At 46.7% G+C, this 71,548-nt stretch overlaps 1 protein-coding gene across 2 annotated transcripts; it reads left to right on the top strand.

Annotated features, from left to right (window-relative positions):
* Positions 1 to 30,282: 30,282 nt before the first annotated feature.
* On the top strand, positions 30,283 to 70,980 carry LOC133775983 (inhibitor of carbonic anhydrase-like). 2 transcript variants are annotated; one of them, XM_062214610.1, is made up of 17 exons: positions 30,286 to 30,501; positions 36,577 to 36,749; positions 40,531 to 40,642; positions 41,522 to 41,668; positions 42,699 to 42,846; positions 43,531 to 43,586; positions 46,563 to 46,741; positions 47,687 to 47,840; positions 48,879 to 49,021; positions 51,926 to 52,016; positions 52,655 to 52,705; positions 56,395 to 56,550; positions 59,504 to 59,645; positions 67,744 to 67,808; positions 68,368 to 68,552; positions 69,925 to 70,111; positions 70,799 to 70,980. In XM_062214610.1, the coding sequence occupies exons 1-17, from the start codon at positions 30,459 to 30,461 to the stop codon at positions 70,831 to 70,833; spliced, it is 2,067 nt and encodes a 688-aa protein (XP_062070594.1). In that variant the 5' UTR covers positions 30,286 to 30,458; the 3' UTR covers positions 70,834 to 70,980. The 2 variants fall into 2 exon arrangements, with proteins under 2 accessions (XP_062070603.1, XP_062070594.1); XM_062214619.1 differs by lacking the exon at positions 56,395 to 56,550 and having other exon boundaries at positions 30,283 to 30,501.
* The last annotated feature ends 568 nt before the right edge of the window (positions 70,981 to 71,548 follow it).

Below are 71,548 nucleotides of genomic sequence, written 5' to 3'. Positions count from 1 at the left end.
GTCCAAGTAATCAATTTCAGCTCACAATTGATGGCTCTGATAGGTCTAAGAGTCAAAGGGATCACACAAACAAGACAAGTGTCTGCTAATACTAACTGATAGAATCAAAAAGGGAGAGAAGGATCCAACATGGGAAGCGGGATACACAGCAGACTCATAGAATGGCAGATGTCCTAAACAACACTCTGGCCTCAGAATCAGCCCTTAAGGCATTCGGATCTGGCTGAAGAGCCCATGAGAGTATTGTAGGCATGGAAAGCCAAGATATCATGGAAAAAAAAAAAAAAGACCTAAATGAAAGATCTTTGTGAGTGAGATCCCAGTGGAAAGAATGGGCCATCAAAGAAGGAGGTACCTTTCTCTGAAGGGAGGAGAGAACTTCCACTTTGACTATGACCCTATCGGAATAAGATCAAAGTCAGTGAACCCTAAAGGCTTCCATAGCCCTGGCAACTCATGACTAGAGCCTAGGGAGATTATTGACACTATGAACAGGAGTGTCAAATTGTTAAGTCAGCAACAGGAGTCACTGTGTACTTACACCCCATGTGGGATCTGTCCTTAATGGGTTGTCTAATGTGAAGTGATGCTATAACTAGTACTGAAACAGTATTTTTATACTTTGTGTTTCTGTGTGGGTACAAACTGATGAGGTCTTTACTAATTATATACTGAATTGATCTTCTGTATATAAAGATAATTGGAAATGAAAAAAAACAACCTGGTGTTAAATTGGAAATGGCATAGAAAATTAATTAATTTAAAAAAAATATTATGTAGGATCTCTGTCTTTAATGTGCGGTACACTGTTATTTAATGCTATAACTAGTACTCCAACGGTAGTTTTTTCACTTTGTGTTGCTATATGGGGCAAACTGTTGAAATCTTTACCTAATATATACTAAACTGATCTTTTGTATATAAAGAGAACTGAAAATGAATCTTGATGTGATTGGAAGGGGAGAGGGAGCGGGAAAGGGGAGGGTTGCGGGCGGGAGGGAAGTTATGGGAGGGGGGAAGCCATTGTAACCCATAAGCTGTACTTTGGAAATTTATATTCATTAAATAAAAGTTTAATAAATAAAAAAATTTAAAAAAAGAATTTCAATCTTATATATATATATATATATATATATATATATATATATACCCAGTTTTACCAGCACTATCCTTTCTCCAGTGTATAGTCTGGGTACTTTTGTCAAAAATCAGTTGGCTATATGTTCATAGATTAGTTTCTGAATTCTCTATTCTGCTTCATTTATCTATGTATCAGTTTTTATGCAATTTCCAACTGATTTAATTACTATAGCTTTATAGTATATTTGAAGTCAGGTATTCTGATGTCTCCATCTTGATTTTTATTTTTTGCTCAGGATCACTTTGGCTATTCTGGGTCTTTTGTGATCCCATATGAATTCTTTCATCAATGCTTTATCATGTTCATTGCAGAGATCTTTCACTCCTTTGGTTAATTTATCACTAAATACTTAATTTTTTGTGGTGGCTATCATGAAAGATTTCTTTCTTGATTTATTTTTGTTGAATTAATTATTAGCATATAAGAAACTACTTTTTATATGTTGCTTTTGTAACTTGCAACTTTACTGAATTGGTTTATCAGTTCTAACAGTTTTCTCATGTACAACATCATGTCCTTTTCAAACTTGGATATTTTGCCTTCCTCTTTTCCAATTTTGGAGCCCTTTCTCCTCCCTAGTTGCTCTTGCTTAATACTTCCAATACTATATTGCTTAAGTGTGGTAGACGTGGACATCCTTGTTTTGTTCAAGATCTGAGGGGAAGGATGCAAGATGGCTGAATAGGGGATGGCTGCACTGACTTCAGCTGCCCTAGGAGACACACACACACACACACACACGGGAAGGAAGGAAGGAAGGGAGGGAGGGAGGGGAGGACGGGCCATGTTTTCAAGGATGAGATAGAAATTATCAGTGGAGGGTCCGGCACCTTGGCTCACTAGGCTAATCCTCTGCCTGCAGCGCCGGCACCCTGGGTTCTAGTCCCGGTTGCTCCTCTTCCAGTCCAGCTCTCTGCTGTGGCCCGGGAAGGCAGTGGAGGATGGCCCAGGTGCTTGGGCCCTGCACCTGTGTGGGAGACCAGGCAGAAGCATCTGGCTCCTGGCTTCGGATCGGCACAACGCAGGCTGTAGTGGCCATTTGGGGGCGTGAACCAATGGAAGGAAGACCTTTCTCTCTATCTCTCTCTCTCACTGTCTAACTCTGTCAAATAAAAAAAAAGAAATTATCGGTGGAGAAGTAACAAAACAAGAAGACTCAGTAGAGCAATGAAGTAAGAGGACAGAGACAGTGCCGTGACTGGCCTTGAACCCCAGCCATCTGCCTCACTGGGAGTTGCCATCTTCTCAAGTCCAGGTAGGAAGAAATTTCCACATGCCTGTCACTGGCAGCTTTAGCCAAGAGAGAATTCTGTAGTCAGTCACCCATAGACTTTTACTCCAGCCTGGGGAGCTGACTGGGGTCTGAGCAACTGCTGGTCTATGAGAAGGGAAGGCACATTACCTCCCTCCCTCCCCAACCCCTGCAGAACACCAGACTCGGCTGTGAATATCGTGCAGTTAGATCTCTCCTGCTGCTACAGAAGCGATCAGAGCCAGAATTAGGGCAACGTTCAGGGCAGGGGTCAGATGAAACTGTGGGAGCTGGGCACATTAGCCCTAGATTGTGCTCACTTACTCTGTGCGATCCAAAGCAGTTCCCCCTTAGCTTCTGGGGCTAGGACCAGCAGCAGCCCATTAAAAAATCTCCCATGCTGGGAGATCTGGGTAATGACCCCACTGTACCCTATGCCACCAAGACTGTAACAGTCAGTTCTAATTTCCTCAAACCCAGTGGAATCTACCAGCGGACCAAGGGAAGAACCTGCTTGCATTCTACCTCTCTGGACACAGATCCACCAGAGCAAAATCTTTGTACTTTACAGTCACCGGGTAGCTCTAGAGAAGGCTTCAGTTCATGTCCCCCAGTCCCAGAACTAGGGCTGCTGGTGTTATAAGCCACGTGATCAGTTGTATTGTCCCGGCAGGATCTGAGAAAGGGCTCATCTACATCACTCAGACCTAAAGCCGCAGTGATTTGTGACACAAGCCCCAGCCTCCCTCGGGCTTCCCAGTGGGACAAGGAGACAGTCACTGCTGTCTCCCTCATCACCAAGAAGGAGGTCCTGGTTATGGCTGACACGGAACTCTGTGGACTGAAGACACACACCCTAGGAAACCTCCATTCATTGCAAAGCCACACCTCTGTCCCAAAAACTTCAGCAGACTATACCACTGTGTCACTTACAGACATAGCTGCCATTGATTAAAGCAAAAGAAATCATTCAGAGACTACATTTCTGGGCTCACCTAGAACCAAACCCAACGTAACAGGCCAAGCGATACCCTGCGTTCTCTCTAAAGCATAAGTTCTTTTCCAATAAAACCAACTCCATAAAGAAGAAATGACTGTTATACCAGATGTGCAGACATCAATATAGGGGCACAGGAGACATGAAGATGCAAAGTCGCATGGCACCTCCAAAAGAACACAGGAGTTCTCCGAACGGAAGATAATCTATGAAATTCCTGAAATAAAATTAAAAATAATGATTATAAGGAAATTCAATGTGATGCAAGAGAGTACAGATAGACATCTTTAAGAAATGAGGAAATCAATGTGTGACATGATTGAAAATATTGCTCAGGAGATATAAATCATTAGGAAGAACCAAATAGAAATGATGGAGATGAAGTCGTCAAACAATGAAATAAAAGAGAATAAAAGCCCCATCGGCCAGCGCCGCAGCTCAATAGGCTAATCCTCTGCCTGCGGCACCGGCACAGTGGGTTCTAGTCCCGGTCAGGGCACCGATCCTGTCCCGGTTGCCCCTCTTCCAGTCCAGCTCTCTGCTGTGGCCCAGGAGTGCAGTGGAGGATGGCCCAAGTGCTTGGGCCCTGCACCCCATGGGAGACCAGGAGAAGCACCTGGCTCCTGCCATCGGATCAGCGCAGTGCGCCGGCAGGCGCAGCCGGGCGGCCATTGGAGGGTGAACCAATGGAAAAGGAAGACCTTTCTCTCTGTCTCTGTCTCTCTCTCACTGTCCACTCTGCCTGTCAAAAAAAACAAAACAAAACAAAAAAAAAACCATCGTAGGCGCTGTGGCGCAGCAGGTTAACACCCTGGCCTGAAGCGCCGGTTCCAGTCCTGGCTGCTCCTCTTCCGATCCAGCTTTCTGCTGTGGCCTGCGAAAGCAGTAGAGGATGGCCCAAGTCCTTGGGCCCCTGAACCCACATGGGCGACCCAGAAGAAGCTCCTGGCTCCTGGCTCCTGGCTCCTGGCTTTGGATCCGCACAGCTCCAGCCGTTGCGCCCCTCTGGGGAGTGAACCAGCGGATGAAAGACCTCTCTCTCTGTCTCTACCTCTCACTGTAACTCTGCCTTTCAAACAAATAAAATAAATCTTTTTTTTAAAAAAAGCCCCATCATATGCTTCTCACAGACTGAATGTGAAGGGCTGGAAAAATATATACCAGGTAAGAAGAAACCAAACTCAAACAGGAATAGCTAGCCTCACAGCAGGTAAAAGACTTTAAAATAAAAAAACAATAAAAGAGACGAAGAATGGCATTTTGATAACATGTGCATTTCAGCAAGAAGTTACAGCAACCACAAATAAAATGCAGCCAACACAACACCACCCAGATAGTTACAGCAAATACTATTAGACCTAAAGGGAGAGGCAGACTGCAGTACGATAATAGAGGGTGATGTTAACACCCCACTGTCATCAACGGCAGGCCATCCAGATTGGAGTGAGCAAATGGACCTAACAGGCATTTACAGAACATTTCATCCACTAGTTACAGAATACACATGGAACATTTTTTAGGATAGACCACATAATAGGCCACAAATAAAGTCTCAGTAAATTTAAAAGACTGAAATTATATCATGTGTCTCCTCAGACCACAAAGAAATAAGACTAGAAATCAACAGAAAGAACAATGGAACACTCATAAATTCATGGAAATTAAAAAACATGCTACTGAATGATCAATGAGTCATTAAAAAAATTAAAAGGAAATAAAAAACTTCCTCAAAATAAGTGAAGTGAAAACACAACACATCAAAACCTGTTGAAGCAGTAATCAGAAATCTTCCATCAAGGAAAAGTCTAGGACATGAAGCCTTTACTACTGAATTCTACAAGAACATTTAAAGAGAAACTAACTTCAATATTTTTCAAACTATTCTGAAATATTGAACAGGATGAAACTCTTCAAACTCTTTTCATGAAGCCAAAACTGAACTAAGACACACATGAAAAGAAAACTATAGACCTACATCCTTGATGAACATAGATATAAAGATTCTCAAAAAATACTAGCAAACTTAATCTAAAACCACATTGAAAGACTGTAAATCACAATCAAGTAGGACTTATCCCAGAATTGCAAGGGTGGTTCAACATTCACTAATCAATAAACATCCTAAATCACATCAACTGAAATGAAGAACAAAAACCATGTGGTTATCTCAGTAGATGCAGAGAAAGCGTTTGATAAGATCCAACACCCCTTCATGATAAAAACCCTCCACAAATTAGGTACAGAAGAAACATACCTCAGAATTATAAAGGCTATATATGACAAACTAACAGTCAATATACAGAATAGGGAAAAGTTGAAAACATTTCCCCTCAGATTTGGAACAAGACAAGGATGTACACTTTTACCACTCATTCAATTTAGAACTAGAAATATTGGCAAAAGTAATTAGGGAGGAGAAAGAAAGGGCATCAAAATTTGAAAAGAAAATGTCAAAATATCCATATTTGCCAATGACGTGATGTTATACATAGAAAAACCTAAACACACCACCAAAAAGCTGCTAGAATTAATCAACCAATGCAGTGAGTTTGCAAGTTACAAAATAAACAAACAAAAAAAGTACTGTTTTATACACTAATGATAAACTCACTGAAAGAAAAATCAAGAAAGAAATCCCATTCACATTAGCCACCAAACTAATAAAATATTTATAAATAAATTTAACCAAAAAAGTGAAAGAAGTCTACAACAAAAATTACAAAATGTTGATGAAAGAAATTAGCAAGACACACAAAAAAATGGAAAGTTATCCCTTGTTTATGCATTGGAAGAATCAATACCATGAAAATGTCTATACTACCTAAACATCTACAATTCAATGTAACCGTTATCTAAATAAAAGTGACATTCCTGGCCAGCACCATGGCTCAATAGCCTAATCCTCTGCCTGCGGCACCGGCACACTGGGTTCTAGTCCCGGTCTGGGCGCCGGATTCTGTCCCGGTTGCCCCTCTTCCAGGCCAGCTCTCTGCTGTGGCCAGGGAGTGCAGTGGAGGATGGCCCAAGTGCTTGGGCCCTGCACCCCATGGGAGACCAGGAGAAGCACCTGGCTCCTGCCATCGGATCAGCCTGGTGCACCGGCCATGGCGGCCATTGGGGGGTGAACCAATGGAAAAGGAAGACCTTTCTCTCTGTCTCTCTCTCTCACTGTCCACTCTGCCTGTCAAGATAAATAAATAAATAAATAAATAAATAAATAAATATGACATTCCTTACAGAATTAGAAAAAGGAATCCTAAAATTCATATGGACTCACAAAACACACAGATACCCAAAGTGATCCTGAGCAAAAAATAATAATAATAATTCAAGTTGGAGGCATCTCAATACCTGATTTCAAAGCATACTACCAAGCATGCTACTGACATAAAACAGCATGATACCAGCATAAAAACTAACACATAGATCGATGGAACAGAATAGAGAGCCCAGAAATTAATCTATATACATATAGCCAGCTGATCCTTGACAAATGTGCCTAGAACCTACAGTGAATTAAGGATAATCTCTTCAACAAAAGGTGCTGGTAAACCTGGATGTATACCTGTAGAAGAATTAAATTAGAACTATACCTTTCACCATATACCAAAATTAACTCCAACAGGAACAGACACCTAAATTTATGAGCTGAGACTATGAAGTTCCTGTAAGAAAATCTAAGAGATACACTCCGAGACATTGATGTGGGTAACAACTTCTTAGATAAGACACCAAAACACAAGCAAAAGCGAAACCAAACAAATGGGATTCTGTCAAACTTAGCAGCTTCTGCATAGCAAAGGAACTAATTAATACAGAGAAGAGACATCCAACAGAATGGGAAAATGTATCTGACAAAGCTGTCCACTCTGCCTGTAAAAAAAAAAAAAAAAAAAAAAAAGAAAAGAACTATCTCTGAATCACTGAAATAGTCAAGTTAAGCCAATTAGCAAACAATAGTTCCAAATAATCTATATTAAAACATCTCTATAGGCCGGTGCCATGGCTCACTAGGCTAATCCTCTGCCTGCGGCGCTGGCACCCTGGGTTCTAGTCCTGGTTGGGGCCCGGATGCTAGTCCCAGTTGCTCCTCTTCCAGTCCAGCTCTCTGCTGTGGCCCAGGAAGGCAGTGGAGGATGGCCCAAGTGCTTGGGTCCCTGCACCCTCATGGGAAACCGGGAGGAAGCACCTGGCTCCTGGCTTCAGATCGGCACAGCGCCAGCCGTGGCAGCCATTAGGGGAGTGAACCAACGGAAGGAAGACCTTTCTCTCTGTCTCTCTCTCTCACTGCCTATTACTCTCTCTGTCTCTCTCTCTCACTAACTCTGCCTGTCAAAAAAGATCTATAAATATTTATTGCTACCCATGTATCCTTAAATATAATATTAAAAATATAGCTAGCATTGTTGCTGGCTCAGCAGGTGCAGTCACATTTTGCAACACTGGCATCCTTTATCAGAGTGTCAGTTGGAGCCCTGGATACTCTGTTTCTGATCTTGCTCCCTGCTACTGTGCCTGGGAAGACAGAGCAAGATGGATCAAGTACTTGGGTCACTGCCAACCACATGGGAGACCCAGATGGAGTTCCTGGCTCCTGGATTTGACCTGGCCCAGACCTTGCTGTTATGACCACTTGAGAGTGAACCAGTAGATGGAAGATCTCTCTATCATTCTGTCTTTGAAATAAATAAATCTTTAAAAGAATATATACGTGTGTGTGTGTGTGTACATCTTGCTTAATTTAGTTGTTAGTCCTCACCACAACTGATTCTATTTCTGCTGTCAGGGTAAACACATTATATTTATTTAAATGCATGCAAATAATTTATCAAGATTATTCAGAAAGATAGAGAAGTGTTTTCACCTGACTTGATTTGGTTTATCATTCAACTCCAAGGTGATTGCACACTCACAATCAGCTATCCTCGGAGTCCTTCCAGAACTGACTGTCAGTGCGTGGAGATGGTACACATCACCTATTGGCAATTTTTTTCTTGAAAGGCCAGAGGGTGAATATTTTCAGATTGGCAAGCCAAACAATCTGGCAACTACTTAGCTCTTGCCTCTCTGTAAGCCCTTGGAACACAAATTCAAGACTGCCATGTTTTGTGTTTTCCTGGACTAAACAAGCCCAGATAAACATTTTCGTTTCTTAAATGACTTGTGCCTCAGTGTTTATTAAGAGTTGACACCATCCTAGGTTGAAAACATGATATCTCAAAAATAGCATGGAATATGCCAGATCTACTGAATACCCTAACTTAGCCACACCATACACCATAGAGTATGAGTTGTTTGCCTTTGTTCTTGCGTAGCTAACTGAGGGCTGGGGCTCGCTACTGCTGTCTAGCATGGGGAGAGAGGATTGCACTGCATATCACTAGCCCAGGACAAGACCAAAATTCAAAATTCAAAATACGTCTTCTGTTGAATGCACGCTGCTTTCACATCATTGTAAAGTCAAACCATGATAACATTCTGTCTACACGGCCATCTTCCATTAGAAAGGGCAACTGCAATCACATTAGTTCTGAAGATTCCTAATGATCTGAACTAGTTTAAAATCATGATGCTCCAATAGGCCTGTCCAAGATTATATAAACCAGTTCCAAGCTGGTGAATAGAACTGAGAAAATATTAAGGGAAAAGCAAAGTTAATAGGCCTATGTGTTGCAACTATCAAGGTCTTAACAAGGAAATAACTGTGTAAAATGCAATAATATGAGAATTATAGTTACTCCCATTTCAAAAATTTCTAATACATTTCATATTGAAATCAGAGTTACTTAGTTTCTTTATAGATTCCTTAAAGTATAAATTGATTAAGGTCAGGCAAAAATGTCTCAACTATTTCATTTTAGGATAAAGTTAGCTAATAGATGGGGAATGAAACAAAAAAAAATAGCTATATAAAAGGATAAATGGCATTAACTAAAATATGCAATCCCTAATACACAGTAGATATTGTCAAATTAAGGCTAAAGGTAGGACCAGCAAAAACGTAGGATGTCTTTGAAAACTCATTCTGTATAGAAGGTAATGCTTTGTGGTTGGGATGGGAAAATGACTCCCTAAGGACTAAATTGGTTCCCAATCTTATTCTGTGTGGTCTGGGAATTGATAACGGTTTTTACATTTTTAAATCATATCAGACCAAAACAAAAGGGGCCAGCATTGTGGCATAGTCAATTAAGACACTGCCTGTAATGCTGGCCTCCCATACGAGTGCTGGTTCAAGTTCTGACCCAGCTCCACTTCTGACCCAGCTCCCAGCTAATGTTCCTGGGAAAGCAGCAGAAGGTGACTCAAGTGCTTGGACCCCTGCTACCCACGTGGAAGATCTGGATGAAGCTCCTGGCTCCTGGCTTTGCCTGGCTCAGTCCTGGCCACTGTGGCCATCTGCGGAGTAAACCAGTAGGTGGAAGATTTCTCGGTCTCTCCTTCTCTCCCTGTAATGCTGTCTTTCAAGTAAATAAATAAGTCCTTAAAAAAAAAAAAAAAAAACACAGGATAGTAGTCCCTCTTAGCCTCAGTTTTACCCTGAAGAGTTCTAAAGAGTTATATTCACCTACAGTGAAATGCAGATTGAAAATGTTAATGAGAACCTTCCAGAAATAAGTCTGACATTGTAAATACACACTGTTCTGCATAGGGTGATGAAAACTGGTGCCATTGCTCTGTGATGCCCAAGACATCATCATGCCTTGGCCTAGCATATACTACCCAGTAGTCACATAGCAGCAGAGGTTGGTAGATTGACTATTTCAGTAGCACAGTGCTTGTGTTCAAGTAACCTGTGTCTTTCTGAATAATGGCCCCAAAGCTCGGGAGGGGGGTACTGGTGATTTGGATATGGCAAAAAGAAATGTAAAATGTTTTTAAGAGAAAAAGTGGAAATTTAATAGGAAAACAAAAGTAATCATAAGGTGAGGTTCTAAGATTAAGATGACTCCTCTATCCATGAAAATGGAAAAAAGGGAAAAAAAGAAATTCCTGCTGCTTTTGCTCTTGCCCTTCAAACTGAAAAGTCATGGCCGCAGTGTGTGATGTGTTCTCAGCCATTCACCTCACTGCCTCTCTCTGGACAGGCATGGGTCATCTCATATACTCACAGGAGGAAGAAGAGGAGCACAGCACAGGAAGATACTTTGAGAGAGGAGGAGAAACTATTTTCCCAAAATGCTTGTTAGAGGGCATTGTTTAATTATTCCATTTTAATTATTGTTAACATCTGAATAGGCCTGATCTATGAATTGAACTTTATTACAGGTACATCTGTATGAGAGAAAAAACACAGCATATATAGAGTCTGATATGACCCACAGTTTTGGCACACCACTGGGGTTTTGGAATTCACCTCCCCTGGAGAAGGGGAACTGCCATATGTGACAAGGATAGGACATGGACAGCAAATCCTAAAATATTTACGTTTGTTAAAAATGATTTGCCCATGGGCCAGTGCTGTGGCATAGTGGGCTAAGCCTCCACCTGCAGCACTGGCATCCCATATAGGTGCCGGTTCGTGTCCTGGCTGCTGCACTTCCCATCCAGCTCTCTGCTAATGGCCTGGGAAAGCAGTGGAAGATGGCCCAAGTGCTTAGGCCCCTGCACCTGAATGGGAGACTCAGAAAAAGCTTCTGGCTCCTGGCTTCAGGTAGAGCCAGCTCTGGCCATTGCAGCCATTTGGGGAGTGATGCAGATGGGAAACCTCTCTCTCGCTCTCTCTCTCTCTCTCTCTCTCTCTCTCTCTCTCTGTAACTCTGCCTTTCAAATAAATAAATAAAATCTTAAAGAAAATTATTTGCCCATGTTTATCTATTTACCTCTTCTCATTGTATATGAAATGCAGAAAAAGCCTCACGTAGTTATTAAGTGGCAGAAATGAGACGTGAATCCAAGTCTGACTCGAGTTCACAGTGCTCTTACTTCTGTCCTAATCTCCAATAAACATTTTAGGAATTTTATGAGCCCTACCCAATTCAAGTATTTAAATTAAATTGTTCTTACTGACCCTCTGAACAAGAACAGTTTTGACTAGCAAGCCAGAAGAGTTGGGTCTGGTTTTGTAATGTTTTTGATCCTCAGTTTTTTATGAAAGGAAAGGGGACAATAGTATATTTATAGTTTATTGACCTAGTCTGGAGAATGAGTAAGCTTAGACAGAAATAAAAGAGATAAAATGCTGAAAAATATTCTGGAGCTTTTTAAATTTGTCAAAATATAGATTTTGAAATGAAAATAGATTACTGCATTTACAGTTATTTTGTCATCACATTGGGAGAGATAATTTTCTTCAAAGTCTATATGTTACTGGTGAGATGGAAAGAAAGAACAAACCCAGTGGACTTTTGCACTACCACTATTACAACTGGCTGGAAATAATAAGCTCTTATAAACAATAAGTGAAGCTCTAAATTGTTAAGACTCAGAAAAATTTGATATGTTCTGGAGGAGATCTTTTCATTTTACTTAGCATGTAGACTCCATTTCAGACAGATCTCACCCAGAAGGCCAAAAGGTACTATGATCAACTTATAAAGGTCTCTTAAATCAAAAGCCATTTTGCTTTAAGAATTAACTGGGGTTGGGCATTTACACAAGCCATGAGGAAGCCCCCATCCCATCTCTGCGGATGCGCAGCTGATTCCTGGGTCTGGCTCCTGACTCTTAACTTCCTGCCCAAGCAGGCTCTGGGAGACAGCAGTGATGGCGCAAGTACTTGGATTCCTGCTACCCACATGGAAGAACTGGATTGAGTTCCCAGCTCCTGACATCGGGAGTAAACCAGAGCGTTGGAGTTCACTCACTTTCTCTCTCTCTCTCTCTCTCTCTCTCTCTCTCTCTCTCTCTCTCTCCCTCCTCCCTTTTCCTCTCTCCCTCTCCCCTCCTCCTTTCCCTGTCAAATAAGTAACTTTTAAAAGGAACTAGTGGTAAACCATCTTATATGTCTTTTCTAAAGTACTTAGGGATTCACTGAGATTTGCTGTTACTTAATCACTAGTAAACCTCCAGCCTCCTTAAACCACGGGTCCTCCAAGTACCCTAAGTACTCCAAGTACTCCAAGTACTCCTAAGGGTGCTGCATGAAATTCCTTCCAGATCGTGCATGGCTTCTTTCCACCAGAGCGTCCTGGAAAATCAGGGTGACCTGGTGTAACATGGTACTAAAACCAAGAAAATGGTCTGACAAAGCCTTTTGCAGTACAGCATGGGTACAAAGTATGGGTGAAAGGGTACGTGGAAATTCTCTTCCTAGAAATACAATAGGCTAGATATCTGAAACCCTCTCCCTGTAAAAATACTTCAAAATATAGAATCAAACAATAAAGCCATGGGGCCGGCACTGGCATCCCAAATGGGCACTGGGTTCTAGTCCCGGTTGCTCCTCTTCCAGTCCAGTTCTCTGCTGTGGCCTGCACTCACATGGGAGACCAGGAAGAAGAACCTGGCTCCTACGGCACAGCACCAGCCATAGCAGCCATTTGGGGAGTGAACCAATGGAAGGAAGACCTTTCTCTCTGTCTCTCTCTTTCTCACTATCTATAACTCTACCTGTCAAATAAATTTAAAAAATAAAATAAAGCCATCCTAAATGCACAGCCAAACTTGAAAGAAAGCAAAGGAAATTCTCACAGACCAAAATGAAGCAGTAGATTTGGCCAGCGCTGTGGCGAGGCAGGTTAACGCCATGGCCTGAAGTGCCGGCATCCCATATGGGCGCTGGTTCTAGTCTCGGCTGCTCTTCTTCCTATCCAGCTCTCTGCTATAGCCTGGGATAGCAGTAGAAGATGGCCCAAGTCCTTGGGCCCCTGCACCCATGTGAGAGACCTGGAAGACGCTCCTGGCTCCTGGCTTCAGACCAGCGCAGCTCTGGCCACTGTGGCAAATTAGGGAGTGAACCATTGGATGGAAGACCTCTCTGCCTCTCCTCTCTCTGTGTAACTCTGACTTTCAAATAAATAAATAAATAAATAAATCTTTTTAAAAAAATGAAGCAGTAGCATGAATTCAGACAGTTGCTAAAGCTAATGATCACCCTGAGTCTATTTCTGCAGAAACCGGAATGCTTGAAGTTCAAGGAGCCAAGTATTTTTTTTAACCCCTTTAGACATTGAACAGGGTATACCCTGAAGAAACAAAATCAGAGCCTGTAAGGGAAATGTCTTTAAGTAAACAGACAAAAACTGACCAACCAACCATCCCCCGCTAACAAAAGCACCCTGCAAAGATGCAAAGTATACTTCCGTGACTTTGGGTCAAGGAGGAAAAAACTGCTCTTCTGAGAACTTAACATCATGAAGTGGTCCTCAAAGTAGGTGGGGTAAAAATTGATCTTAGCCAATGATCCAAGAAGCTCTATCCAATTCCTGAGCTGTTCAACTCCTAGGCAAATGTCAAACGTAAACACAAACCTCTTTGGGAGGAACAAACGTTCATCACTGGTTTCTTAGAAACCCTAGAATTCTAATGACTGAGAATTTACAATAAAAATCACAAAACACATGAGACAACCTGGCAGCACAAACAATAAGTCAGCAGAACAACCCTCTCAACAATTCAGATGCTACAATAGACTTAATGTGTTTAAAGAAAAAAAGAGCAAAAAGCGTAAGTTTAAATAAGACTATTAAATGAAATTCCAGAAACTTAAAAATTAATTATTAACATTGAAAATTTAATAATTTAATGAGTTAAGCAGATTATAATAGATTTAGAGAGAATTAGTGATGCAGAAGAAAAACCCTAAAGGAACTACACATAATAAATTGCAGAAAGACAAAAATATGGCAAATAAGGACAGGTTAAGTGACCCACACACGGAGAAAATGGAGATAGAGAATACAGAGGATGGGAGAGAAGCAATAATGAAAGATAACAGATGGAACATTTTTAGAACAAAGAATTAAACAAAAACCTATTAATTCTCATATTCAGAAAGCATAATGAATCCTAAGCAGAAACATAAATGGTAAAACTAGAACACAAAAAATGAAACGTAAGAAAAAGATGACCCATGAAGGAAGTGACATTTGACTTCGTATGCAGAAGCCAAGGAAACAGATGACAGCGATACCTCCAAAGCACTTACGGCACTTGCCTAGAACTGGATGCCCAGCAGAATTTCTTTCAAGGAGAAAAGTAAAGACGTCCTCAGGTAAACGAAAACTGAAGGAATTGGTAAAGGATATGTTTCGGAAGAAAGAAAGTGATTCCAGAAAAGAGGTCTCAGATACAAAAATAAATGGGGAACAAAGAAATAAACTTGTTGGTAACTCAATACAAATACTGCATGCAGCACTGGTTCGAGTTCCAGATGCTCCTCTTCCTATCCAGCTCTCTTCTATGGCCTGGGAGGGCAGTGGAGGATGGCCCAAGTGCTTGGGCCCTGCACCCACAAGGGAGACCCAGAAGAAGCTCCTGGCTCCTGGCTTCAGATCTACCCAGCTCTGGCCATTGCAGCCTTCTGGGGAGTGAACCAGCAGATGGAAGACTTTTCTCTCTTTCTCTTGCTCTGTCTGTAGCTTTGCCTCTCAAATAAATAAAATCTTAAAAAAATACTGACCACGTAAAACAATAATGCCTAATTGTGAGATTGAAAAAGAAAATATGGCCAGCGCCGCAGCTCAATAGGCTAATCCTCCACCTGCGGCACCGACACACCAGGTTCTAGTCCTGGTCGGGGTGCCGGATTCTGTCCCAGTTGCCCCTCTTCCAGGCCAGCTCTCTGCTGTGGCCTGGGAGGGCAGTGGAGGATGGCCCAGGTCCTTGGGCCCTGCACCCGTGTGAGAGACCAGGAGAAGCACCTGGCTCCTGGCTTCGGATCAGCGTGGTGTGCCGGCCGCAGCGTGCCGGCCACAGCGTGCCAGCCACAGCGGCCATTGTGGGGTGAACCAAAGGAAAAAGGAAGACCTTTCTCTCTGTCTCTCTCTCTCACTGTTCACTCTGCCTGCCAAAGAAAGAAAGAAAGAAAGAAAGAAAGAAAGAAAGAAAGGAAGGAAGGAAGGAAGGAAGGAAGAGAGAAAGAAAGAAGGAAAGAAAGAAAGAAAGAAAGAAAGAAAGAAAGAAAGAAAGAAAGAAAGATATTAGACAAAAAACCACAAAGGATACATGAGCATGTGGGGGGGGGGGGGAGGGGAGGTTAGTTTGATCATTAAAGATAAAGTACTCTGGGGCAGGCATTTGGCCTAGAGGTTGAAGCATCAGTACCATATCCTGTATCAAAGCATCTTGGTTCAGTTCCCAATTCTGGCTCCTGATGCCAGCTTCCAGCTCATGCAGGCTCTAGGAGGCAATGCTAATGGCTCAAGTAATTGGGTCCCTGTCACCCACATGAGAGACTTGGACTGAATTCTCTGCCTCTGGTCTCAGCCTTGGCCCTGGCCGTCATGACCGTTGCAGGTATTTGGGGAGTGAACCAATGGATGGAAGTGCTGTCTCTTTTTTCCCTCTCTCCTTGTCTTGCTCTGTCTCTTTTCTTTAGGAAAGTTCTAAAGTTACTGTGTTATTCAAAAAGTTTATATTTTAAGTGATCATGAACATTGAAGTTGCAAAACCAGCTTCTAAACCAACAGAACGAAAGACAAGGAGTTGGGAGAAGTATTTGAGATGGGAGGGGGTAGACTCAATCCATGCCAAACTAAGTCCCAAAAATGTCAAAAACAAGGAAGCATAGAAAAACGGGGCAAATACAAAGCACAAAATGAGATGGTAGAAAATAACCTAAATGCTTCAAACAGCATCTCCTCTCAGAGCACTGGTTTGAGTCTTAGCTACTTCACTTCTGATCCAGCTTTCTGGTAATGCACCTGGGAAGGCAGTGCAAGATGAACCAAGTGCTTGGGCCCTGTCACCCATGTGGGAGACCCGCATGGAGTTCCTGGCTCCTGGCTCAACCTGGCCCAGGCCTGGGTGTTGTAGCCATTTAGGGAAAAACCAGAAGATGGACAATCTCTATTTTTCCCTCTCTTTCTTTCATTAAGATTTCTTTTATTTATTTGAAAGGCAGTATTACACAGAAAGAGGGAGAGACAGAGAATATCTTCCATCTGCTGGTTCACTCCCCAGTGGCTGCAATGGCCAGGGCTGGGTCAGGCCAACGCCAGGAGACAGGAGTTTCAACGAGATCCCCAAAGTGGGTGCAAGGATCCAAGTCCTTGGGCCATCCCCCAGTGCCTTTCTAGGCACATTAGCAGGAGCTGGATCAGAAGTGTAGCATCCATGACTCAAATCAGCATCCATATAGGATGCTTGTGTCACAGGCTATGGCTTTACCCAGCATACCACAGCATCAGCCCCAGGAAGACCTGTTTCTATCTTTCCCTCTCCCTCTGACACTCTGCATTTAAAAAAAATAAAATCTGGGGCTGGCACTGTGGCGCAGTGGGTTAAAGCCCTGGCCTGAAGCGCTGGGATCTCATATGGGCGATGGTTCGAGTCCCGGCTGCTCTTCTTCCAATCCAGCTCTCTGCTATGGCCTGGGAAAGCAGTAGAAGATGGTCCAAGTGCTTGGGCCTCTGCACCCATGTGGGAGACCTAGAAGAAGCTCCTGGCTCCTGGCTTTGGGCCGTTGTGGCCAACTGGGGAGTGAACCATCAGATGGAAGCCCTCTCTCTCTCCGCCTCTCCTCTCTCTAACTCTCTGTGTAACACTCTGACTTTCAAATAAATAAATAAATCTTTTTTTAAAAAGTAAATAAATAAAGCTATTAAAAATAAAATAAAATATACCACAAAACAATAAATAGATCATGCTCAAAATTAGTTAATTAGTTTGTTTAAAAGACTAATAAAGTTGGCCTTTGAATTTCTAGAAAACATAGCTAGCCAAAGTTGATTTGGGAAGAAACAGAAACCCAGTAGTAACACATTCATCAGAAGCATTAGGATCATAACATCTCACAAAGAACAGATCAGTCAATTGGCAGATGAGCTTCCCCTCACAAGAGCTTCACAAACTCTTCCTGAGATTAAAAAGAGGGGATAATGCTCTTCTATGAATCACAAAATCCAGTAAAGACAACTTCTGAAGGGAAACTATAGGCCAATCTCACACTGACTACAATTTTAAGTATTAGTAAATTAAATATACTAATCTATAGAAGATTAACCTATCAAATCCAAAAGAATTTAAAGTTGATTTCATATAAAATCTACTAATATAATTTACTTCCAAATGCAAGAAATGTATTTAGTACATTTTTGATCAACACCCTGATCCAAAACCTAGAGGTAAGAGCTAAAACTATAAAACTCTCACAATGAATCACTATTTTAAAAAAAATTCAATACCCAAAGTAATCTACAAAAAGTTTAAAATGAGTTAAATATGATCAGAATCAAATAGTAAAGATATTTTAAAAAATAAAACCATGTAGTGTTATTCTATATTCATGGATATAAAGTTTTTAATTAGAAAGATGTCAATTCTCCTCCAAATTATCAATTCAGTAAATTTCCAACCAAATTCCCAGATTTTTGTTTTTGTGGAAACTGACAGGCTAATTAAGAAAAGCTGTATGGGCCGGCACGGCGGCTCAATAGGCTAATCCTCCGCCTTGTGACGCCGGCACACCGGGTTCTAGTCCCGGTCGGGGCACCGGATTCTGTCCCGGTTGCCCCTCTTCCAGGCCAGCTCTCTGCTGTGGCCAGGGAGTGCAGTGGAGGATGGCCCAAGTGCTTGGGCCCTGCACCCCATGGGAGACCAGGAGAAGCACCTGGCTCCTGCCATCGGATCAGCGCGGTGCGCCGGCCGCAGCGCGCTACCGCGGCGGCCATTGGAGGGTGAACCAACGGCAAAGGAAGCCCTTTCTCTCTGTCTCTCTCTCTCACTGTCCACTCTGCCTGTCAAAAAAAAAAAAAAAAAAAAAAAGAAAAAAAAGAAAAGCTGTATGGAAGCACTGAACCAAGAATAGCCAAGATGCTTTAGTAAAGAAAGCTGCAGAATCCTTTCCTCTCAGATATCAAAACTTATTACAAGGCTACTATTGCATGACAGTTATCAGTGAAGCATCTCAATGGGAAAGAATAAAAAGTCCACACAAACCAGTCCCTTTCTATATGTCAGAAACAACTGTGCAAGTTAATAAGGAAAGGATGAATTATTCAATAAATAGTACTGAAAACAGTGTTAGTTATCCACATGGATAAAAATAAAGTCAGAACACTTTATTAAAATGCAAAACTCAACTCCAGGGGATGAGTACTGAAGCCACAAACGTAAAGAAGCAAAAGTTTAAGATTTTAAAAATATATTTAGAGTAATTTTTCAAACTTAGGGTATGAAAATTTCTTATATAAAATAGAAAGTATCAAGCTACAAATAAATAGATTGAAAAAGTCAACTACTTTAAAATCCTATGGCCAAATCACACTCAAAAGATGCTCCTCCTTCTCAATAATTACGGTACAAAATGAAAACCCCAGTGAGAACCTACTTAACACCCATCAGAGAGACAGAAATCTCACAGCTTCAATGTGACATGTTGGAAGGATGTGGAAGCCTTAGTCACTATTGTTCAAGTGCAAACATCTCAGAAAGTAATTTGCATGAGGTAAGAAAGCTGAGCATCGTTGATCCCAGGACTCAGACATGACATTCTTGAGTCCATACACTAGAACAATTCCTGCTCATGTGCACAAGGACAGGCAGCAATACTGTAACAACTGGCAAAGAAAGGGCCGTGACAAAGTGTCCAATGATGGGGAAAGGATAAAAGTGTGCTACACTGTCGTGGCAGTAGGGTATGTTCTTAACCTGTTACTTGAGTTAGAGGAGTATCTTTCAAGCTGGGTGCAAAGAGTAGTAGAAGAAAATGCCATCTATTAGTTCTGTAAGCTAAAATCATACAAAATGAAATAATATATATACTGTTTACAGATATGTGTACATGTGATGGGAACAGGGAGGAGACTTTTGGCATAGCAGTAATGTCCTGGTGTTTTTTTATAACTAGAGAGTACTATTCATTTACTCCTCACATTACTCTTTATATCTTCTTGGTTAATGTAAATATTTCATAAAACATTTTTTTTAATTTAAAAGACAGACATCTTCCACCAACTGTTTCACTCCCCAAATGCTCTTAACAGCCAGGGCTGGGCCAAGCCAAAGGCAGAACTTGGAACTCAGCCCAGGTCTCCCACATGGGCAGCAGAAACTCAGGGACTTGACCATCACCTACTGCCTCTCAGTGTGTACATGAGCAGGAAACTGGAACTGGAACTGGAGCTCTGAACCATGACTCTTGACTGGCAATGTACCATACCACTTTGATAAGGCCCACAGTACAGCACTATTTGCATTAAAAACCACAGTAATTCTGCAGAGAGGCATCTGTTACAAGCTTTCAATAAAAATGTCCTGCTATTACAAACCAGCCAATGCCTGCATGTTGAATGGATCAAAATGGAGCCAGCTGACTGAAGAGAAGAGAGAGGGTTAAAGTGTTCAGAACCCAATGGCTGTGCCTGCTCAGCAAAATAGCTGCAAATATAAAACTTTAAGAAAGGGGTGAGTTTAACTTAAAACTCAGGAAACTTAGCAGAAACAATATGTGTACATATTTACTTACTAAAATGTCTTGCTGACTGCCAATAGTGCCATGGGATGGCTGGGTGTGGGTGCTTGTCTCTGACACAAGAAGGGATTCATGGCAGAGAGGAAAGATGCATTAATGTACAAAGCGAACGCACACACTGAAGAAGCAGTGCGGGCATGCTCAGGAGAGAGCTGCACCCCACAGGTTTGGGCTGTCCCTTTACCAGATTTGGAGGAGCACGGGGTGCTGTCTGCAGCTAGGCTTAATTACATATGCAAGGAGGGTAGAGTTTGGGGCAGGGCTTGAGGACCACCCACTTCTTTGCCTTCTCTTGGAAAAGAGGGGAAGTGTGTGTGACAGATAGTAGGAGTGTAGGCCATGGTAGTTTTATGATAAATGGCATTGTAATGAGATAAAGGCCATCATCTGGGACATAGGTGACAGCCGTATTAGATATGTTTGGCTGGTGCCAGTTTTAAGTGAAAAAACCACAGAAGCTGTGGTTTTCTGCTGCACAGAAGGTCGGGATTTGGGTGGTGCAGGCAGGACTGAGGGGAGGGGCTAGCAGGGAGAAGTGGATCTCAGCTACCTCCCTGCCTACGTGATACTACTTGACGAGTACCTACTGCGTGGTTATTACATATTGAAAGAGCACATTGTTGGCCGGCTAATCCTCCGCCTGTGGCTCCGGCACCCCGGGGTTCTAGTCCCGGTCGGGGCGCCAGATTCTGTCCCGGTTGCTCCTCTTCCAGTCCAGCTCTCTGCTGTGGCCCGGGAAGGCAGTGGAGGATGGCCCAAGTCCTTGGGCCCTGCACCCACATAGGAGACCAGGAGGAAGCACCTGGCTCCTGACTTCGGATTGACACACTTGGGGGGTGAACCAACAGAAAAAGAAAGACCTTTCTCTCTGTCTCTCTCTCTCTCACTAATCTGCCTGTCAAAAATAAATAAATAAATAAATAAAAATTAATTAATTAATTAATTTTTAAAAAAGAGCACATTGTCGTCAGCTTGCCCACGCTTTACATTAGGGCCACGTCTGTCTTAGAAAAGCTGTTACTCTCTTTTGGAAGAGATATTTTAGTTTCAAGTTGATCTTAGGACATCCACCGCCTGGTAGTTAGCATGAGTGTGTGGTTCTCCAGAAAGCACATAACTAAACTCTCTTGTAACCATTGCCCCATTACAGGGACCCAGCAAAACAGCACATACTTACCTATTACAGAAGAAGACCACATCCTGCTTGCCCAGCAGGTGGACCTGCAGTTTTAGGAAAAATCGTCACATAGAAATTATTTTGAATTAAAAACTGACAAAACTCGAGGACTGATTGATTCCAAAAGTGCTTCCATGCATCACCATAGTCTCCCACAAGCATGAGTTGCATTTTGCTAAGCTGGTTAAAACGGCCCCCACTGTGAACAAGCCTTCTCAGTTTATCTAGCTTTCTGCTGCTAGAATCACATGTATCTGAGCAGAAAACAAATATTTCTGTTGGTGTATTGAAAATTCTTAACTTTTTCCATAGAAGGAAATTGATTACAAAATCTATTTCTAAATGTGCATCTTATTTATATCTTCATAAAGAAGACAACTGTGGACATTTTAAAAAGTGAAGTGTATTCTAAAACTTTGACTTTTCTCTTAGCAATCCAATAGCATTATTCATTTTTTTATAAACATTTGAGGACTTAAATAAAACAAAAGCAAGAATCTGATATCCTCTGAATGTTTGTGTATAGCAGTTTCTAAAATGTAGGTAGCTATTTAAACTGTGAATGTTTTATCACTTGTAAATCTTAATGCTAGAAATAAACTGTAGTTAAATGTCTGAACTCAGGAAACCTTTGCTTAAATTCTGTTTTGTTTTGTGTTTTTTTTTTTTTTTCAGTTACTAACAATTAGCCACATGATCACAGGCAAGTTCCTTAAGCTCTTTAAACCAACTTCCTTCCCTGTAAATTAAGCTATCTTTTTCAGAACTGATTAAAATAACATGTCCCCAACATGGATGTTAGAGACCCAGCTGTCTGAGCCATCACCTGCCTGCTAAGGTCTACATTAGCAGGAAGCTGGAGTCAAGACAGGAGCTGGCACTTGAATCCAGGCACTCTGATATGGGACATGGGCATTCCGCCCAGTGTCTTACCCACTAGGCCAAGTGCTCACTCCACTTGGTAACATTTTAAAGAAGTGTGTTGCCTGAGCAAATGTTATCTTCCTACAAAAGCCCATGGAAAGGGGAAAGTGTGGATTTTACTCCAGAGACAAATGTCATGCGGGGAGGAACAGAGACTGTGGAATCGAGATGCCTAGTCTGAATGCCAGCCTAATGTGTACTCGCTATCTGACCTTGGCGAGTTGTTAATTTTCTCTGCTTCATTATTTTCGTGTATGAAAAGGAAGTGACAATAACACCTACCTATGGGATTACTATAAAGCAATATTTGGAAAGCCCTTAGCATGGCACTTGATAACAGTTAGTGATAAATTTACAAACTGCTTGGTTTCCAAACACCATCCTTGCCGCAAATATAGTCTTCTGCCCTATCTGTGACAGCCTAGGCCAAAGCAAAGAGATGGCTCTAGCACTTTGGAAGTCCTTACCTTGCAATATGACTTTGTCCTTGCACTTAGAAAGCCTGCCATTTGCTCTACTCTGGGTTCAGAGGGTACCTTGACCCTACTGGATTTGGGCTGTGTTAGCTTTAGGTGGATCATTAATCTGGGGAGGAAGGGTCACTTCTGGCCCTATTTTGTTTTTGTCCACCAACCTGCAACTATTACTCAACCTATTTTTTTCACTTTTTAATTTTTAAAATTTTGTATTTCTAGAAAGGAGCAATTTCATGTATTTCATATATGCAGTTTTAAAAACATAACTGTACTTCCTACCCTCCCTACCCCTCCTTCCTTTCTTATTTTTCTTTTAATTTTTACAATGACATGCTTTCAATTTACTTTATAATCAGAAGCTTAACCCTTCACTAATAAAGAATTCAACATGTAGTAATAGAAAAATCACTCCTCAAGGGTACAGAGCTATAAACAATAATAGAATCTCAAAATGTCAACTTTGCTCATATACATTACTTTTTTGTGCTCTGCATATTAATTACCACAAATCAGGGAAAACACATTTGCCTTTTGGGGACTGGCTTATTTCACTATGCATAATTATCTCCAATTGCATCCATTTTTGTTGCAAAAGGTGGGATTTCATTCTTTTTTATGGCTGAGTAGTATTCCATCGTGTGCATGTACCACATTTTCTTTATCCAGTCATCAGTTGATGGCTATTTGGGTTAATTCCATATCTTAGGCTATTTTGATCTTAGCTGCTAAGAACTTGGGGCTACAGATAACTCAATCCACTTTTAAGACATTTATGGGCATATATCCACCTATTTGGTAAGTTTTTGAGCCTTAGATGTATCAAGCACTAATTTCAACCTAAGAGTAGAATGTTGAGTGGTACCTTTCTCTGAATGGAGGAGAGAACTTCCACTTTGACTATGACCTTGTCTAAATAAGATCAGAGTCAGTGAACTCAAAAGGCCTCCATAGCCTTGGCAACTCATGACAAGAGCCTAGGGTGGTTACTGATGCCATAAACAAGAGTGTCAAATTGTTAAGTCAACAATAGGAGTCACTGTGCACTTACTCCTCATGTAGGATCTCTGTCATAAATGTGCTGTACATTGTGATTTAATGCTATAACTAGTACTCAAACAGTATTTTACACTTTGTGTTTCTGTGTGGGTGCAAACTGTTGAAATCTTTACTTAATATGTACTAAATAGGTCTTCTGTATATAAAGATAATTGAAAATGAATCTTGATGTGAATGGAATGGGAGAGGGAGCAGGAGAGGGGAGGGTTGCGGGTGGGAGGGAAGTTATGGGGGGGGTAGCCATTGTAACCCATAAGCTGTACTTTGGAAATTTATATTCATTAAATAAAAGTTAAAAAAAAAGAAAGAAAAAAGAAAAACATCATATCTGCCCTGTTAGATTCTATTGTCATTCAGACATCAATAAGAGGAGGAAGAGCCAGGACAGAGGCAGGGGGCTGTCTGGATTACAGAGAAACCAGCAGAGTTCATGGGCATGTCAGGCTGGAAAGATCACAATGAGAAGGCAGGATGACAAAGGGCCAGTGTTCTTCAGATCCTTGGCACAAGTTGACGTTCCATGGAGGAGCAGCTAGGAAAAATAATGCCGGACCTTGCACATTGGTAGAAGCTCCAGGTGCATCAGCTTCCTGGTTTCGCTGTAACACATTACCACAAGCTACTGTTGAAGGTCGGTAATGGGTCTTAGAGGGCTAAAGTCAAGACAGCAGCATCATGGCTTAGCAGCAGGTTAAGCAGCTGCCTGCAATGCCAGCATGCCACGTAGGGCATCAGTTCAGGTCCAGCTGTTCTGTTTCCAATCCAGGTCCCTGGTAATGCACCTAGAAAGGCCCCAGAAGATGGTCCAAGATGCGCCTCTGACACCCAATATGGAAGACCCAGATGGAGTTCCTAGTTCCTGGCTTTGGCCTGGCGCAGCCCCAGCCAGCAGCTGGAAGATCTCTTTCTCTGTGTCTCTCCCCTCCCCCATCACCTTGCCATTCAAATAAGTAAAATAAATCTTAAGAAAGAAAGAAATACGACAGCATGGCTGTGTTGCTTTCCAGAAGCCTTTTGGAAGAAGCTTTTCCGGCTTTAGAGTGGCCCACAGCTCTTGGCATGGCTGTGCCTTCTACGGAGAAGCCAGCAACTGCAGTGTCTTTCCCACACCGCATCACTGAGACACTAACGGGCCTGCAGCCCTCCTCCTCATTTGAAAGCTCCTTGTGATTCTGTTGGCCCACAGGCTAATTAAGCAATGCATTTCTAAACAAACCATGAGTTGAATAAGAAATCACAAGGAAAATTGGAATATATTTTGAACTGAATAACCAAGAGGTTATACAACACATCAGAAAAAAAAATTGCTGGGCAGGTGTGGTGGGCAGCAATTAAGACGCTGCTTGGGATGCCCGCCCCCCCATATCTAAGTGCCCTGGTTCCTCCGCTTCTGAGCCCAGCATTCCTACTACTGTGTACCCTGGGAGGCAGGCGATGATGGCTCAAGTACCTGGGTCCCAGCCACCCAGGTGAGGGGCTGCGATGGAGCGTTGTGCTCCCGGCTTTGGCCTGGCCCAGCCCTGGCTGTCGTGCCATTTGGGGGGTGAACCAACAAATGAAAGCTCTCTTTCTCTGTCACTCTGCCTTTCAAATAAATGAAAAAAGAAATGGATAAAGAAAGAAATCCTTTAAAATTACCAATATTATAAGATTACAGTAAGAATCATTCACATGGGGCTGGCACTTTAGTGTAGTAGGTTCGGCCTCCACCTGTGGCACCAGTGTCCCATGTAGGCACCAGTTGGCATCCTGGCTGCTCCACTTCTGATCCATCTCCTTGCTGGTGCCCTGGAATAGCAGTGGAGGATGGCCCAAGTGCTTAAGTCCCTGCACTCACATGGGAGACCTGGAAGAAATTCCTGGCTTCTGGCTTCAGATCAGCCCAGCTCCAGCCATTGCAGCCATCTGGGGAGTGAACAAATGGATGGAAGACCTCTCTCTCTCTCTCTCTCTGTTTGTAATTCTGCCTCTCAAATAAACAAATAAATCTTTAATTTAAAAAAGAATCATTCACACATTAAAAATGTCAGAATGTAATATCATGAATGATGTTACATCAACAAATTTGAAATTTAGATGCAATGGACATATTCCTTAAAAATCAAGAGCTATTAGTACTGAAACTTAAAGAATCACAAAATCTGAATTTTCTCTAGCTATTAAAAGAAACAATCTGTTATTGAAAACCTTTCCACATATAAAATTCTAGATACCTGCGGTGTCTCCCAGGGAATAAGGTATGAGGCAGCATTTCTCAATTCATTTTACGAGCTGGCATAACCTTGAACCCAAACTTACAGAGAAATTCAAATGAAGAAAAATTGCTAAATTATTTCTCTCATGAAAATACAAGCATATTTCAAAAGGTTCATGAAAAAGATAATTAACAAATTAACAGTTACATTTACTTTGATGTAAAAAAATGCATGCAAGTAGATGCAAAATAAAGTCCCAAACAAAATATTATCAATTGAAGTTCAGCGATATATAAAAAGCATTATATCTAAGGATTTATGTCAGAAATGTAATAGTAGCTTAACATTTAAAAAATCAATTAGAGGGCCAGCACCATGGCTCACTTGGTTAATCTTCTGCCTGCAGTGCCTGCATCCATATGGGTGCCGGGTTCTAGTCCGGGTTGCTCCTCTTCCAGTCCAGCTCTCTGCTATGGCCCAGGAGGACAGTGGAGGATGGTCCAAGTGCTTGGGCCCTGCACCCGCATGGGAGACCAGGAGGAAGCACCTGGCTCCTGGCTTCGGATCGGCGCAGCACCAGCCATAGCGGCCATTTGGGGAATAAACCAACGGAAGGAAGACCTTTCTCTCTGTCTCTCTCTCTCTCACTGTCTAACTCTGCCTATCAAAAAAAAAAAAAAAGTATAGGCAACCAAGGGAAGAACTTCCTTAATATGATTAGTTGTATCTAAAAACAAAAGGCCAGCAAATATTTTGGGCAATAACTTACAGAAAACTTCCCTTTCTGTACCATTTATACCCAGTACTGTACTAATTGGCCCTCTCCAACAAAGCTGAACAACGGCTACTTTATGACCCAGCAATTATTCTCCTGGGGAAATAGTCTGCAGAAACAGACATCACTGTGCTCGAGAACGCAGCCTGAGGACCCCTCTTCCTTCTGCTTTGTTGCTTAAATGTGGCTGAAAGGGTTTCTGACACTGACTCCTTGGGTGTGAATCTTACCCTCCTCCCAGTGTGGGGCCAGATAAAACCAACAGCCAGGACCAGGCTCAAAGTTCACTCTGGCAACATGGAACAAATAGAGCCTAGTCACAAAATGAATGGCCAACGGAGCTTTCAAGAAAAAGACGACAAAGGGGAACTATGGGAGTAAGATGGAGTCCCTGTTGTCAGCCCTCAGCTAAAACATAAGGTTGAGGGGGTCCTGACACGTGATCACCACATGGTAACTGTCACAACAGAGAGCTGCACCCTCCCCCGAGGGCCACCATTTCAAAGACACACTCACTAGGTACGCTTGGAATGCGCGCACTTGATGGAGTTGTCAAACTTGAGATAGTTCTTTGACGGCTTGGTAATCAGGAAGCAAGGATTAGGACTGAGTATTGACTCAAAATCTAAAGAAATGAGTGCCCAAAGGCTTACATTTCAAAAAGCTGGACATTGTCACCAAGGCCGGCTGTCTCTGAGGGTACCAGCCATACACAATGTACTGCAAGAAGCTGAGAACTTTCTGTTCCGGCAGCCTATCTCACGGTGCTGCCACTTCAGGAACAACAGAGGGATTACCAGCTCACTTGGGACTGTTTAGGAGACCCTTAACCCTGTTATCTGATCATCCAAACGTCACTCTAAAGGTTACATTGCTTTTAAAATGCATCCACTTTGCTTTCAGACCCTTCTGAGGAACCTATGCATGAGTGCTTCAAACAATTTTTTCCAGCAGACTGTACCCAATTGATGTCCCCTTCTCTATATGCCTATTGGGTTATGCAGACTGAAACTTTGCAAACATTAAGTTAGCGCCTCAACAAGTGACTTTGACTTGCTCTCCCTTCAAGAAGGAGAGCCAGAAAGATGTCCTTCACCATGTCAAAGTTTTCCATTCCAAAAATCCCCACTCCACTCCCAATCATCCGCAGGTAGTAGAAGGAAGTGGATGTGCCTATTCCGTAGCTATGGCATGGAAAACTTATAGTTGGGAATTTGTAACTGATGAACGCATTCTCCTCCCTTTCCGTGTTTTGGCTGACAAGGACCGACTGCTGGTGGTGTAGACGGCCTGTGAGTAGTGCATGGGGATCTCAGAGCCTACTGAAAGATGACTTGGAAAGGCAGACCTCACACCCAGCTGCGGAGAGTGCGCGCGGCCTCCACCTGCAGACTGCTAAGCGCCACTATCAAGATGCTTCCACCAGGACCATCCTCATAACAGACCTGAAAATCTGCTTGGTTGTCAATGGACGCGCCCATTGTTTCTGCTGCCTCCACCTGCAGCCACCCTTTCCCTTTGAAACCCTTTTTGCTGACTCACTGGGCAGAAAGAGCACATTTTGGATCCAGAGATCACGCTTTCCCCAAGACTGCTGCCGCTTTTTTTGTTTTGTTTTGTTTTTCTTTTGACAGGCAGAGTGGATAGTGAGAGAGAGAGACAGAGAGACAGGTCTTCCTTTTTGCCATTGGTTCACCCTCCAATGGCCGCTGCGGCCGGCGCATCTCACTGATCCAAAGCCAGGAGCCAGGTGCTTCTCCTGATCTCCAATGCGGGTACAGGGCCCAAGCATTTGGGCCATCCTCCATTGCCTTCCCGGGCCATAGCAGAGAGCTGGCCTGGAAGAGGGGCAACCGGGATAGAATCCGGCGCCCCAACTGGGACTAGAACCCGGTGTGCCGGCGCCGCAAGGCGGAGGATTAGCCTGTTAAGCCATGGCACCAGCCAAGACTGCTGCTTCTTGAAATCAGCTCTTCCCTCTGACACAGCTCTGTTCTGTGTCTAGCAGCAGGCAGCAAGGGCCTGATCATTTTGACCAGTAACACGAGCAGCTCTACCCATCGGGAGGAAAGAAGACTGGTGTGCGGCATACACCACATGGACTGTGTGACACCAAGAAGGACGGAAGGGTGGGCACACGGCAATGCATGCGAATTTCATGCGAAAGAAGCCACGGCATGAAACTACACACTGAATCCCACTGAGGAGGGCAGGAGCATATGAACGTTCAATCCAGGTTCTTGCCTCAGCAGACTAGTAAGATGGGCAAATAGGAACAGGATTTATTTAACAGTTGGAATAAACACACGGTCACTCACACGCCAATGTGGGCCTCCCACACCCATCATGAGCCGGCCAGAGGTTTGCTGTAAAAGAGAATGAGAACCAGGATCATGTTGTTCAATCCCCATGTGTTTGCATATGCTCTAGGGATTCCCGAGTTGCTAATTTCCAACTTCATTCCTTTATGGTCTGAGAAGCTGCATGGTATGATTCTAATTCTTTTGAATTTGCTGAGACTTGCTTTATGGCCTAGTATGTGGTCAATCCTAGAGAAGGTTCCATGTACTGCTGAGAAGAATGTAAAGTCCTTAGATGTAGGATGAAATGTTCTGTAGATATCTGTTAGATCCATTTGGGCTATAGTGTCGTTTAAATCTACTGTCTCCTTGTTGATCTTCTGTCCTGTTGATCTGTCTATCTCTGAGAGTGGAGTACTGAAGTCCCCCAGTACTATTGTATTGGGGTCTAAGTCTTCCACAGTATTTTTTCACTTTGTGTTGCTATGTGGGGGCAAACTGTTGAAATCTTTACTTAATATATACTAAACTGATCTTCTGTATATAAAGAGAATTGAAAATGAATCTTGATGTGAATGGAAGGGGAGAGGGAGAGGGAAAGGGGAGGGTTGCGGGTGGGAGGGAAGTTATGGGGGAGGGAAGCCATTGTAATCCATAAGCTGTACTTTGGGGGCGGGCGCCATGGCTCAACAGGCTAATCCTCCGCCTTGCGGCGCCGGCACACCGGGTTCTAGTCCCGGTCGGGACGCAGGATTCTATCCCGGTTGCCCCTCTTCCAGGCCAGCTCTCTGCTATGGCCCGGGAAGGCAGTGGAGGATGGCCCAAGTGCTTGGGCCCTGTACCCGCATTGGAGACCAGGAGAAGCACCTGGCTCCTGGCTTTGGATCAGCGAGATGCGCCGGCCGCAGCGGCCATTGGAGGGTGAACCAATAGCAAAAAGGAAGACCTTTCTCTCTGTCTCTCTCTCTATCCACTCTGTCTGTCAAAAAACTAAATAAATAAATAAATAAAAATAAAAAAAAACCAAAGATGTGTTCATTTACTGATGACAAACTTCACACCTGTAATCCTTAGGAAGATAATAAATGATTAAAAAAAAAGCTATACTTTGGAAATTTATATTCATTAAATAAAAGTTTAAAAAAGAGAGAGAATGAGAACCATACCTTTCTGAGCATTGTCCCTGGCAGACCCAAACCTCTCCCAGCTGTGGGGGCGGGGAGGGGGCGGGGCGAGGTGGGGGGGCGGTGCAGGTCGCTAGCGAGGAGCTTTGGGGAGGAGGAGTTGAGAACCGGTAACTGGGGTTTGAGCGTAGTCTGGGCGCGCGGGTTTCGCACTATGGACAACCCCCCCCCCCCCCCCCATTGATCCAGAGTGAGACTGGCTAGAGAAAGGCCCGGAGGTTGCAAGCCTGGGCCCCGGGAGCAGGGCTCGCCCTGCAGCAGAGGTCCATCCCGCTGAGGTCACCTGCAGCCTGGGGAAGGTGGGGGCGTGGCGATCGCCACGAGGAGGCGGACCCAGGCCATCCCGGGGTAAAGCGGCGCGCTCAGCCGCGGAAGCCGCGTGGGTGACGCGCGCCCGCAGCGGAGATGAGGCTCTCAGCCTGCGCCCTACTGTGCGCGGGGGCCTTGGGTGAGTGCACTCTGGCGGCCAGGCGCGTCAGGCTTCTGAGGTGCCTCGGCAAAGGGATGGGGTCCTGCGGCCGGCCAGGCAGCTCCTCCTGTGGGCCCACAGGGTCCAGGCGGGGCAGCCTGGCGTCTGGCTGAGCCAAGGGTACCGCGGGGACACCTGACATTTGGGCCAGGACAGGGTTTCACAAACCAACCATCCATCGGGGCCTGATGCCCCGGGCTGGGCCATCTTTCTTTAAATGGCTGGTGAGAAAATCGAGGGGACAGTATTTTGTGAGAGAAAATGATAGGAAAGGCAATTTTCAGCGCCCGTGGGTAACATTTTATTGGAACAGGGTCTGCTCGTTGGGCTCGGGATTGTCTGTGCTGGCTGCTCTGAGGCCTCAGGAACAGAGCTGAGGAGTTGCAGCCGCCGGTATGGCCCGCGAAGCTGCACTGTGCACTCGCCAAAGGCTATGCCCCCTGCCCAGAGCCTGAGGGTCTTGTTTGCAGGGTCAGAGCAGAGAAGGGTCTCCCCTACAGGACCTCAGGGTCACTAATGAGCTGAGGTGGGGGAGAGGGGGGAAGAGGGGAGCAACAGACATGCCTGACTTCTAACCAGATGTGTTTTTCTAGCCCTGAACTGGACAGGCACCTCCCACTTCAACCATGCAACAGGGGAGCCCAGGGATGCAGGGGCACAGTCACCCCGGAATAGGTTCCACCTGCCTCCCATAGCCTCCGTGCTCTCCCTTGAGCTCCTTGAGCTGGATTCCTTCATTAGGAATCGCCTTGTCACAGCAAATACGCAGCTGTTGTGCAAATGAGCCAATGTGCCTAGTGGCAGACAGAGCTCTGGGCACAGAGCTGACCCTGCTAAGATCTTGCAGTAAGTCCTCGGGGCCCCTCCAGTGCTGAGAAGGTGGGCTTTCCAGGGCTCTTGGTTTGGTGTGTGTGTGTGTGTGTGTGCAGTCAACCAACTCCTGCGTGTGAAAAGCCCTCCCTGACCCAACAGCTGTTGACACTCCCCAGGCTGTCAGGTCTCACTGGGGTTCATGGTGTCTGGGACAGGCTGTCCTCCATGGGGACAGGAGATAACCATGGAAGGGCAGCTCCAAGGGAGGGCAGGGAGGGCAGAGACTGCTGTGGCTGCTCCTCCCTGACCCAGCACTGCCACATGGGGCCATGCAGGGCTCTCCTGGGCCTGGGGAAGTCTGGGAAGGAAGAGCACTGTCTTGGTCCAGCCACAGTCCCAAGGAAACCCCAAGTGCAGCCCTGTGGTCTCTGCCCCAGATTCTTGCTGAATGGGGCTTGTGTTGTTTGCTCTTCCTCTGTCTCCTCTCCTAGCCATGTCAGGGGCTGAGCAAAAGTTCATTTGCCCAATTGGCTAGATATTAACAAACCAGAGACCAGAGCTGCCCTTGTTGGCCACCATTCTCCCACATTGCCTGCTTCATGGCCCTGGACTTGATGTTCCATTCCAGCCAGAACTCTCCTGGTGGCAAATGATGGAATCACAACCAAAGATAGTAACTCCAGATGAAAAGGCCAAGAGGAGATTCCAGTGATGGGTAGGTAGGCCCTGCAAGAGCCAGGAACCAAGGGCGCAGACAACCTGTCCTCCACCTTGGTCTACATCTGAAGCCTCTTACTCCCCTGGGCCTTAGAACTTTCTCTGCTTGCTATGCATGTTGCCACTGGCAGCTTTCTCCCTCCGGGGTCAATGGGTTCCCTTTGCCCCCTCGTGAACCTGTCACGTGGCCAGGGTACAAGGTTATTCATGATTGGTCCAGGCCACTTGGCTCCATCTTCTCTGAGTTTGCTGACACATACTCTTTCATTTTAAAATCATTTCTATTGAAGTATAATTTATATACAGAGGGACTTCAAAAAGTTCATGAAAAATATACATTATTCTTTGGCTGATACTCTTGGGGAGGGGTGTGTCTCTGCCTATACCATCCTGGCAATAGGTGCTCATTGCTTCTTAAGGCAGCACATTCCACCAAGTTTGTACACTTTTATTGCACCAAAATAAACTTACATTTTAATTTCACTTTCCATGAATGTTTTGAGTTACCCTCAAATAAAATGCACCCATTTTAAGTCTGCTGGAATACAGTTCAATGGATTTCTGCAAATAAAACTATCCACTTGATACACAGCAGACTCATAGAATGACAAATGCCCTAAACAGCACTCTGGCCTCAGAATCAGCCCTTAAGGCATTCAGATCTGGCTGTAAAGCCCGTTAGAGTTTCTCAGGCATGGAAAGCCAAGACACTGAGGCAAAAAATGACCTAAATGAAAGATCTCTGTGAGTGAGATCCCAGTGGAAAGAATGGGCCATAAAACAAGGAAGTACCTTTCACTGAAGGGAGAAGAGAACTTCTACTTTGATTATGGCCTTGTTAAATAAGGTCGGAGTTTGTGAACTCAAGAGTCTTCCATAGCCTTGGTAGCTCATAACAAGAGCCTCAGGTGATTACTGACGCCATAAACAAGAGTGTTAATTGTTAAATCAACAACAGGAGTCACTGTGCACTTACTCCCCATGTAGAATCTCTGTCCTTAATGTGTTGTACTATGTGAATTAATGGTAAAACCAGTCTTCAAACAGTACTTTATACTTTGTGTGTCTGTGTGGGTGCAATCTGTTGAAACCTTTACTCAGTATATACTAAGTTGATCTTCTATATATAATAATTAAAAATGAATCTTGATGAAGAATGAGATGGGAGAGGGAGTGGGAGATGGATTGTTTGTGGGTGGGAGGGTGGTTATGGGGGAAAAACCACTATAATCCAAAAGTTGTACTTTCGAAATTTATACTTATTAAATAAAAGTTTTCTAAATAAAAAAATAAAGAACAACAATAACAAAAACATATCCACTTAACTACCACCAACAAAACAAAGAGCACTTTTGATGCTGGCATTGTGGTACAACAGCTTAAGCTGTCACTTACCACACCAGCAGCCCATATCAGAGTGCCAGGTTTGAGTTCCAGCTACTCTTCTTTTGATCCAGCTCCCTGCTGTTGTGTTTGGGAAGATAGTGGATAACAGCTGATACTCTTAAGTACCTGCTACCCATATGGGAGACCTTGATGGAATTCCAAGCTCCTGACCTTGTCCTGGACCAACACCGACTGTTGCCACCATTTGGGAAGTGAACAAGTGGATGGAAGATCTCTCCCTTCCCCTCCCTCTCTGTAACTCTGCCTTTCATTTTTTAAAAGATTTATTTATTTATTTGAAACTCAGAGTTACACAGAGAGAAAAGGAGAGGCAGGGAAAGAGAGAGGTCTTCCATCCACTGGTTCACTCCCCAGTTGGCCACAGTGTCAGAGCTCCACAGATCTGAAGCCAGGAGCCAGGTGCCTCTTCCAAGTCTCTCACATGGGTGCAGGGGCCCAAGCACTTGGACCATCTTCTACTACTTTCCCAGGCCATAGCAGAGAGCTGGATTGGAAGAAGGGCAGCCGGGACTAGAACCAATGCCTATATGGGATGCAGGCACTGCAGGTGGCAGCTTTACCTGCTCCGCCACAGCCCTGGCCCCAACTCTGCATTTCAAATAAATACTCTTTTAAAAGAATACTTCTGCCACCTCCAAATTGCCCACTATCTCTTCCCAGTCATTCCCACTTTCTACTAAGAAAGATGCATTTTGCCTTTTCTAGGATTTCTTAAATGGAATCATTCAGTACATAGTTTTCCATTTTTATTGTTTGGCTATTTTTTTTTCTCAGCATACCTGCTGTCCCCAGAGAATATTTGGGTAAATGTGCAGGATTATTGAGTCACCGTGGGAAATGCATGTTGAACTTGTAAAGAAAATGCCAAGCATTTTTGAGCACGTGTGCCCTTTTCCATCCCTATCACCATGTACGAGAACTTCAGCTGCTCCCTATCACGCCAGCATGAGGTGGTACCAGTCTTTCCACTGGCAGCCACTCCCACAGGCTCATCATGGAGTCTTTCTGAGGCTATCATTTGCATCTCTATGGTGGCTAATGATGGGAACAGCCTTATGAAGCTTATGTGCAAATCTTTTAAATGTAAGCATGATGGCAACTGGAGATACAGATGTTCACAGAGGGCATTGCCTTGGCATCCGTGCAAGGGCGTACCCCACACAGCTCTGTCCCCCCTGGCTCTTCCTTCCCTGTGTGGAGGAAGTTAAGGGCTCTTTCAGACTGGCATGAGGAGCTCAATTTGTCTCTTCCCATCTTTGGCCTGTGGCTATCTAAAACAACATGGTGTCTCCTGTCCCACATCTTTTGATATTTTCTGTTTCAGACAACTAAAAAGTAGTACAGGTTTTAGACTCAGACAGATCCAGGTAGTTGAAATGTTAGTTTCATATCAAGTTATTTAATGTCCCTAATGGGTTTTTTAAAGTCTCATCTCTAAAACAGGGACAAGTCTTCAATAGGTCAGCTATGAAAATTACAGGGCAGTAAGTGCTTGGCACATTGGCTGACAGGGGCTTGTTCAAAACCCAGGTAGGGGGAAGTGTTGGGGCCTCTGTGTCCCATATCAGAGGGTCTGCGACAAAGTCTTGGCTCTGCTCCTGTTTCTGCTTCCTGCTAATGCAGATCCAGGGAGGAGCAGTGATGGCTCAATTAGTTGGGTCGCAGCCACCCATCGCCGTGATCTGAATGGAGTTTTCAGCTCCTGACTTCAGCCTGATTCATTCCCAGGTCTGTAGTCATTTGGGGATGGAAGATTCTCTTTCTGTCTCTCTCTATATCTCCCTCTCTCTCCCCTCTACTTTTCAAATGAAGTAAATAAATGTAACTTTAAAAGTGATAGCTGTTATTACTGTAATTTTGTCTTCTCTATCTCACTTAAAATTGTATCCAAATACTAAAGACTTAGAAATAACATTTGTAGTGCTATCTACACTAATTGCTACAGCTTGGAATGCCAGTGAAATAAGCAGGCAGCAATGTGAATGGCCGAGCAATTAGTGCCATGTAAGGTTATAGCAGCCAATGTTAAGAGAAAAGACTACGTCATTAGCCCCCAAATTTCACACCTCATTTTGTGTTTTTGAGGTGACATTCACGTAACATACATTAACCATTTTAAAGTATCCAATTGATGAGGCAGGTGTTGTGGCACAGTGATGAGCTAAGCAGCTGCTTGCAACACCAGCATCACGTGTCAGAGGGCTGATTTGGGTCCTAGCGACTCCACTTCCAATCCAGCTCCCTGCTAATCCACCTGGAAAAGCAGCAGAAGATGGCCCACGTCCTGGGGCCCCTGCCACCATGTGGGAGACCTGGAGCTCCTGGGCTCTAGGCTCCTGACTTTGGCCTGGCCCAGTGCTGGCTATTGTGGCTATTTGGAAAGTGAACCAGCAGATGGAAACTCCCTCTCTCCCCCCCCCCCCTCCCTCACTCCCTCTCTCTGCCTTTCAAATAAGCAAACTAACATTTATTTTAAAAATTAGGGGCCATTATTCCAAAGAAAAGCCCTGCACCCCTAAGAAGCCAGCCCACTTTCCCTTCTCACCCCCATGGCAGCCACCAATTTACTTTCTGTCGCTATAGGTTGACCTAGTCTAAATAGTCCGTACAAATGGAATCCTATAATACTTGACCTTTTGTGTCTGGTTTCTTTCACTTAACATAATATTCTTGAGACCCATTCACATTGCAGTAGGTAGCACTACTTCATTCTGTTGTACAGGTAGAATACATTTTGTTTACCCATTCATCCACTGATGCACACTTTTGGTGGAGTTTCCAACTGTTAGCTGTTATAAATAGTGCTGCTAGGAACAGCTATGTAATATGTTTGTTAGAATTCTTGTTTTCATTTCTTCTGGATATATACCTAGTAGTGGAATTGCTGTGCTATATGCTAATTCTATGTTTGACTTTTTGGACAATAATGTTGGCGTATTTATCCAAGGAGATAGAAAGAATCAGAGAAATGGACCCTGAGAATTCACGAAAGCCAGGCAACCAGGCCCATTGGTATGTGCCTGCCTCAGCCAACCCTTGATCAGGTCTGTGACCTCCTCTGCCAGCAGAGAAAGGTGAGTGCTGTGGGTGTCCTACAGCTCTGGGCTCTCTCCCCAGGGCTCTGTCTGGCTGACAATGAGAGAACCGTGAGATGGTGCACCGTGTCAGATCATGAGGCCGCCAAGTGCTCTGCTTTCCGTGACAATATACAGAAAGTCTCTCCGGCAGATGGTCCCTTTGTCAGCTGCGTGAGACGAACCTCTTACCTGGAGTGCTTCCTGGCCATTAGGGTAAGTCATGTGGTTTAGAGAAGAAAGAAGGAAGTCAGAGATCTAAAATGCGGGGCTGTGTAGAGAACAAGGCCGCTGCTCAGCTGTCACTAGCAGGAAAAGTCACAATCTCCTGAGCAGCCGATACGGCAGGAGTCCGTCTCAGCAAGCACTCGCTGATGAAGCGAAGCCAGCAGTGTGCCGGAAAGCATCTAGAGTCTCCGAGAGACACAAGAGGCTCTGCTGCTGCTGCTGCTGTGATTACTCAACACCGTTTACTGAATTTCCTAGAAATGCAAGAAGACATAAAAGGCATACCGAATAGAAAGAAACCAACAAAAGCATCTGTATTTTCAGCTGAATGTATGTCTAGGAAGTACTGTGAACCAGGGGAAATGTCTCTAGTTATTAATGAATTATAAATGTCATTAGTTATTAATGAATAAATTAGTTTGGTAAAACATATCACAGTTAATATTATTTTCATATACCAACACTCATTAATTGGCAGAAATTAGCCCCAAGTTGTGATTTCATTTACATTTAAGATAATAGATGGAAAAATATTTCTGAAAACATAGCACATGCAGGGCCAACAAAGCTGCTGTACATGTGAAGTATGTGACAGGGGAACAATCTTAATAAATGAAAGCACACACTGTGTCCCCACATGGCAAGACTACACACCACATACTTGCAGAGCCTCCCAAGGTCAATGAATGCATGTAGTATAATTTTCATCAAAATGTAGTCTTTTTGTGAAATACACTTTTATTTTTAATTGACACATAATAATTGTTCACATTTCTGGGATATGGTGTGACATTGCTATATGTCTGCATGTAGACAGTGTGTAGTGATCAGATTAGGGCAACTGGAATGTCCCTCTCCTTAAACGTGTATCCTTCTGTGTTGGGAGCATTCAAAGTTCTCTCTACCAGCTATTTTGAAATGCATCATTAGTTGTGGTCAGCCATAGTTATCCTGCTGTGGAAGTTGATCCGCCTGTCCACCTGCACCCCTGCACTTGTAAGCATCCACTGTCCACCTCTCTCCCTCAACCTCCAGGCTCTGGAAACCACTATTCTATGACCTACTCTGTGAGGTCAATCTTTTACCTTCCACATCTAAGTGAGAATATGTGGCAAAATACAGTCCTTTAAAAGGAAATTAATAAAGTGAAGTCCTTAAGAAAAGCACACTTATGAGATCATAAAAGCATAATCAGAAAAAGCAAAGTAACAGGAGGTGGATGAATCCCACCTTAAACTATGCCGTATTCAAATAACAGTGTTTCAAAGAACAGGCTGCTGGGGCAGACAAACAAGATGGGGAAGAGACCATGGCCAACATAGTCTCAGCTTTCTGTGCGCTCACGCGTCTGTCTAATTATCTACATGATGTGATACTGGTGCAAATTATGACCAATGTTCAACATCAGGCTTCAGGGTCTGACGCTTAATAAATTTAGGTGAGGTATATGTAGATTGAGATACATGTATAAGAAGGCAAGCTTTCCAAATAAATGGCTAAGGAAAGATTCTTTGGATGGAGACCTGGTAACCATATAGGGGGAAAAAATCAAGATAATTCTTTTATAAACTTTCTGCTTGGCTCCAGGATGTAACTAGATAAATCACAAAAGTACAAAAATTTAGAAATGTAAAAGATTCTAAGCCATGACAAAAAGTATTTTTAAAAAGTTCTAACCATACAAAAAACATTATAACAAAACATATTGTAAAAACCACTTAATGATGTCATTTCAATGAATAAACTGTAAATAAATTATTACAGAAAAGAAACCACAACTAATAATGAACAATGAACAAAAAAATTCATCCTTTTTAATAGTCAAAGAAATGCAAATAAAACTATTCTTAAAGTAGTAGTTTATATCTAGTAATATAACATTTCTTAAATAAAAACATTTCTTATGGGTAGGTTGCAGTGAAATTGTGTATATATATTGCTATTGGCATTATATACCATAAATTTCTATATCATTTCTGGAAAGCAATTTGGAAATATTCAGTAATGGGCATAAAGATTCACTCAAATTTTTATTTATATATTAGAATCTACATATATGTATGTATATTTAAAAATATAGAAAGTGTGTATACATATATATGAGGCTACATATGCAAAGAGAGAGGCATTGATTTGTTGAGATTTCGCCTTATGCTGGCTAAGCAGTCTCTGTTGCTGTTTTCCTGCATTTTCTCACAATGGGACTTGAAGAGAAGGCATCGGGTAAAGATGATGCATGGAAACCGGGGCGAAAGCATGAACAGCTTGGACCAACAGTCATAAAGCTGAGCCCATAGAGATGAACTGAGAGTTATATCAGTTGTTTTTTAAGATTCATTTATTTATTTATTTATTTATTTGATTGGCAGAGTTACAGAGAAAGAGGGAGGGAGAGAAGGAGGGGGGCAGGGCGAGAGACAGGGCGGGAGGCAGTGGGAGAGAGAGAGAGAGAGAGAAATCTTCCATCTATTGATTCACTCTCCCAAGTGGCTACAACAGCCAGAGCTGGGCTGATCCAAAGCCAGGAGCCAGGAGCTTCTTCTGGGTCTCCACATGTGTGCAGGGGCTCAAGCACTTGGGCTATCCTCTGCTGCTTTCCCAAGTGAATTAGCAAGGAGCTGGATCAGAAGTAGAGCAGCCAGGTCTCGAACCAGAGCCCCTATGGGATGCCAGCATCACAGGCAGTGGTCTTACCCATTATGTCACAACCCCAGCCTCTGTGTCAATTGTTGTTGCTTCTGATCTTGATGGCATTCCCAGGGACCAGTGAGTGGCCTTCTTGGTTTTTTAATCTTTATACCAAAGCCCTCCTTTTCTTAAGTTACTTCAAGTTGGTTTCTGACCTGCACCTAATAGAGTACTAACTCTACACACACACACATAGATACAAATATATGTATGCAAAGGCAAAAATTTCATGGGAAAATTGAATGGAAAAAATAAGTATTTTGAGGCAGAAAACTTTTTGAAATCCATGCACAGTTGTTTCATAGTATGCATTTGCCGTGAACTTTTTGAAGACTCCATATATATGTACATGTGTGTATGTTCATGTATATACATATATACATATGTATGAATGAAATTCCTAAATTAGAAAGTGGATGGGAAAAAGAGAGGCAATATATAGAAACACAATACTAAATTCAGAAAAACTCAAGATACTTGAAGTGTCATGAAATGAATTGAAAGAAACTATATCCACTCTGGGTGGGTAGACGGTCCACCCTCAGTGCTGAGAGGAGGCTGTGAAGATCCTAGTCCTTGCAGAAGGCAAGGAACCTTTGACTGACAGCTTCCCAAAGAGGGACTCAGATGTGAGAGCACAAGGCATGGCTTCCTGTAGCTGGAAACACTCTGCAGTTTATTCACTCGCTCAACATTTGCCGGGGCTGGGTGCTTCCCTGGGTGCTGTGGTTCAGCAGGAAGTTAACACATAAACTAAATATGTCCTCACCTTCCTGGAGTTTACATTCCATGAGGAGGGCGAACAGTAACAATGTTCAGATGGAAGATACGGGCTAAGGAGAAAGACAAGGTACCACCAGCACCCAGGAGATTTTAAGAGGCTGACCAGGGAGAGGCTCGCTAAGCAGGTGTCATTTGAGTGCAGGGGCAATGGAGGTGAAGGAGGTAGAAGCCAGGCAGTCTCTCTCTCCTCTCTCTCTCTCTCTCTCTCTCTCTCTCTCTCTCTCTCTCCCTCTCACAGAAGGACTGGGGGGTCATCTTCAGCATGGAAAGTCTTCATTCATGGTCTCTTCTCTTCCAGGCAAATGAAGCTGATGCAGTGTCGGTTGATGGAGATTCGATAGTCGGTGCAGGCCAGGAGCCCTACTTGCTGAGGCCCATTGTGATAGAATACTATATGTCAAAAGATGGCAGTGAGTTCTCCCTGGGGACCCAGGTCTCTGGTGCGGCACTACAGCCATGGGGGAGTCAGGGACTCTGTCACTGTTCCACCTGCAGGGAGCAAAGTTGCTAAGCTCTTTGGATTGAAGGAAGCTGTCACTAATGCTGGGAGATTGGCTCTTGCCAGGCAACTGCACTTTGGGCATCCCGGTGGGAATGCAGTTGCTGTTGCCAGCCGTGAAGTCTCCACCGCCCAAGGGGAGGAGTGCCACCACCCTCATTGAGGTTGCACCAGTGGGCAGCCCATCTCTGCAGACATGCAAGGATCTGACCACGTCTTCCCTGCACGCGCTACACAACAGGGGCTGGTGTCTGTTTTAAGGAGAGCTTGCCAGGGAGTCTAAGCCCTCACACAGCAGGCAACGTTACCCCCTCCCCATGTTTGCTCATTAGTCCCTTGAGTGTATGTAAGCACAGCACGCCTCAATCGAACTGCAACTTGCAAGGTTATGCCTAGCCATCCCTGGGCCTGCCATGTGTCCTTCCTCTTACTCCTTCACCTTTGTGACAGGTGGGAGAGAAGCACTGGGGGCTGAGAGCCCATGCTCTCCTGGGAGCACATCCCAGGAGCTGTCATCTCTGGTGCCTCCGCAGCCCCCATCTCCTCCAGCCTAGGGGGACTGGCAGAGGAACAGCTAGCTCTCACTGCCCCGAGAAGGGTCAGCTTCTCTCTCCTGTCAGTGAGGGACCTTCATTCATTTCCTCTTCTGCTTGCTTCCCAGGGGATGGTACAGGTCCTAGGACACCTCCCCTCCTGCCCACCGCCACATTTCCCTTTGCACTCAGTCCAGAAGACAGCTGATGATGACACAGCATCTTCCCTTAGCCCTCCTGTCTCTGTTGCTTCTCAGAACCACAAACCTACCATTACGCGGTGGCCATGGTGAAGAGGGACACCAGCTTCCAGCTGAACCAGCTGCAAGGCAAGAAGTCCTGCCACCCTGGCTTGTGGAACATCCCTGTGGAAGCACTGGCTTCCCATGGCTCCTCTGCAGCAGGTAAGCCATCTGGGGCTTGTGCTATGCTGGGGCCACCCCGCCACTCTCAAGGAGATGTGTTTCATGGCCTTCAGGATGCAGTGAGGGTGTGTGCACCTGCAGCCTGTGGGAGCTGGCTCTGCAAAGATGCATCTGTCTCTCTATGTTCCTGTCAGTCCCACATTCCTAGGGATCCAGCCACACTGCCAGCATCCAGGCACCTGTGCCTCAGGCCAGGCTTCCAACACAGGCGTGGAAGGAATGGCTGGACCCCATGCTCGGATTTGGGGTATACTCTGGATCTCTTGTTCAGTTACGATGAGCCAAGGTGAACCCTTGAGATGATGGCTAAATCTGCCATGCAGAAGTGCATCTTCCTGAGCCCTGCTGGCCTCTGCAGAACTCCTGTCTTGGCTGTGACGGGGACAGGCGGCTGCAGAGATCTGAGGACATGCTGCAGCCTGGACCACAGTGCTGGCCATGCCCTGCCCCTTCCTTGGGGCCATCACTACCTCAGTGTCAGATACTCAGGGACATCTGTCTGGGCAGACATGCAGCAGCTGTTGGCACGCCCCGCCACCTCACTGTGAGCTATGCCAACCCTCTCGGAAGGCAGCCCTAGTGCTGCCACAGTCCCTGGTTCCTGGAGGGGAGGTGGGGTGAACCTACATCCTGAGATGAGAGAGGGCTGTTGGGGGCCAGGAACAGTCCTGCCTGGCCCTAGAGCCTGGGCTGCCGTCTGGGTTCAGGTTAGGGCAGCTGTTCTCATGCCCTGTGGCCAACAAGCTGGAGAAGCATTCTCCTGGGCTTGAGTTCAGGGCCCTCCGGTGACTGTGAGGCCTAACTGCACAGGGAGCCATCCACACACCCCAGCATGGATGTTGTCGGCCACCCCTGCAGTGCTGCACCCCCCTGGCCCAGGCACACGGCTTCCTGCAGGACCAGCCTGGGAAGTGGGTGCAGACTCTGGCCCTGGGCTAGGGCCTTGCTCTTCCACATGCAGCCGGAGGCCCCAGCACTCACGCCCATGTCCACATCTTGTGTTGAGCAGCAGCAGCCAAGGTATTCTCCAGCAGCTGCGTTCCCTGTGCGGACGCGAAGACGCTGCCCCAGCTGTGTGAGCTGTGTGCTGGGAGAGGGAAGGACAAGTGCGCATGCTCCTCCCACGAACCATACTTCGGCTATTCGGGCGCTTTCAAGTGAGTGAGACCCCTCTGTCCCCCTCAACCTGAAGACAAAGGCACAGGGAATACACAAGGCCTGCCCCTGGGCCCCCAGAGTGCCAGTGAGAAGTTCAAGGCCTGCGTGCCTCCCTCCCAAGGGACGCTCATCCATGTGGAGCCCCTCCTTGGGCCAGGGAGGGCTGAGGGGACAGACTCACCTCTGGGGCTCCAGGATCTACAGACACTGGCCTGGGCAGCCAGCAGGGCCAAAGGCTAGGGACCTGCTCTTGCCTCTCTCCACCCCTCTCTCTCTCAACCCTGGTGATTACATGTTCTCTATAGGAGACAAGGCTGCTGCACAAAGCCAGGTAAACCTGGTGTGTCTCCAAACTCTCCGTCCTCCCTGTCAAAGGCTTTAAGCCTTTTTGTAAAACCAAAGAAATTGAACACACTTGGTTGCTTTCCTAGGGCACCATCCCTCCCCGGGTTGCCTAGGATGTCAGTGCCCAGTGCTCCTGTCTGCTTCAGGCCTGGGTGTGGCTGTGGCATTTAGAGGCCCCTCAGGCAAGGTCACGACTCTCAGATGCTCTTGGACAGAGTACTGCCTGGGCAGAGCCCTGGGAGCCAGCGGTCCAGGCAGACCCTCAGAAGGACTTCCTGAGAGAGAGGCGAGGCCCACGCCCCTGGTGAGGGACCTGACTGCCCTCCTGTGTCGCCCAGGTGTCTGGAGGACGGCGCTGGGGACGTGTCCTTCGTCAGGCACATGACGGTGTTCGGTGAGTGCTGGAGGAAGAACCACGCGGGCCCCGGCCGAGCCGGAAGCTGGTTCTTGCTCCAAAGTTCCCTTGCATCTTGGGGCAGGTGGTGTCAAGACCTTTAGTGCTACAAGAGAGTGTTTGCATAAATATATCTATTTGTGCACATGCTCCTGGACTGATGATGGGGTTACAGCTCAAGAAATTCATCATAAATTGAAAATGTCACAAGTCAAAAATGCATGTGCTCCTCTCTGGCTCCCAAATTTCCCAGCTCAGCCGCACAGCTCACAGCAGAGTCTAAGAAGGTTTCCTTGAGACCGTGGGGCTGGGTGGGAGCAGGATTCTCTGTCACCACCCAGCCCTGGGAGAGGGGATGGGACCCCACACTGCTAGCCTGGGAGAAAAGACCCAATTCAAAATGCAAATGCATATCCCTTCAGTACCATCTAAAAGTCAAAAACCGTAAGTTGAGCCGTCTGTACTTTGCTCAGTAGTCAATTTTTACATCTGTAAATCCACCAGATTATCTGAGCATTTAAACAGCATGTATCAACTCATAAGACAAAGCAAGTTATAATAATCAATTATCTCTTAATCATTGAAATATTAATTACAAATTGAATCACATTCTTGAATATTTCATTATAAATATCCCCTAGGTATTTCAAACATGTACATTATTGGAAATATTTCAGGACTTCTTAACCCATCTACAGTTAAATCTGTTGCAAATGCTTTATTGCCATGAGTAAAAATGTGTTTCTTCTTTATTTTTAATATATGAAAAAAACACCCCAAACTTTCCATAGTTTTGGACAACTTACCACAAGCAAATAAAATAATATTTTATACAATTCTTTTTTAAAGATTTATTTATTTTTTATTTGAAAAACAGAGAGAGAGAGAGAGAGAGAGAGAGAGATCTTCCATCTGCTGGTTCACTCCCCAAATGGCTACAACAGCCACATCTGGGCCAGGTCAAACCCAGGAGCCTGGAACTCCATCAGGCTCTCCCAATGTGAATGGCAGGGACCCACATACTTGGGCCATCTTCTGACCCTTTGCAGGCACATTAGCAGGGAGCTGGATCAGAAACAGAGCAACTGCTTCTCAAACAGGGACTGCTCACCGCACCGCAGAACCGCCCTTCAGTTAAGTTAATGTTAACAGATTTGGGGTTTTGCAGCCAATTACTCTCTGAGACACAACAATCATGTTCTGATCTAGATGTTTAAAACTCAAACCTATATTCACTGTGCTAAGCTCAGTTCTCTCAGAGAGAGAATCGGTGCCAGAGGTGGAGACTTACCCCACTACGCTGCAGCGCTGGCCCCTCAGGGAGAATTTTCAAGCTCTTCCTTTTCACCCAGATTTTCGTTCCTTGCGACCTCGTGTCTTTCCCTCACATGCAATGGGATGCCAGTCCCTCAGGCCCGCTCAGCCGTCCATAATTCCCCATCTCATTATTACTCCTTGCCCTGGTCTGCTAGCATTTGGGCTTATGATCAACAGTGTTACCAATGGGCCTTGACCCCCAAAACCAGCTGTTCCCAAATCATTGCCCTTATGTCCCCCAGATGCTCACGTCACCATGAGCAGCATCCCCCAGCACTGGCCCTGAAGTATTGGAAACCTTCCTTCCTTAATGGGCACAGCGACCCAGCCCAGACCATCCTGGTTCACCTGCACCGGAAGTCGCTTCCCGGCTATTGTGCAAGATGCTTTATGGTCATTTTAGGGGAATCCTATTAGAAACTGTTCACTGGGCCTTTGGGTGGAATTGAGTGTTGATGGTGAGCTAAGGGCCATGGCTTCCACCTCTGGGCCCTGGACTGATCAAGGTAGGGGGTTGTTTCATTCTTAGGTCCTATGGATTCTTCTCATTTAAATCTAGCACAACCAAATCACGAGAAAGGCTTTGAGATAAAGGTTCACAGAGTGTTCTCCCCGACATACTGAGTTGCCACAGGGCGCTTTCTCATGGACATTCATTGTTCTCATTCTTCTCTCTCCACAAGAGAGTTTGTCAGCCCCAGACAACGCCTCTTTGTTCTGGCCAGGCTCACCCCAGCCAAACCCCACAAACCGTGTGGCTGTACCAACACCAAGCATCATCTCACAGCTCTGGAGGCAGAACTCCAAGACCCAGGGGTGGGGAGGGCTGAGAGGGGACTCAGCTCCCCGCAGTCCGCGGCTCTCTTTGGTGCTCCTCCGCCATCTCCACCTCTGTGGGGGCACGGCACTGTCCCCATGTGCATGCTGGTCTGTGTCCACGGTGCCCTTCTAATACAGACAGCTGTCACATCAGAGTACACTCCCCGCCCACCCACCAACTCCAGGATGGCCTCATCCTAAACCAACTAATTACAGCTGCAAGGACCCTCTTTGCAGATAAGTCACACTCTGCAGCCCTGGAGGTCAGGACTTCAACATGCACATTTGTTGGCCCCGCAACACCTTCTACCTAGACGATGGGACCCTACAAGCCGGTTTCCTCAGAGAGCCTTTCTGGCCTCGCTCCCTCCCCCTGCCTCCAGCAGGCTCAAACGCCCAGGGGAATGTGGCCGCTCGGGTCGGGGGCCTGGGTTGTCAGCCCCACCTTCCCTGAGTCTGACAAGTGACTTCACCCTCAGAGCCTCAGTTTGCTCCTCTCTGAAATGGGCTAATGCTGTTATCGGCCTCCCCATGCTGCTGCTGTGAGGAGGGAATGAAGGGGAGCACAGAGTCTCCTGCAGTCTGGGCTGGGCCCGAGTGCACGGGAAACAGCTGCTGTCCCGTGGCTGTTAACAGAGCCGCAGAGGCATGGGGGGCTTGAAGGGGCCCTGGGCCTACCTGTGACAAGGTGGTGCACCAGCCACTCCGCGCCAGAAGCCTCCGGGACCCTCGTCTGTACAGAAGGTTCTCTCTCAGGCCCCAGCAGGTCAGAGGGGCCCAGTGAGGAGCAGGGCTCCTGGCTCTGCCTGCACTTGGCTCATCTAGGCTTCTCCTCCCCAGAGAACCTGCCCCACAAGGCTGACAGGGACCAGTATGAGCTGCTGTGCCCGGACAACACCCGCAAACCGGTGGACAAGTATGAGCAGTGCCACCTGGCTCGGGTCCCTTCCCATGCAGTCGTGGCCCGAAGTGTGGACGGCAAGGAGGACCTGATCTGGGAGCTTCTCGACCGGGCCCAGGTAGCCCCTGCACCATCCCCTCTTCTGCCTAGGGTTCCCGCTGGGAGTGGGGGCTTCCCTCCTTGTCTTCTTGCCACTCTGGAAGTGCACACACGTTCAGGATGGAGAGGGACCCATGCCACGCTTGACCCGCTTCACCAACAGGCCGCTGCCGCTGCCTCTGCTCGCAGCACACAGAGCAGAGGCTGTGAAACCTTCATCTGTGCTACTTACTTCCTGTTGCCCTCTGCATGCCCTTCCATTCCTGATGGATGCCCCAGATGCAGCACCGACGCCCCCTGTCTGCTGGACCCCGTCCTCCTGGCTTCCTGATGGCAGGTCCCCTGCCCAGCGTGCTGTCCCTGGCCTGTTTAGTGGCCAGTGGAGAGGGACAGCTCTCCATGTGATGATCCATCCCCTCCAAGTGGGGGACGGCCCCTGGCAGGTACCCCGAGGCTACATAGTGTAGACAGCCAGGATCGGAATAGAGCATCCCTTGGAGAGACTGGAGAAGACCCTGGGCCACAGGGACCCCGAAGGGGCTTGGCCACTGCTGTCACTCAGAGGCACTCATAGCGCTGCTCCCTTACCTGTGAGGGAGAGATCCCGAGACCCCCAGTGCATGCCTGACACCACAAGTATTTCCAAAGCTCACATAGCCTAAGCTTTTTCATATTTGTAATATTTATCATAAAGATTTATGTACAAATTGGGCACAACAAAGAGTAATGACAACAATAGAATGGAACTCTTATAACAATATACTGTAACAATTTATAAATGACTTACTTCCAGAATTTTCCGTTTACTAATTTTGGACTGCAGCAGTGGACAGCATGGAGACCAAGGCCAGGGAGAAGGGAGGATGGCTGAGGGTCCCCTCTCTCTGCTCACCTGGTCTGGTTTGAGGTTGGTTTCCCCCATGCCAGTCTCCCGGCTACACTGCGTCTTTCCCCCTTTGGACAGGCACACTTCGGAAAAGACAGCACGTCAGGTTTTCAGCTCTTTCGCTCGCCTTATGGGAGAGACCTGCTGTTCACAGACGCTGCCCAGGGATTTATAAGGGTCTCACCTAAGATCAACACCAAGCATGTTTCTTCTATTCAGAGACTAAAGAGAGGTACGTAGTTCTTGGGAAGCAGGGTGGGGTGGGGGCCACCGCAGAGGCATTCCTGGCGAATGCAAGCCTAAAGCAAGCTATGATTTAAAGTTATTTATTTATTTATCGGATAGGCTGGGTGGTGGGGAGGGGAGTGCTCTTCTGTCCACTGGTTCACTCTCCAAACGTTCTCAGCAGCAGGGCTGAGCTAGGATGAAGCCAGGAGCCTGGAATTCAGTCTGGGTGTCCCATGTCCCATGAGGAGTGACAGCGACCAAAGTACTTAGGCCATCACCTTTTGCCTCACATGATGCATATTAGCAAGAAGCAGGAATCAGAGCGGAGTAGGAACTAGAACCCAGGCACTCCAATGAGGGACGTGGGCATCCCAAATGGCATCTTAATAGCTTCACACAGTGCCTGCCCCTGCAAAAGGGCTTTGAAGACCTTTGTATTGTATAGACTTGAAGTAATGATGTCTCTGGTTACTTTGTATCAGCTGGACCCTGTGTCAGGAAAGAGTTTTTCCTAGACTGTATTGGGAGCAGGGCCACTGCGGCCAGCAGGGGTAGAGCTGGAATACCAGAGGCTTACAGTGCTGCCCGTGCCTCCCACTGCATCCTGTGGGCCCATTTCTTTCTTCTTCTGCTGTCTTCCCTGCACTAAGTCAACCAATAGTTCCTGTACCCCAAGCACCTGAGTGTGTGTCCCACACAGCCACCACATTAAACCAAGGCAGACAGTGGGGGTAGAGGCATGGGGAGGGGAGAGTAAGCAGGACTGCCTGGCTGCCAGCTGGAGCCTGCTCCCTGGAAGAGGAGCCCAGTCCTGCAACAGAAAACCCCAGCAGGTCTGAGCTGGGTGGGGGCTCAGAGAGACCTCCCAGGGGAGGTGACGCCTGAGGAGCTGAGGTCAGGAGGCAGGAAGGAGCGGCGCGCAGGGATGAAACACACCCACTCTGCTGTTGGCAGTGGGAGCCACTCTGCAGCCAGGGGCAGTAAACTCCCAGATCCCTCTGTGGCTTCCTTTCCATCGCTGGGTCTTCTCTACCCACCCTAGGTGTGGGAGACTCGCACAGGGTGCAGTGGTGTGCAGTGGGCCCCCACGAGAGGGCCAAGTGTGATCAGTGGAGTGCGGTGAGCGGGGGCGCCTTGGCGTGCACCACAGAAGACAGCCCTGAGGACTGCATCGCTGCCATCATGGTAGGAGAGCCCCTTCCACAGCTGGGTGTGGACACACACACACACAGCGCCTCTGCCAAGTCTGCCTTTGAAGACTCCATAATATAAGGCACCTGCACCGTGGGCCCCGCCAGCTCAGGGATGGGCAGAAATGCAGAGCCAGTCCAAGCCCCAGACTCCTCGAGACTCAGCTCTGGAGTCCAGGGAGCTCAGAGGGGCATCTTTCGCAGGAGCCATAGGAAGCGGGGAGACATCCTCCTCTGCCCCTCTTGGGCCCACTGTGGCTGCCAATGCAGATCAGACTTCTCAGTGCTTAATTGTTTCTCTGTTCATAAAGATATTACATGCTGGAAGAGAAGTGAAAAATAAAATCATTCAAAACTTCACTCAGAGATCATTATCCCATACATTTTTTTTTTTTTTTTGACAGGCAGAGTGGACAGTGAGAGAGACAGAGAGAAAGGTCTTCCTTTTTGCCGTTGGTTCACCCTCCAATGGCCGCTGCGGCTGGCGCGCTGCGGCCGGCGCACCGCGCTGATCTGATGGCAGGAGCCAGGCGCTTCTCTGGTCTCCCATGGGGTGCAGGGCCCAAGCACTTGGGCCATCCTCCACTGCACTCCCTGGCCACAGCAGAGAGCTGGCCTGGAAGAGGGGCAACCGGGACAGAATCCGGCGCCCCAACCGGGGCTAGAACCCGGTGTGCCGGCGCCGCAAGGCGGAGGATTAACCTAGTGAGCCGCGGCGCCAGCCTATCCCATACATTTTTGAGTTTTCCCATCCATGGGTTCTCTCCCCCAAATGCCCACAACAGCTAGGATTGGGTCAGAGCTGAAGCCAAGAGCTGGCAACCTGATCCAGGTCTCCCACATGTATGACAGAAGCCATCACTGCTTCCTCCCAGGGTCTGCATTAGTAGGAAGCTAGAATCAGGAACTGGAGCTAAGAATTGAACCTAGGCACTTGGCTGTGGGAGGTGGGTGTCTCAACCAGCGTCCTAACCGCTTGGCTAATTTCTGAATGATGATGTTGTGTGATTTACGTTTCATGTATCAATGAGAAGATAATGTTTTTGTAATGAGTAAAACAAATATGTATAATTATATCTATCTATCTATCTATCTATCTATCTATCTATATGGGGGGAGAGAGAGAGAGAGAGAGAGAGAGAGAGAGAGAAAGAGAAAGGCTGCACAGCAGCTTTTCTTAACTTGCGAAGGTCCTAACTTCGGTAAACTTGCTGGCACCAAGCCATTGATGAATTTGCTGCTAGTCATGCTCAACATATTGATCGTGTTACAATTTGAGCACTCATCACACTGCCTGTCATACAGTAAGTTGTCAACACACGTCAATCATTGTTTCTGTTGCTTACAATCTTTAGCACAGCTGGTTCACTTTCATGGGGGATGAGATATTCATTTAAATGTGTTTTTAATGATGGTGTAAGGTTCCACCAAGTATTTCTACCTCAACTTATTTAATCAATTTCTCAACATTTACATTGGAGGTGTTTCCAAGTTCTTTGCCAATATAGATAATGTTGGATGGGTAATCTTTGTGTTGTGTATCTCTGATATCATTTCTAATATTGATGAAAACTAATACAAGTATTTCTGGAGTTACTATGTACAAGTTTCTGAGCTCTTTTTAAAAGATTTATTTATTTATTTGAAAGGCAGAATTACAGGGTGGGAGGAGAGAGGGTGGGGGTGGGGAGGATCTTCCATCCACTGATTCACTCCCCAAATGACTGCAGTGGCCAGGGCTGGTCCAGGCAGAAGCCAGGAGCCCAGAGCTCCAATTTGGTCTCCAAGCATTTGGGTCGTCCTCTGCTGCTTTCCCAGGAGCATCAGCAGGGAGCTGAACTGGAAGCACAGGAGCCAAGACTCAGACTGGCCCTCCAACATGGGTGCAAGCATTGCTGCCACATCCTAAGCCACTGCACCACAGTGCCGGCCCCATGAGCTCTTACCTTGCATGGACTCATTTCATCCTTACAATAAGACTATCTAGAATGTTTTCCACCTATTTTATGGATTAAAAAATGCACCAAGTAAGGTATTTGCAAATGTGTGCTTTGGGGTCGCCTGGTGGCACAGTGGCTGCAAGCCGAAGCTGAGGAATTCACCTGCCTCAGTATTAGTGGTCATGAACTGTGTAACCTCTCTCTGCTTCCACTTGCTAATCTATAGAAGGGGGCGATCGCAGTGCCTGTGGCAGGAGTTTGTGAGGAATTCAGGAGGTAATCACTGCTGAGTGCTTAGGAAAGAGCTTGGTGCATAGCAATGGCAGTTAAGCTGTTGCTGCTGTAGTACCTGCTGTTTACATTTCCAGGGGCCAGTTAGCAGGTCAAAAGCCAAGGATGTGTAGGGGTATGTGTGTTTTTGTCTCAATGACCTTATCTATGACAGTAAATACATCTTTTGCTCTGGGTTTGAAAAATAGATGAAGATAAGTTAATTATTAATGAATTATTAACTAGAGAAGTGATGTGTTGAAAATGTGTGTGTGTGTGTGTGTGTTGTACTAGCCTGTGAGTACAATGCTAATGAGATTCTGGCAACAGATTCGAACTCCATCTTTTGAAAGGAAGCGTGTTCCACAGAAACAGATTAAATGCATCCCCCGAGTCTGGCCATGTGGATCATTGAGTTGAGTGACAGTGACCACAGGGAAGGAGTGGTGCGGGCATGGTCTCACGGGAGGACAGTGATTTTCCAGAGTGTGGCCTTGGCTGGGCACCTGTTCCTGAGTCAACTGGCCAAAGGCATGTCCAGTGTTCTAAACCCCACATTTCCATGGCAGAGATCTGAGTGAACTTGGCTAACTACAAGGACATGAAGCCAATGGGATGGGAACCTGCAAGGGTCAGGGGGGTGGGAGACAGCCTCACTGTTGTGCTATTGATTTGCTTTTCCACTTCAGAAAGGAGAAGCTGATGCTGTTAGCTTGGATGGAGGATTCATCTACGTAGCAGGCCGGTGTGGTCTGGTGCCCGTCCTGGCAGAGAGCTACGGTAGGTGGAGGAGGAGCTCCTCGGTGTTTTCTTCCCCCCGCCATGGACTTAGAAAGATGAGGAAACAAAGTTGCTTGGTGTTGAGATCAAAATGACCACTGTGGGAGTGTGGGACGCTAGTAGATAAAATCCCCTCTCCCCAAAGTCAGAACCACGTCGGATAACAGACGCAGGAGTTATGCACAAAGAGATTCAAATAGTACCTTTTAAAAAAAGATTTATTTATTTATTTGAAAGGCAGAGTTACAGAGAGGCAGAGGCAAAGAGAGAGAGAGAGGTCTTCCATCCACTGGTTCACTCCCCAAATGGCTGCAACAGCCGAAGCTGTGCAATCTGAAGCCAGGAGCCTGGAGCTTCTTCCAGGTCTCCCATGTGGGTGCAGGGGCCCAAGGACTTGGGCCATCCTCCACTGCTTTCCCAGGCACATTAGCAGGGAGCTGGATCAGAAGTTGAGCAGCCAGGACCTGAACTGGCACCCATATGGGACGCCGGTGCCGCAGGTGGAGGCTTAGCCTTCTACGGCACAGCCCTGTCATTTTATTCTTGGCCCTGGAGCTCGAGAGCCCATGACTGCTATGGATGCAATAATGTGAGTGTGTAACGCCAGATGCCTTGATTATGCTGCTGCTTATTTTTAGATGCTACAAATGCCACCGAGAAGCTTGAGTGTGTGAACAGACCCATAGAAGGTGAGTCAGAATCGGCCACACTGCAGTTCACAGGTAAAAATTTGTGGTGGACAAAAGTCATCGAAAGCCTGAACAATAAGCAAAAATTGTCAAAAAAAAAAAAAAATAAGAAGTCACCATTCATTGCTAAGGCACCAATCTACCCCAGAGCCATAACAATGAAAAGCGTCTTGAGAGCACCCAGTTGGCAAAGGATTACTCTTGCACAATCCCTACTCAGTCTTCTCAGTAGCCTGGGAGTGCGGGGACAGCAGCACCCTGCGTTCTGTGGACGGGAAAAGTGGGGCTTGTGGATTTCTCAGGGCCTTGCAGCTAGGAGGCGGCTGCATGTGGGCTTGGGAAGACATGCGGTGACTGGGCCCCCAAGCCCTCCTGGTTCCACGTGCTGCGCCCTCTTACTGGCTGGCATGAAGCTTGGCATGGGACAGGAGCCCTTTCTGCTGTGTCTGGGGCCAAGTGGAGGGCTTGCAGGAAGAGGAGAGTCATTGGGAACCTCCCATGCCTCTATTTCACTGGTAGACAGCTGGGACCTGACAGCAGGGGAACCAACCTGGTCTTTAAGTAGGAGGGTGCCACTAAGGGACAGGTTGTGTCTCCAGATGGGCAGAGAGAGCCCAGATCTGTCCTTGAGTCCCTAATCTTGGAAACCAGACAGAGCAGTGACAGGTGTGTTCTCTGGAGTGCATCCCCTGGCTGTTTGTTGAAGATGAAAATTCTTGGGCTGAGCTTCAGACATACGGAGCCAGGAACTCCAAGGATGGGGCCATCAGTCTTCATCGGGGTGTGTTGTGGCTTGAACCCCACTGTGATAGAGGGTCCTGAAATGAAGACCAGGTGCTGCTGTGGGGCTTAGCCCCTGGGTTGACTGCTGGAGGCTTCACTTCCCTACTCGCCTATGGCAGCTGTCCTGCCTGTGCGACAGGACCCAAGCCCTGTGCTTCCCCCTCTTTGACTTGTGTCTTCATCCCCAAACATCAAGGCTGATCTTTTGCCAGCCACTTACTCATTCTGAGCATTTGTGGTCAGAAACACCTGTCACTGCTCTGAGAGTTGTTGAAATTTCCAGGAATTTAGTGAGAGCTGACATAAATGATGCTCAGAGCTGGTTCAGGCACCAAATGGGAAACTGACTTCAATGCGGAAGGTTCAGTCTGAGTAGAGATGGAGAGGGGTTAACCAGAAACTCACACAACACACACACACACACACATGCACAAAGGTAGAGGACAATGATTAATGAAGCAAGGCACTGGAACAGTACTTGGCTACTGGACAGATGTGGCAGAGTCCAGACAGGTAGGCAGGTACTGGCTGGCTCTGGCCTCTGGAGGATCTGCTTGCCTGAGGGCGGCACTGTGCTACTGCTCTTGCCTCTAGCAGCTCCGCTGGAACCCCCGCCCCCATACAGCCCACCCCTCCAGTCCCTCACCTACAGCAGGTTAATTGTAGCATGCCTGGTCCCATCAGTCACCCTCTACAATGGGTTTCACTGTCAGTTTTACAGAGAAGAAAAGTGGGCTCCTTTTAGGGGTGACTTGTCATGTAGGAAGTAACTGGAAAGGCAGGTCTTCCACCTGCCATGATGACTCCCAGCTTTTCCAAGCTTGACTATGTAGAGACCTGGTCTACTTCAGGAAAGGGAGGTGCCTGTGCATATGTGCACGCGTGTGGCGAGACACGTTACCACGTTGCCGCTAATCCTAAAGATGTATGATTCTCATCTTACCATCAATTCCGGTCTGCAGCTCGGGCATTACTCAGTCAGTAAAATTCATTTCTGCAATGTTGGGATAGCAGTAAATTAGACATTAATTGTATTCTCTTTAGAATCAGGAGATTCAAGAGAAGAATGCCCACTCCCAACAAAGATAGTAGGTGTAATTTTGTAAGCAAATGCAGTGGGATAAGAAAAAGGGTTTTTCAATATTGGAGAAGGGAGAACAAGTTAAATTTTCATTATTGGAAAATTACGCTGTAAGCCTAAACTAGCAAAGGCTTAATGTTAGAAAGGAAATCATTAATGCACTTGTTTTGAACTTCCATTTAACAGAAATAGTGAAATGCCAGTTCATATACATAAAGTTGTATATAAGAAAGTGGTTCATAGCAGGGGAAGTGGGTCACAACACAAACGCCCACCAGAAGGGGATCATAGACTATGATCCATCCATACAATGGGACATAAAATCAATGGACAGCACAACGAGGTAGCTGTATCTATTTCTACTGAACCAAAAATGCAACTACGAAGAACAAAACAACTCACAGAAAAGAAAGCATGGTAGAATTGCATTGAAAAAGTACAGTGTGTGAGTGGCTATGTGCGGGTGTCTGTGTGTAGTGTAACTGGCAAGCAGTACTGTAAGTCTCTCTGTGTAAGGCCACCACAAAACACACCAAACACCGGAGCAAGGGAAAGTTTATTGGGGGAAACCTGACAGACTGGAGGGAAGGGGTGAAGAAGGAAAAAGAGGGAGAAAGAGAGCGTGAGAGAGAGACAGAGGTCAGGAACAGAGAGAAAGAGAGAGAGAGAGTCGAGTTCAGGAGCAGGTCCTTTTAAAACTTGACCAGGGGCAGAGTGGGGGGCAGGAGGGCAGGGAAGTAGGAGCAGCTAATTTCATTAGGATGGGGGTGGGGCCCTGTAGCTACCTGGCTTCCAGCAATGGGGCGAGGGCTAGAGCCTAGGATGGTGTCAGGATGTAGATCACGCCATAAATAAGACTGCGTCGTTTTACTAACACTCTGGCCCAGTGCCTGACAGTGACAGCTATTTGGAGGGTCCTTTGCTATAGTAAGGTGCGGGGGGGGGGGGGGGGCACAGCTGTTCCTCTTCCCCAGGAAGAGTGGCAGGCAGGGGCTATAGGCAATTACTCCAGAGGGCCCTGGAGGTGCTGAAATTGTATCTTGGCAAATAGCATCCAGGTAAAAATTGTATCAGGTAAACAGATAGATGGCTGATAGGTAGATACATACCTAGATACATAGAAACATGAATGTAGATAGATAGATGGATACATATGTGAGTGTATTAAGTAAATATGATGGCATAGATAAATATACAAAAATTTTTGTGTGCTTTTTTTCCTGAAAGCACAGATGTGCTCACAAGAGGGCCTTGCTCTTTGCTTGAAACCCAGGGCAGAGTGCACCAGTGAGGGATCTGTGACGAAATAAAGCACTAGCTTAAGCAGGAAGGGATTTACAACAGGGAATTAAATGTTAACAAAAAGGGTGAAAGAGAACCAGCTCCCTAAGACAGCTGCTCCCTCCCAGCGAGAGCTACTTCACCAGTACGGTGGCCATCCATGCACACGAAGCCAGGATTGATAGTAACGGTCATTGCTGCAGCTGCTCTAGGGGCCTCTAATCCCCAGGATGGAGACGAGACGCTGGAGAGCTGGACAGGAAAACCCAGCATTCTCAGGGCTTTGCTTCTTCACAGAAAGAGCTGAAAGGGAAGGCGGAGAGACACGGTCCCTGCCCCTTCCCAGTCCCACGCATCCTGATTTACACTAAGAACACAGCCGCAGGAAACACTGCAAGTGCAGCTCCTCATCTCCCACCAGACCGGGGATGGAACGGAGTGCAGACGGAGAAGGCCCAGGTGGAGTTCTCCACCATCAGGAGATGCCATTAAATGCTCAGATCTCACTGTTCTACCCCTCCCCACGTCTGCACCCCCTGGCCAGGTTATTATGCCGTGGCTGTGGTTAAGAAATCAGATGCTGATATCACCTGGATGTCTCTGCGGGGAAGGAAGTCCTGCCACCCAGCGGTCGGCACATCCGCAGGCTGGAACATCCCCATGGGTTTAATATACAACCAGACTGGGTCCTGCAAACTCGGTGAGTGTGTCCTGGGAAGTGCCCTGGCCTGGGCCTGGGAGAAGTGCAGTTCCATGAAAGGCAAGGAACGCCATCACCAGGTGCAAGGTCAAAACCCCCAGCTCTCTTGTGAGCAGCTCCTTGCCTCTTTCCTCTCCCCTTGCGGCTGAAGGGAAGGCCTCGGCCCCAGGAATAGCACAGGTGGCTCAGTGAACAGGCAGAGCAAGAGAGGGTGCAGCATGTGTGCATCTGGGATGTGTGTGGTTGTCACATAGGAGGGGACTTCAAAAAGTTCATGAGAAATGAAATTAAAATAAATTTTAGCGGTGAGCATTCAGTGTAGAATTAAGACACCTGTGACCCACATAGAAGTGCCTAGGTTCGAACCCTGGCTCTGGCTCCTGACTCCACCAGCTTCCTGCTAATGCAGATTCTGGGAAGCAGCAGTGATGCCTCAGAATGGGAGCCCTGGACTGCACTCCCAGCTCCTGGCTTTGAGCTTAGCCCACCTCTAGCCATTGCGGGCTTTTGGAGAGTGAACCAGCAGATGGGAACTCTCTTTCTCTCTTTCCCTCTCTGTGTGGGAAACAAATAATTTAAAATCTAAGCTTATTCTGGTGTAAAAAATGTTTGAAATCCATAATCCACACTTTTCCATGAACTTTTTGAAGACCGTTTTATGCACAGAATTTTTTTGCTCCCAAATAAACTCATCTTTTAATTCTGTTTTCCATGACCACTTTGAGATACCTGCCTATAAAAGGCACTGGCTGCTTTATAGGTTGAAACCTCCCTCTGGTGAGTGGTTGAGGGTTGCACGCTCATCTTTGCCTGTCTTGATTTCTCCCACATCAGTCACTTGTGCTGCATTCTTGCCAATCCCTAAGAGGCTCCTGCTTTACCGCTTACCAGCTCCTGACCATCTGACAAATCCCACCCCAGCAAGAACCCCAGCACCTGCTCTCCTCTGCACCTGTGCCACTGGAGACTGCCCCAGCATGGCTAAGCTGCTTATTGCACTGGGGATGTGCCAGCTGCTGACCGCAGTGGGCCCCAGCTCTCATGAGCATCCACATCACTGCAATGATTATCCCAGCGTCCAAATGTCTACAGCTCCCACTCAGTGTCTCTCAGCAGCCAATGCTGCCTCACCTATGTGAGAGAATTGAAACCCTCAGAGAGGCTCCTCCTCACCGTCCCGCTGCCCAGGCCCTGGCCTCATCCTTCTGCAGCTGCACAGCGCTCCACCTGCACCTGGCTGCTCCCCTCCACAGCGCTCACATCCTCCGTGTTGACTTCCCCCGTGGGACTTCCCACCAGTTCTCTCAGCTTGTAGACACACCTAATGCCTGCCCCCTTTAAAATCTCCCTGCTCCCATGGTTCTCCTCCAGCTCCTCTTCTCTTTCTCCTCCCCTTCCTGCCTAAAACCCCTCACCTCCTGCTCACTCCTGCCTCCCTGCACAGAGAGAGTTTGGCCAACACCGCCAGCTGCCTCCACGTAGCTCAGCTGGGATGTGCTCCAGTCCATGCCCCGTGACCTCTCATGACATTTCCTCAAACACCAAGTCCTGGCCCTTAGCTTGGTTTTTCTCCCCCTCCCCTACAAAATTCCCTTTAGAGTCTGGTTAAGAAATGATTGAGTTGCTTAAAGCAAGTCTTTTCCCCAATTTAAACCCAGTCCCTAAGCACTCATGCCCATGCCCAGCCTCAATTACTCCCTAAACAAGCGTTGCACAAAGTTAGGCACATAGTTGGCACTAGATAAATGCCGGCTGCTGTCCTTATTAGTAATATAAGTCACTAGCCCCCAACAAATGGATATTTGCATTTTTTCCATAAATCTTTAGAAGTGCCCTGTTATTACATCTGTATGTTGATAACTGTGAAGTTCTTATTCCCGGCACATGCCTCTCTTTGACCTCCAGACATGCGTATAACTTCACTTTGTACCTGACATGTCTGGTCAGATGTCCCCAAAGCGCGTTAAGCTCATCTTGTCCAAAGCTGAAGGCATCACTCCTGTTGAGCTGGTGCTATGCCAGAATTTTCTAGCTTGGTGGAGGGCCCTTTGGTCCATCCACTTGAGCCAGCTGGACACCCAGCCATCACCCTGCATACACCTGTCCAAAGCCAGCAATGTCAATTTCCCCCTTCCTCCTGACTACATGGATTGGTCAATTACCTGCCGCCTGAACTCTGTATCAGACCAATTCCCGCTGACCCACTACCAGGCTGATATGTGCAAAGTGCAAAGATGTGATTGCATCCTGCCCACCACCACTGGTCCAGCATCATCTAAAACCTTCAGAGGCTGAAAATAAAGACCCAAAGCTGCACAAAGCTCCCGTGTGGCCTGGACCCTGTCTACTCCCCTCTCACTGCCTTCTCTCAGTGGCCTCACGCTGGCAGCCTCTCTGTGTGGTGAGCCCAGCCACCTCAACCTCTCTTCACTCAGGGAACTCCTCCTCACCCTTCCTCTCTCCCTGGCTCCAACTCTGTGGCTGCAACTCATGGAATTGTGTTCTTTTTCCTAAGCAAGAGGAGAAACAAATTCACTGGTGTGCTTTCTTGAGTTCTGGATGTTGCCTCTGGGGCTGCAGGTTCCTGGAGAGCAGAGCCCCAGGGTCACAATGGCAACCTTGTAAAGGAGGACCAGGGCAGCAGAGCTCAGAAAACACATGGTTCCCATTCAACCAGCCAGGCCTTTCATTTTGTCAACTCTTAGGGTCAACATCTGCATTCGGCTTTCCACACAGGGTGGACTCCTGTGAGCCATGGACCCCTGATCCACCTCTTGCCAGTTCTTGTCTTTGCTCCAGCAGCAGCTGTTTTTAATTTCCCAGGTTCTTGTTCTTGCAAGGACAAAGTACCTGCAAGTGTCTTTGCGTTACTTAGAGAATTTTAGGGACAGAAGCCCAGACGGTCTTGCTAACACAGGCAGCAAGGGCTGACAGCAGTTGTTCTTCCTTACAGATGAGTTCTTCAGCCACAGCTGTGCACCTGGGTCTGCCCCGGATTCCCGCCTCTGTGCCCTGTGTGGTGGCAGCAGCGACTCAGCCCATGTGTGCGCTCCCAACAGCCAAGAGAAATATTACGGCTCCAGTGGGGCTCTCAGGCGAGTAGTGTCTGGGCACCACGTTTTTCATCATGCCAATCTAGTAGGCTTCTTGTCCCCTCCCTGTTTTCACCCTCCTAGCATCTGGGTGTTGCATTTAAAAGGAGCTAGAATTAGCAAACAGAGCTACTGCAAATTCCAAGTGGCCTAAAGAACTTGTGGCTAGACCCAGTCTGGAGCCCTCTTCTGCAGGCTCAGCTGACTTGGGGTACCACAGGAGACTGAGGACAGGGCAATGGTGATGGCGGCAGAGCCACCACCCTGCCTCTACTGTGGACTTGTCCTAAGAGGCCCACACTGTCGGAATGCTGGGGCGATGGCGTTCTTTGACAAGAAGCACCAGAGACAAGTTTTGGTGAACATGTCTGTTTGTTAACAATGGGGCACAAGCTTTTTTTTTTTTTTTTTTTTTTTTTTAAACTTTTATTTAATGAATATAAATTTCCAGTGTACAGCTTATGGATTACAGTGGCTTTCCCCTCCCATAACTTCCCTCCCACTCGCAACCCTCCCCTCTCCCGCTCCCTCTCCCCTTCCATTTGCATCAAGATTCATTTTCAATTCTCTTTATATACAGAAGATCAATTTAGTATAAAGGTTTCAACAGTTTGCACCCACATAGACACACAAAGTGAAACATACTGTTTGAGTACTAGTTATAGCATCAAATCAAAATGTACAGCACATTAAGGACAGAGATCCCACATGAGGAGCAAGTGCACAGTGGCTCCTGTTGTTGACCCAACAAATTGACACTCTAGTTTATGGCACCAGTAACCACCCTAGGCTGTCGTCATGAGTTGCCAAGGCTATGGAAGCCTTCCAAGTTTGCCGACTCTGATCATATTTAGACAAGGTCATAAAAGACAGAGTGAGAATAGTAACCAATGATCCTAAGAGTGGCATTAACCAGGTTTGAACAATTATACAGCATTAAGTGGGGAAGAGGACCATCAGTACACACAGGTTGGGAGTAGAGCCATTGGAGGTAGAGTAGAGGTTATGATTACAAAGGAATGAGGCCCAAGTACGCTAGACAGGGTCTAGAACAAAGGACAGAGTCTTTATTAGAGGAGCTAAGAAAGGTGCTGTCTAAGCTACAAGTAATTTTTCTGATTGAGAGGCAAATAGAATCTGATAGAAGGGGCTTGATAATAATCTGTTGGGCTTTAGGCCTTGTAAATTCAGAGGCCCAGACCTATCTATCTCTTCACATAGGGTATATCCTAAGGGAGGTGTGAACCTCCTAGGGGAAGGCACTCTGTTGACTTTCATTACTTGGCTGGCCTGGGAGGAGAGCTGGCCAGGTAAAGGCAGGTGGCAACTCTAACAAGAAATTTACAGTTCTGCCTGCAATGTTGCTGACCCTACTTGACCACACCCTCAGCTGCAGTGGTCACTTTGGAAGTTGGGCTGAGTGAAGGGCTTTTCAGCTTAGAGCCAATAAGATCTGTGGCTCTGACCTGGGCATCCTTCGACTCCAGGGCAGGTCCTTTTCCAGTGATCCAACTCTTGGCAGAGCTGCCAGGGCTCTTCACAAGCTGACTTCTGCTGAAGCCCAGGCTTACCACATTGAAAGCCACTGCAGTGGACTGGCCTGTTGGGTCTCCTTGAGGGCAGATCACTGTATAGATCAGCCATTAATAGGCCTGCCACCCATTGCTTCTGATGCCGAGCTTTCTTTTCCTCCTGGTTTGTGTTAAAGCAGACCAGAGGATGCAAGTCAAGGGAGTGTGGGGCACAAGCTTTTAAAGGGCAGGCAAAGAGGAGTAGCTAGTTCAGTGTAGCAACACTAATTCTATAGGATAAAGCAGATACTGGCACCTCTAGGCTTCTCCAATCAGCTTGAAGGTCACATAGCCTATGTAGCATCCCAGGTGGTCTTTATGGATCTGGGCCACACCCAGGAGCTGTTTACCTTGTTGACAATTACAAGGCCCTTCAGCAGGAAGTGGGGATGGGGAAAACATGCCTGAGGTCCCTACTGCCTGCCAGCAGCCAGGTCATGTGTGGGGGTCCCAGTGTGCTGAGCTCTCTACCAGGGTTTTCCTGGGGGCCATGGCATGCCATGCCATCTTAACCTCTTGCATGGGCTAGGCAGGCAGTCTCCCAGCCAAGCATAGGATCACCCACACTACTTCTGCAACTTTCTTCCATGTGGTTGTGGACAGGTCAAAATTTAATATCAAAGGAGGGACATCAGACAGCTGAGTATATTTGAAAAAACAGTATTCCTGAGCTACTCCATGCATTCAAGAAATTTGAATTGAGAACTTAATGCATAGTGGTCCCTGCCCCTGCCCCCAGGCTCATTGGGAGGGTACGACAATGAACACAGAAATAAAGAACAAGACACTTGGCATTGTAAGTGCTACAGAGGAATAAAGAGGGTGGAGGTGGCGGGGTCTGGGGTGGGGGACAATGTTAGGAAATGTGAAGGCTTCAGTGAACAGAGTGGCCAAGTGAGCTGAGGATTAGACAACGAGGAAGAATAAGCCAGGAGGAAGGGACAGCAAGGACAAAGTCCTGGAGCTGGGACAAACCACTCTGTGCTGGGGCCAGAAAAGAAGGCCTGAGGATTTGAGCCTGGAGACGGAGGGTGCAGGTGGGATCCCGAGGAGCTTCAGGTGTTGGCCTGGCAGAGGAGGCAGACTCAGTTCTAAGCATGACGGGCAGGGCCAGACGCTTGGAGGCAGGAGGGCCAGGTGGCATGGGTCAGTGATGCTGCTGTCGTGTGGACAGCGGACGAGGCTCTAGAAAAGGAGTGGGGAATCTTTTTTCTTCCAAGGGCCTTTTAGGCAATTATAACAACATTCATGGGCCATACAAAATTATCAGCTTAAAAATTAGCCTGCTGTAGAGTTAGTAACTTTAGAGTCCCACCTGCAGTTGCCTTGGCAGAGCCGGAGCAGGCCTCATACGGACCATGGGAGGGACGTTCCCCACCCCTGCTCTAGAAAGTACCCTTTTATCCATAGACACCAGGTTACTGGATCACTTTGGCCCTCTCCAAAATTCTAGCTTTTTCTTTTCTGTTTCCTTTAAAAAAAAATTATTTATTTGTAAAGCAGAGTTACAGAGAGAGAGAGAGAGAGAGAGAGAGAGATCTTCCATCTGCTGGTACATTCCTCAAATGGCCACAGAGGCCAGTGGTGAGCCAAGCCAAAGCAAGGAGCCCGAACTCCATCCAGGTCCCCCTCGTGGGTTGCAGGGACCCAAGCATTTGGACCACCTTCCACTGCTTTCCCAAGTGTGTTAGCAGGAAGCTGGATCAGAAGCAGAGTAGCCAAAGCTCATATGGGATGCCAGCACTGCTGGTGGCAGATCAACAAGTTGTATCACAATACCAGCCCTCAGATCAATATTTTTTTCTTTAAAAAGAAAACCACAAGATATTATATACAATGAAGATGTGAGCTATATAAATAAACAGTAAACAAAGATAATATATTACCAAACTAGAATTGCTATCTGCATGGCGTGAAATCTTTTAAAGAGCTATAGAAGCAATACTTTTATGTCAGTATTCATTTATCCCCAAAGATAACCAAAAGGAGGAAGGAAGAGAAGAAAAAGGGGAAAGTGGTGTGTTTAAACCACATATGATCATCTTTTTTGAAGGTTTTGTTTACTTATTTGAAAGGCAGAGTTACTAGAGAGTAAGGGAGAGACAGAGAGAGGTCTTCCATCTGCTGGTTCACCCCCCAAATGACCACAATCGCTGGAGCTGGGCTGGTCTGAGACCAGAAGCCAAGAGTTTCTTCTGGGCCTCCCACATGGGTTCAGAGGCCCAAGGCATTGGGCCATCTTTCACTGCTTTCCCACCATCTGCAATGCCAGCATCCCATGTGGGTGCTGGTTTGAGTCCCCACTTCTCCACTTCTGATCCAGCTCCCTGCTAAAGCACCTGGGAAAGCAGCAAAGATGGCCCAAGTGCTCCCTGCACCTACATGGGAGACCTGAAAGATGCTCCTGGCTCTTGGCTTCAGGTCAACCCAGCTCCAGCTGTTGCAGCTATTTGCAGAGTGAACCAGCAGATGGAAGACCTTTCTCTCTGTCTCTCTCCCTCTCTGTGTGTAACTCTGACTTTCAAATAAATAAGTAAATTTAAAAAAAAAAAAAAAGGTAATTCTTCCCACGACAGCTGCCTATTTTTTTCACATCTTCAAGTCTCCTGAAGCAGCCACTCCTGCTTCCCTGGGATCACTGACCCTGAAAACCCTTTGCTGCTCTCACACCCACCCTCTGTCACACATACCCCACTGCTGTCTGTACCCAGTGTAAGTTTCACAGCCAAGTGCCATCATTATTCCCCTGGGCAAATGTCTCATCACCTTCCCCAGTTAAACCATGACATTGCTTTGGTCTCCCATCCCACTACTTGCTGTCTGCACTTCCAGGCCTGCATTTCCCTTTAAAGTGGTAAGCACTCAGCTCAAATGAGCCCCTGTGTCTCAGTCTACCCACTCCCCGCTGCCCTAGACCCTGATTCCGTACTTATCCTCTCCTCAAACATCCAACACTCCTTCCCCATCTGTCAGACCTTTATCTTGAGACAGTTGAAGCAATCAAAGGTGAACTCTCACAATGCCCCCAACACATCTGCTGACCCAGGGCTGCTGTCTGCACCCATTGACAGCCTATCAGATCTTCTCTGCTGGGTCATTCCTATCAGTGTGAAAGCATGCCGCTGTTTTTTCCTATCTTAAACCTAAGTAAATACAAGGTCTTGGTCTCAATTTCCTCTCCAGCAATTGCCCATTCCTCCTTCTCTTTTCAACAAGATGTTCTTGAAGGAGTTAAACACCCTAGCTCACTCCAGTTTCTCTCTTTTCCTTTGCCCCAGGACTGAGGTTAAGAATCTGCTCACTTCCTCTACCCCAGCCAGGAAGGCTGAAAGTCTTTTGCTTTTTAATTATCAATAGAAAACACACCTCCTTCTGATGGCAAACTGTTCGGCCCTACCTCCTACCTCAGTCCACCACACAGCTGAAGATATACCCTAAGTCACCAATGGCCTCCTTGATGCTAAACCTCGAGGCTGATTCTTAGTCCTTTCGGTAGCAGCAACATCAGCACCCCCGGTCACCTCCTCCTCCAGTTTTCTTCTTTGGCTTCCAGAATGTGACACTCTTCTGTTCCCTCCCCTGCTTCTGCTCCTACACCCCAGTCTCTGATTCTCCCTCACTTCCTCCAGCTCCACTTGTTGGCATGCCCCAGGCCCATGTTTTGGGCGGTTTTACCCAGTTCTGATCCTTTTATATACCCACTTTCTACTCTGATGTCTCCCTGAAGGAAGCACCAGACAGAACTCCAGACTCATGTATCCAACTCCCTAGCAGTCGTCTCCACTTGGATTTCTATTCACCACCAGATTTAAATATCCAAAACTGAACTTCTGAAACTCCACACCTAGGTCCCTGCCACCTGCACGGGAGACCTGGATGGTGTTCCTGGCCCCTAGCTTCAGCCTGGCCCACACCTGGTTGTTGTGGCCATTTGGGAAGTGAACCAGTGGATGGAAGATCTCTCTCTCTCTCTCTCTCTCTCTCTCTCTCTCTCTCTCTGTCACTTTGCCTTTCAAATAAATAAATCTTTTTTTAAAAAGTCTATGGAACACATGATTATGAAAAACTATGCATGAACTTCAAAATTTTTTCCACTAAAATAAACCTCCTTCCATTTTCCACAAATTGTTTGAAGTCCCCTCACAGGAGGGAACACACACTGTTTGTTCCTGTCTGTCTGTGTCGTTCTGCCTCGTTTCTCTCTTTCCCTGCAGGGTGGTTTCTTGGTGTGTTTGCAATCAGCAGGCCCCATGTTGTTAGGGCTGCTTGGTCAGAGAGGAGCCTCACATGTTAGTCCCAGTTGCCAGGAAAGGGGACTGGCAGCCCGGTCTGGGTGCAAGTTTCCTGCCTGCACATCTCCTGCAGAGGAGTCACCCAGTAAAACTACAGCTGCCTCCCCTGGCCCAAGTGGATTGAGGTGGGCTGGATGGGAGAAGTCAGTTCTCAAAAAAGTAGCAATACATAAGGGACCACACCAGTGATCAGAAATTTTTAAAGTGAAATTATGAAAAGGGAATTTTGTTTTCCTAGATATAAAAATCAGATCATAATACCATGGCAATAATGAACAGAATGTTCAAGTGCAAGAAGTAAGTGGAAGAAAACAGAGTTCCAAGAGAGATTCATGGACATATTGCAATTTGGTCTACAGCAAAAGTGACCTTTCCAATCCGGAGGGGAAGGGTGAACTTAAGACATCACCAATCAAAGGTGATGTCTTAAGACTGGTGAGCCTGTGGGCAGCACTGTTAGTCCTGAGTCCTGGGACAGTCCTGACAAGGGGCCAGGGTGGTGTGGCAGCTGCAGGAGGAAACGAGGGTGACCCTTCTTGGGTGCTGAGATGAGTGAGGAGGACAGGCCCATTGCTGGGGCACAGTGTGAGATCAACATAGGGCTTGTTGTTGTTGTTGTTGTTGTTGTTTTAAAGAAGGACATGTAAGTGCTGATGAAAAGAGCCCAGTGAACATGGAAAAGTTACAACTGTGTGAGAGAACGAGCATAGAAATGGGTGAAAGTTCCTGAGGCTGTGGGCAGGACTAGGATGTGGAGGACCTGGTGAGGACACCAGTGCTGGGAGGGACCCTTCCCTCCTCCTCTGCACCTGGATGGCAGGAGCAGCGCGGTGGGGAGAGACTGGCTGATCTGGTAGAGGGGTGCAGAGAGGCCTGTGTGTGGCTTCTGTGTTCTCTATGAGAAGTGGGGAGCGCATGTCAGGGTCTGTGAGGCTGGGGAGGAGGGCGTGGAGGGACACAGTCTGTAGGAAGTGGGAAGGCGGTGTGCACTACGGAATGCACAGGTGGCTGCCCAGGTGGCTTGCGAGCACAGGCTCTACCCCCAGAGATTCTTAGCCAGGTATCTGGGATCAGACAAGAGTATGTGTTTCTAGAACTTCACAGCTGAAGCTGATGCTGCCTGCCCCAGCCTACAACTTAGAGACCTGTTGGTCTAGAGTAGAGCAAGGAAGAAAGGAACACGCAGGTGCAGTAAATGACCCGAGGGGTCTCTGTCTAGAGAGGAGATGCAGGTATATGTGGGAGGCATGGCCAAGCTCATTCAGGGCTGGAATTCTATGAGGGGGACACCAGGAAGGAGGTAGGGCCAGGGAGCTTAGGAACCCTGAGTGGGAGTGACTGATGCTAGCTGGGAATGGAGGCCAGAAGACAGGTGAGAGTAAACCGGAGGTGTGCTCCTGACAGTCGCCATTTCCAACTGACCTAAAGCTGGGGAACCGACTTTCAGTCCGCTCAGCATCCCTCCTAAAAAGTGCACCCAAAACAGGCTGTTTTTCGTGGGGTTAAGACTGAACAGTGTTTTGGTGATGCACATTCGCTTTCATTACTACTGAGCAGACAGAGGTAACAAAACTCACAATCCCATCTTCCAGGCTGATTTTAATCTCTGATAGGAAGTTTGATCTAACCAGAGGGGCATCCCTTGGATATTCCTGGTAAGCGGAGAACATAAATACCTCCTCTGGGGAAATTAATCTGCATTTATTTATTTATATTTAGTTTATTTATTTGAGAGACAGAGTGAAAGAGAGAGAGAGAGAGATGGACAAAGACAAAGGTAGAGCTTGTAGGTGCTGGTTCACTCCACAAATGCCCACAAAGCTAGGGCTGAAGCCAGGAGCTGGGAACTCATCTGGGTCTCCCTTGTGGGTGGCAAGGACTTAATTAGTTGAGCCATCACCTGTTATCTCCCAGGGTGTGCATTAGCAGGAAGCTGGAGTCAGGAACCAGAGCCAGAAGTTGAACCCAGTCACCACACTGTGAGATGAGGGCCCCCAACCAGTGTCTTAACCACCATGCCAAATGCCCACACCTGCCCAGGGACTGAAACAGCAGCTAGCCATAACAGAACCCAAATAGGGGGCTTTCTCCTATCACATCTCCCCCTCCCTGAGAAGGTGCCAGCGTGGCAGCTGCTTGTGTGGAAATGCTGGGCCTGGGTGCGAGGGCTGTGAGCCTCCTGGGGTCTCCCTCCCACTCCTCTGGATCCCCCTTGCTGACCTGAGCCTTGCTGTGCAGGTGTCTGGTTGAGAAGGGCGACGTGGCCTTCGTGAAGCACAGCGTGGTCCTGCACAACACCGGTGGTAGGTTCCCGCGTGGTCCTGTCCGCCCCCGGAAATTCTCCCTGTCTGCTCGGACTTGACCAGGGCAGCTTATCACACTGGCCTTGGACCCAGCTGGCAGGCGTGCAGAGGCCGTGTTGGTGTGAGCACAACTGGCCCTCTGTAGGGGCATTCTGTGTACACCTGCACGCAAGTCCTTGTCAGCTCCACATGCTGGAAACGTCTCCCCCTCGCTGTGGTTTGCTTCTCACTTCCTTCATGGTGCCTTTGATGAATGAGCCCTCTTAATTTTATACACACATAGTTCTATTTAGCATCCCTTTCTTCCTGGCCAGTGCGTTTCCAGACAGAAATCTTGCCTTTCATAGCACTGAGAAAGCACTAACCACAAAGATTATGAATTCATGAACGTGTGGATGTTTCTCTTCTGCTTTATTTTAGAAGCTTGCTGGTGTTATTCCTTTGTGTCTCTGTGACTCTCCCAGGCACTAGGGATCAGCCACACGTCCTCAGCCCCCTGTGAGGCCACAGCGGCCAAGGCCATCAGCAGTGGCCAATCCACCTTCTTTCTCTGCCCCAGGAAGGAACCCTGAAGCATGGGCTAAGGACCTGAAACTGGAAGACTTTGAGTTGCTGTGCCTCAATGGCACCAGGAAGCCTGTGACGGAGGCTCACAGCTGCCACCTGGGCATAGTGCCAAACCACGCTGTGGTCTCGAGGAAAGAGAAGGCCGATTTTGTCCGCAGAATACTCTTCAACCAACAGGTACAGGCGCCCAGGGCCCCCTGGCCCCCCAGCTGAGTGCTCTGTTCACTTACCGAGGGGCCCAGACACGACCTCACCCGGCCTCACACTCCTTCAGTGGGCCCTGGTGCTCCCAGCCCTGCCTCTCATCCAGCAGAAAGCTGGCAGCTGCCTGCAGCTTCTTGCTCCGAGTGAACCAGGAAGGCCTGAGACACCAGGGCTTCTAGAGCGACTGCCCAAGGCTCACTGAACCCTCTGAGCAGATTCATGGCGCATCGATCCTTTCTCGCCTCTGTCACAGAAGTAGGGGATTTGGCTCAGCGCCCTTCACACTAGGCTGAGCTGCAGGTGAGAAAAACAGAGTGGAGGTCACTCAACGTGATCCATGGTCGACCCAAGGGCAGGCTGGACACTGTCCTGGGCTTCAGGAAAGAGACAGCACTATGGAGACTCCTGTGCCCCTTACAGGAGGCTGTCTAGGCCTGACCCAAGAAGAGTAGCCGGCTGCTGCAATCAAAGAATCTTACGGAAGACGCAAAGCTTCCTGCGCCTTTGGCACTAGCATAACCCCTCCTTGGAAGTTCCCTGACCTAGAAATCCATGTCTTAGCATCTGCCACCTGCACAGCCCAGAGGAAGGATGACAACCCAGGGAGAGCTGGCAAAGCAAGAGGCGCCCAGCTGACGCCTTTGGAAGGGGCAAGTCCCACCCAGAGTGAGCCGCCAGCTTGGCCACAAGAAAATTGGATAAAGGAAGAGAGAGGAGCAGGAAAAGAGCGATGGGAATGGCCGGGCTCCTGAGACAGACCGAGCACAGATGCAGCAAGACGGCCAGGGCTCCTGGTGGTGTGGAGCCCTGCAGGTGTGATCCAGGATGCTGGGAACATCTGGCAGCAGCTGGTGAAACAGTAATGCAGTAGCAAGCTAGAAACACTTGTTATTTATCCCTTGCTTTCCGTGTAAGTGATCTTTCAAAAAGTTCAGTAAAAATGCACATTTTGAAAAAAAGAAGGCATGCATTTTAAAAATTTCTTAAACGAAGTACACATCTTTGAATCCCATTTTTCCAGGAACCCTTTGAAGTTCCTGCATCCCCTACCTCTATTTCATGTTATCTTCTCCATTCACAAATGAGCTGACTGCGCTTCACTGAACTGCAGAGGATCTTCCAGAAGTCACTCAAGGAAAAGACAGGGCCCACCGCTGAACCCAGAGGCTGTGCTTTTTGTCATTTTACGACAGAGCCTCCTAAACTCTTGCTGTGTCCAGGATTTCGCAGGCACCGGAGCTGAGCAGACTAGGGTCCTCAGACATGAGTTGCAAACCCACCCCCATCTCCCACCCCCACGTCCCCACTCCCCACCACTTCCTCATGGTTTGTCTGTCTGCCCCAGGAGCTCTTCGGAAGAGACGGGTTTGAATACAGGATGTTCCAGCTGTTTGGCTCCTCCTCCAAGGATCTGCTGTTCAGTGATGATGCAGAATGCCTGGCTAACCTTCAGAACAAAACCACCTATGAAAAACACCTAGGGCCGGAGTACCTTACGGCCATTGCCGACATGAAGCAGTGCTTAACCTCCAGTAAGTAGGGAATGAAACGCCGGTGAGACACAGCACCGGGATCAAGGTAGACGCGTGTGCTAAGGGCTGTGCTGTGCAAGCCTTGGGCGGTACTGAGAGGAAGACAAAGGTGTAAGGGATCTGCTCCTTGCCCTGCAAGGAGTCACACCCACCAAGGTGACTCAGACAACAGTGTAACATCCTGTGAAGGACACAGGGAATACAGTAGAACCTGAGATCACTCGGGAATTGAACTTGTTTTTGTGTGTTTTTCCATTTTTGCTGATAGGGTGAAAATATATGCAAATGAGTGTAAGGAGAAGGCTCGGGAAAGACACATAGTTCTCAGTGATTTCAGGTCGAGTGTGGAAATAATATTAACACAAGCAAATTAAGCAGAGTCGGCACTATAGCAGGCCCTTGCTGCTGCTCCTATTTTAGGGTGGCAAGGCTGCCTCAAAAAGACATAAACTGGATGAATCACGTTAGAAGCTGGGATAAACACATACTTGGGAGCAGGCCTGAATTTTTGTTGAATTATAATATGTGTTGGAGATGATGAGAGCAACAAGAAGATAAAATGCAGGTGCTTAAGGATAGCATTTATAGTGCTAAGGAAAGAGAGTGCTTATGAATGACCGTTTACTTTTAGAAACTGTTTAGCAAGCCTGGCAGGCGCTGAATTCCTTCTCTTATTCCGCTTCACAGAACTTCTGGATGCCTGCACGCTCCATGGGAATTAGAAACGGACCCCAGTGGGCAGCTCAAGTACAGCGGGGCCTCAGATGCCCTTGTCTTCCTGAATTCACAGCAATCATCTGTGTAATTCTGTGCTGTAAATGATGCAAAAACTAAAATGAATAAAAATTGTGTCTTTTCTGGAAACTTCACTACGTGTTTCTTTTTTGTGTAGAAAAAGACTATTCTTTATACTAGAACTGTGCTTCTGTGTTTTGTATTTCTTAAGCTATTCTGTTCTTTTAAAAAAAATACTTTATTTTTATTTGAGAGACAGAGTTACAGAGAGAGGTAGAGCCAGAGAGAGAGAGAGGTCTTCCATCCGCTGGTTCACTCCCCAGATGGCCACAATGGCTAGAGTGGAGCAGATCAGAAGCCAGGAGCCAGGAGCTTCTTCCAGGTCTCTCACAAGGGTTCAGGGGCCCAGGCACTTGAGGCATCCTCTGCTTCGTTCCCAGGTACATTAGCAGGGAGCTGGATTGGAAGTGGAGCAGCCAGGACTTGAACCAGCGCCCATATGGGATGCTGTTGAGTGGGAACCTGAGTCTCATGTATGGTCGAAAGGCATGTGCTTCTGCCCAGGAGAGAGTAATCAGTGCAGGACTCGCCTTCCTTCTATAACAGGGAAAAACTGCACCAAACATGGAGGACGACTCTTCGCAAACATGGGACAATAAAAGTGCAGGCCTCTCAGAGTCTCTGAAAGATTAGAAGCCAAAA

The sequence above is a fragment of the Lepus europaeus genome, chromosome 2 (genome assembly GCF_033115175.1).
Source record: "Lepus europaeus isolate LE1 chromosome 2, mLepTim1.pri, whole genome shotgun sequence".
NCBI lineage: Eukaryota > Metazoa > Chordata > Mammalia > Lagomorpha > Leporidae > Lepus > Lepus europaeus.
This window is presented reverse-complemented; position numbering and strand designations above follow the sequence as displayed.

What these genes read in the sequence shown, in the direction of transcription:
- LOC133775983 (XM_062214610.1), top strand. Translation starts at nt 30,459, where the DNA reads ATGAGGCTCTCAGCCTGCGCCCTACTGTGCGCGGGGGCCTTGG. An exon ending in CTATATGTCAAAAGATGGCA is followed by an intron (nt 40,643 to 41,521) that starts GTGAGTTCTCCC and finishes GTTGCTTCTCAG; the next exon opens with AACCACAAACCTACCATTAC. An exon ending in TGTGAACAGACCCATAGAAG is followed by an intron (nt 52,706 to 56,394) that starts GTGAGTCAGAAT and finishes CCCCCTGGCCAG; the next exon opens with GTTATTATGCCGTGGCTGTG.